We start from the raw sequence: 72,089 nt of genomic DNA, 5'->3' as shown, positions 1-72,089 counted from the left end.
AATTAAACCCAGTAAGTGTCAGATGGGTATGGCAGAGGTCTTCTAACTGGGCTATAGAGTGGGGAGTGGTAAGATTAGGCCAGAACCTGCCAAAAGGGAAGCTATTCAGGTATGGCCTGCTCCTGTTATCAAAAAGCAGGTGAGGGCATTCTTGGGGACAGTGGGCTACTATAGAAAGTTTGTTCCAAATCATAGTACAATAGTTGCTCCTTTCACAGGCCAGATAACATAGTGTGGACCCCAGCCTGCAAGGAGGCATTCCTAGAGCTTGGAGGGGCTTTGGGAGGAACCTATGTGTTATCCAGCCCAGATTACAACAATGCCAATGCAAATGGACTTACAAGACAGGATATAGGCTGATGTGTTCCCAGACAGGACCATTTCTCTCAAGCAATGTTTTTCCAGAGTCACTTGAAAAACAAGCTTGAGTCTTCAAAGGGGGGGGGTGTGACGATGTGAGTTATTGCCATCTGACTAGGGAGACTAGGGAAGTGCATGTGTAACATATGCCAGCATAGTTAGCTGAAGTTTTATAAATAGTTTTGTATATAATTTTCTATCATTTGACTGTCACGCTGACTTGTACAGATGCTTTTGTTAAAAATGTATCAGAGGTGTTATTATAACTGATTAAATGTTTATGTTTAAACAAAGAATTCTATGATTTTCAAATACTGCAACAGAGCTTAGAAAAGCTATGAGACTATACTCTACCAGAGCCATGTGATCAAGTGAGATGACATTCTATAACCAGCACTGAGGGGATGGAGCTCACAGATCGGCTTATTTTGCTTTGTTTGGAACCTGATATAAAAAAAGCTATGAAATTTATCACTGACAGTTAATTGATTTCAGTCTAGTTAGTTGGAAGCTCATCACCTTGCCTTGTGGAAGTAAGCATCTCAGTATCTAATATTGCCTTGCTATATTAATTAGGTTAGCTAGAGAACAGTTATTCTTTAGACTGTCAGAAAAAACACTGAGATAAGTTAAAATGTGCTTTGCTGCATCTGTTTGAATCTGCAATTGTGTTATTTTTATTACTCCTGAGGTTGAAACTCTGATGTTTATTATACTTAGATATTTAGTATTCTCATGTTTTCTACTTTATTATTTATTATAAAATATTTTTATACCTTTCATTGTGGCTGGTCTTTTAGAGAACACTTTTAAAATCTTGAGAGTACTTGTGCTTATTTTACTGATGCATTGGCCACTCAGAAATGCTTTGCTGCTTTGGTTACACTCTACTATTTCTATTACTATTGATTTTACCCAGTATAATTGGATACCCTTGTAAGAGCCGTAGAGCAGTTGAATGGTGGCAGTGTGACTACGTTATAGTATGGATGGAAGGGGGCACATCCAGTAAATCTGTGCCAGCCTTTCAGCCTTTCCCAGGACTGTGTGTGTGTCTGTGTGTGTGTGTGTGTGTGTGTGTGTGTGTGTGTGTGTGTGTGTGTGTGTGTGTGTGAGTGTGTGTGTGTGTGTGTATGTGTGTGTGTGTGAAAATCAAATACCCAGATGAGAGTGTGTCAACTACTTGGAACAGGGACACAGCCCTTCAAAGTGAGTCTTGTCTGGGATCTGGAGAAACAGGGATCCAGTCTCAGGTGTGGAGCAGGTTCCCTGTGTGCTCTTCGGGGAAATTGTGCTTGATGCACAGAGCTGCATTTGAAAATACTGTGTAAATCCATTTTTGTTTTTAGTGACCATCTCTCACCTGTGTCAGTGGTGAGGATTGAGGCTCCTTGATTACTGGCCTGGGTAAAGAGAGGTCATCACACTGGCAACTGCTTCTGCTGCTGAGGTGGATGTCATGGTCTTTTCTTATTTCCCTACCTCTACCACTGTGTTCACTAACAACATCAAAGAGCTACTCCTTTCTGTGGACCACATCTCCTCTGAGGGAAAATTGCTCTCCCCCTGAAAAGGCATGCCCATCCCTCCCTGCCAGTGCCTCAAACCCACGAGCCCCTAATCAAACCCTGGTTGCTTGGACCATAGTTAGTCCTTTAACCCACTACTTCACAGCACTGGCTACACTTGGCATTTCTTGATCTAGATCTGTGCATACAAATAACCTTCATGCTTAAGCTTTCTAAAACTCACCTGCCCCTTTAGAATTAGGCCATTAATACTCAGAATAAATACCATAACCCTAAGGCCCTACCCTACTCCCTAAGTGATCACTTCCCTGTGAATGTTCTTAGATACACTCCTCATTTCACTAGGTCTCACAGATACATAACCTGTCACAAACTATCCACCTTCTGTCCTGAGACTTTTAATGCCCTTCTCTCCAGGATAAACTGGACATATCTAACCTATCTCCCCCTTGATGAAGCTGGCCACTCTTTCAACTCTACTTCCCTTAACATCCTTAACTCTCTTGCTCCACTCCTCACTTTTCACATCAGATCTAATATATCCCCTTCACTTACCAATGCCACCCACATCCTAATGAAAACTAGAGACAGGACATGGAAAAGGTGGGTAAAAACTAAGCTCCTGTCTTAAGAAGAATAAAGAACTAAGAAATCAGGCAAAAAAAACACATCCACAAAGACAAAAAGAATGTCTACTTTAACCCCACCCCCACAAGAAACAGATCCCAAGAAATTTTGGAACTCTATAAACCAAATCTTGCATCCTGGTAACTCTTTCTCTCCCAACCCCTGCCCAAACAACTCACCAGAAGAAACAACTACCTCATTCAGTTCCTATTTCATTGAATCCATATCTAAGTTGATAAATTCCTTCCTCTCTACTACCAACTCAACTGTTGTTGTGTCTTTTGGCTTTTCCCGGTTAGGGGTCGCCACAGCGGAACTCCGGTCCACTAATGATTGGCAGTAGATTTTTACATGCCGAGTTGCCAACTCTGATGCACAACCTTCAATGAAGGTATGCCCATTAATGCATGTCTCCACACAGAAGAAGCTCTAGCTGAGAATTGAACAGGACAACATCTCACTGTGAGGCGACAACGCTACCGCAGCACCACCACCGCAGTCTACTACCAACTCAACTAACGTGTCCAAATCCTCTCCTACTCTGAATTCCTCTACCACTTTCTCCCTTACAGCTGTACCCACTAACTATATAAAATCCTTGCTCTCTAAACTTAAACCCTGATCTGCTTCTGCTGACAACCTGCCTCCTTATTTCCCTTACCCTCCCTGTATCAATCCCAATAAATCACTCCATCTCAGAATCTAAGGTCCCATATATCTGGAAAGAATTCCACACCATACCCCTTCACAAAGGAGGTAACTCCACTGATATTACAAACTTCAGACCTATTGCAATCCTCTCACTACTCTCAAAAATACTGGAAAAATGCATACACAATCAAATTATGAAATACCTTCGACAGGAAAACTTGTTCACTCTTACACAGCATGGCTTTTGCCCTAAACATAGCACTACAACTGCCCTTATATACTTCATTAATACTGTTTATCTAACCAGAGACAATAATAAGTTGGTCTCCTGCCTTTTCCTCGACCTTTCCAAAGCTGTTGATATGGTCTCTAACTCTCCTCTCCTGCACCGACTGGCTAACCTAAACTTCTCCGCCACTACTTCTACTACCACCTGGTTTTCCAGCTATCTCACTGACCATCTACAATCAGTGAAATGGCTCTCAGCTGTCTCCCTCCTCTTCCTGTCAAAATGGGAGTCCCCTAAAGATCTATCCTTGGCCCATTACTATTCAATATATTCTCTGCACCTCCTCTCCACAGTCGTCCCTTGTACAATATAAAGATGACTCCACTGTCATCACTCGCAGATACTCCCTCTGACCTTATCTCTGCAACTCAAGCATCTTTTAACTCAGTTGAATCCCGGCTCTATGACAACCAGCTAATTCTTAACCCTAAGAAAACAAAGCTCTAACTATTTCGCCTAAAGAACTTCACACACCTTAAATCTACATTTTCTGTACTGTCCCTCAATAATGCCCCATTTAATGTTGACCCTAGTAGAAAATTACTAGGAGTAATGATAGATGACCAACACAAGTTTGATCTCCACATAAACAACTGCATCAAAAAACACACCAAAAACTTGGCCTTCTTTATTGAAACAAAAAGTTTCTAACTAACAAAGCAAAAATAACCCTCGATCATGCATACCACCTACCTAGCCTTCTATATATCTGCCATATTCTTACCAATCTTAACTCCACACTACTAATTAAACTAGAATCTACCTACAACTAGGTTGTCAGATTTGCTGCTCACCAAACTTATAAATCACATCATTGTCTTTCACTAAGATACCTAAACTGGCTGGAATTACCTCATCAGTGTCTACTCTCTTAACTACAAGTAATTCACTCTATACTATACCTGAAATCCTTCTGCCCTAGCCAATCTCCCCTCATCTCACAATATTACCCCACTAGGTTCCTACTTAGCTCTGACCTTTGCCTTCTACAAATATACAAACCTAAGACTAAAATCGGCTGCAACCTCTACAGCTACAATCCTACCATATCATGGAACAAATTAGCACTAGAAATCAGGTCCCTCAAAACATCCAAATCACTTCAAAACTGCCGCTAGAGAGACCCTCCGAACACACTGGTCCTGCTCTGCACTCATCCTCCCTGAGCTAGGCAATTAATTCATCTGTAATCACCAAAACGTCAACCCTTTTTAGCTCGTAAACCTCTTCAAAGTATCGTCCTTCTTCTCCATCTATCTCCACTTCTAATGTCACATCTCATGAAATAACTACGTACACTATGAACTCTTTTCACTGTTTATTGAAAATGTTTGTATTGAATAATTTCTCTTACATATTATGTTTTTTCCACTATTATTTTTCTGATAAAATGTATTCCATTGTATGTATATTGTACATCGTAACCTACTGACACTAAGACTAAAATTGTAAAACTGTGGAGCTTTTCTTCCTGGGCCTTCGCTGAAAAAGGGCTACTTAGTTCAGTGGGACTAACCTGGTCAACAAATGTAAAATAAAATAAATAAACAAATAAAATAAATAAATTCTTCCCTTATTGCCAGATAAAAGCAATCTGAAAGGAGCTGTTTTTACTTACATTAAAACTTTGTTTGACACTTTAAACCACTTACTTCTCACAAACCAACTTAACCTGTTTGGTGACCTCAGGAGAGCCTGTTACAGGGAACACATTATCTAGACCTTTACAGTCAAAGTTCTCACAGAAATACACAACTTGTAGGAGCTCTTAAAGGCTAGAGCCTTGGACCTTTACCATCTGACAGTATTGTAACTTCCAATCACACAATAGGTATCCTCTCATCACTGATATAAAACTATTTTATATTCTGATTACATCATTTTCTTTACAAATGGTCCCTCATTTTCCAGCATATCCAGCAGATATTTCCATGTAGAAGAATTTATTAAGCATCACACATTTTTAGCTTTTAATCTTTTAAAAGCTGTTCTAGTAAAAATAAAGTGTGATATCTGGGGGTGTAATAACAGAGATATTCCAGGTTGATAAAAAAGTTTTCAGAAGTAATAAATTTGGCTGTTAGTCTTAGTTTGCTTAATGCCTCTTCTAAACTGAACCCAAAATTTAGAGCTGCGATGTATGGAGGGACTGGTTTAAGGGGTTGCATGAGTCCCATTTGTCAGTGTATACTGGCATTTATACCACCATCAAGAAACATATACATGCTATTCTTATAGGGATTCTGCCTAATCTAGATTTATTTTATTTAATTATTTAGTAGTTTGCTAACTTCAGAGGTAGGTCACTCCAAAACTAAACCTTTTTAAGGTATGACATGGGCCAAAAGGCAAATGGAGCTACAGACAAATAGTTGGCAATCAATATAATGTACACAGAAAGACTGAGATACAAAGTACATTGAATACACAGTACACACAATGAACATAACATCGGAGTGATTACCTAAAGATGCTTTTTTTCAATGCACATTAGTTCAAAGAGAGCACTGCTAAATACATAAAGCCAAAAGACCAATTGCAGAAAGACCGTACCCAAAAGGCCAAATGTCAAAACCCTAGCAGCATACATGGCTAAAACATAATACGTTGACTATGTCAGTGTGTAAAGCATAGTGAAACACCCGGTTGGTACACCGTTAACACTATAAAACTTGACAACACTCATTCTGACCTGAATTCCACCCAGAGTTCACATGACAATATCCTTTTACTGCATCAAGATATTCTTATGGAATTTCAGAATAGGACCCCCCTGATATCCTCACTTTTATATTGTTTTCTACAACTTAATTCCTTTTAGAGAAAGTAGACAAGAAAATCTCGACTGTAAGTATGCCTCTCAGCATGTAAATACGCATCCTTTGCTGTAGCATATAAAATAAAAATAGTATTCTCTTAGAAAAGAGCATTGTTGGGACTCATTTCATAACAGCACATAAATAATATGATTCCGATGCATACTGAGTGCATCAGCTTGAAAAAACATTGCAATGCACACACACACACACACACACACACACACACACACACACACACACACACATATATATATATATATATATATATATATATTTTTTTTTTTTTTCCTGAGAAATGAATGGCAAAATCAGAGCCTCCAATAGGCTACATAAGACTACTGGTGTTACCTAGCATTAGAGGACAATTTCTCTGTAAAGGTACAAAGCATTATAGCAAATTTCTCAGAATAATATAATGACCTTCATATACAATACACATTTAGCTACTTCAGCTATAAGGCACACACACAGCTATATCTTCTTGTATTGCATTTATAAACTTGGATGGGGGGTCATAAGTCCAGAGACAAAAAATTATTTTCTATTGAAGAGAAGTTCTAGGTGGATACTAGACTAACTGCCATGAAGGGCCATTTTAAGCCTTTTCAATAACATGTGACCTGAATCAAACCCTGTACTTTGTGTTTATGAAGTGAAGATTTCTACCATTATGCCAAACCCACTTCTAAATTAGTTTCTTAAGGTCAAATAATCAAACCCTGTACCACAAGAACTACAGCTCACAACCTTAACCAGTACCATCATATGTTACTACCTGCTATGCTTTTAATTGTATGCCTGAATCTCTATGCTTGTGTAAATATCTTATGCCATCATAAGTTATTATCTGCTATATTTTTATAAGTGAATGTGTAAACCACAATGCTCATGTAAATGTCTTATATATAGTATGTTAGCAATTGTTTTGGAGCTTTTCTCTCTGGGCCTCCACTGAAAATGGACAGATCTGCCCAGTCGGACCTTCCCGGTAAACAAGTGTAAACTAAATAAATAAATGCACCAACTGTCGGACTGGAGTTTTTCTTCTGATATAATGACAACTCAGAGAAATAGTATTTAGGCCACTGTTGTACTCAAGACTTCACCAAAGCACCCATGATGAAAACCAAGTGTAATTCAAAATGTTACACTGTGGTAACAAAGGTGAATTATAGGCACCTGGGCCCTTCATTGAAAGGCTTTAGCACTGCCTTCTTTGATATTTCGTTGCAAATCATTCAGCTACTTCTGACATAATGACAATGTAGTACACATACATTCTGAATATCAGAGGTTAAATAGCCACTGAGAGGAAACAAAGGCATAGTGCCCATCTCTGACAACAAAAACCCAACTGTAATGCTGGATTTACTGGCTATATGTAAAAAGGCATGTGCTAGTTCCTTAAAAGCATTAAAAAAATAAAAACTCTCGGACTTCTGATAAGATTCCTGGGTACAAATCACACACGTTATGACCAAGTGGAATGTGCTCTGCGCTCATTTTTTTTGTCCCTCATTAACTTCCTTTTAACCTACCTGACTCCCCAGTGGCCCATGAGATCCTATGGGGGTTCTATGTGCTCATCTGTCTTTGTATCTGCCTGTTTTTTTATTTTATGTGGCCTATCACTCCTATCCTCACCTCCCGCACTCATCAGCTACATCTGAGTGCGACTCTCCTTTCGGACTATGCCTAGCCTGAACACCCTTCCACCCAGGATGTGCATGTTCATCTCTCCCTGACTCTCCATCAGTTGCCAGTGTCATTAATTGAACCTGGGTCACCTGGTCCATGATCAAAGCTTTATCTATGTATGCCACTGGAGTGGCTTAGAATGTGCCCCCTTTTGACACAGTTTATGCCCTGTGACTGTAAAAGAATCATAAATATAATGGCCATGTTGATGTTTGACAGATATTGTCTTATCCAACATGCCATCAGTAATCATTAACAAGTGATCCTGTAACCAACATTTGCTTTCATACATCTTCTGCCACTAAAAATAGTACCTAAATTCACTTTAGTTCTTAGTTCTTATTGGGAAGAGAATGGAAAACAGCACCTCACTCCAGTCTTGACTGCCATAAAAATTAAATACAAATATACAAAGTGTATTTGCACTGTGGGCAGTCTGTATTGTGACCACTGCCCATAGATTTATCTGTTTTTTTTTTTCTCTCTGACAGGAAAAAGTGAAATAGCAACCAATCACAGCAATGTACTTTAATGCAGAGCTTTCAGGCACTAAGCTCAGTCCACACCTTCCGTAGAGCAACGATCACTTTAACATGATCATCTTTAGCCTGATTTTTACCTTTCTTCCACCAACTGCATCACATCATTTTCAATCTTCCTTCTCCAAAATCTGAAACACTTAATAACAATTTAATCTTGGAAGCCACCACCATGCTAAATAGTACAATTGTTTTCACATGCTTCCAAAAACTTATTTTGATGAACTAATGTTATTCAGTGTTATTTATCATGGCTATTTGTCTATAAAATCATAACAATGAACATGGGACAGACTGCTTCAAAGTGGAACACCAAGGAAGTTTTAACACTGAGGTTTACAAACTGAAGAATACTGCTCAAATGAGATACAGTTGATGGCTGTGATGCTCCCTATCACAGGACAGCCACTTCGGGTCAACATTTGTGATAACTAAAAGTAGTAAAAAATAGACACAGCAATGTATTTCAAGTCATTGTTTCAGCGCTGAAGCTGCTACGGGGAGCCTTCCCACTGCTCTCAGACACTTAAGTCAAGAGTCAGGGATACATCCAAAAAATAACGGCAGACAAAAGCCCAGCATTAGAAACATATTTTAAATATCAGTCTTGTATACGCATAAGGTTGCTAGAATAGTACAGTTTGTATTAGCAAATATTTTCTAAAGGATAAGAAGTCTGAAGCTCATGTCTGTCATTTAGTGACTGCATTCCGCATCTCTTTTATTCAGAAAGCCACAAATTTTACAAGGACTGGACCATAAGTATGATGAAAAAATAAACGACATTTGAAAACTATACCCTCTCACACATGCACGCGCACACACACACACACACACACACACACACACACACACACACACACACACACACACACACACACACACACACACACACAAGCAAACACATATCTGACTGTTAACAGTTCTTTGCATGACTGAATGCAGTTAGATGTTTACTTGTAATCAAAACTGAATAAACAAATATATAAATAATGACCAAGAAGTATATTTCAGCTTGCTGCTGTGAGAACCATACAGTGTAACCAATTGTACCTGCATGCCTTCCCAAACCCTTAGCTCTAGACCCAAAACCAAGAAGAGATTTTAAATATTGGTCTTATATACTTAAGAAGTTGCATGCTTTTAGATAGCAAGCATTTTCTGAAGGATATAACTTCTATAAGGTTCATAACCCAGAGACTGCCCATGCTATGGAATAGACTTCCCATACATGTCAAGCAGAGCACCTCACTGGCCCTCTTCAAGAGACATCTTTATGAGTGGATGGGAAATAGAAAATTCACTCCGGGGATCACTCCAGTGGCTCTACTCAACAGATGCACTAGGAACTAAGGTTGGGTGGCACGATGCCAGGGTATTCCTATGGGCTAGGATTGTAAAGGCGACAGGGCAATTAGCCTAGTACACACCTATGAACCTATGAACCTAAAACTCACATTTTTCATTATTTAGTGAATACAGTCCACTACAGTTTGAGAAGGCCACATGTTTTGGGAAAAACAGATAACAAATATAAAGAACAAATCAGGAACTGTTTGAATTGTGCCCTCAGGCCAAGTGCATGCATACACACACACACACACACACACACACACACACACACACACACACACACACACACACACACACACACACACACACACACACACACACATTTGATCATCATTTACAGCCACTTACATTACTGTACAACTCAAATATCTGCTTAAGCTCAAATGAAGGATTAAATTCTTAAATAATATCTTATAAATGTCATACAGCATAACCCACTGAAACTCCCCTGTGCTCCCTGAAGTTCTTAGTTCCAGAATCAGAGACAAATACTAGAAACAGATCAAAATACCTTTCAAATTATTTGCCAAAGAATTCTGGACAAAGCCAGAAACATTGGGGGGGGGGGGGGGGCAATGACCCAAAAAAGGACACATTTTAAATATTTTCTTATACGTATTTATTAGCCAGATAAACTCACTGGACAATGTGCCCCTTTTCTGGGGTGGTCCAGCAGCACTATCAGAGTGGCTTGCTCAAAGTCATACAGAAAGCAAATGAAGGTGGAAAGATTCCAAGTCCTGTACTTCTGACTACAAGAAGCAGTTTGTTAAGAGATCAGACACTTAAGTGCCTGATAACTCTAAATCATTTAGAATGTTAACAGAACAACAGGTGAATAATGCAACTGACTATAATCCTCAGAGATCTGCCAGCATTTTTTAGTATTTGTTGTCTGTTACATGGGTAAGCACATTAAACAAATTGCCCTTTCTCAGGGGCATCTTGGGAGCACTGTCTGGTTAAGTACGCACAATGTAGAAAGAATCAAACACTGAACCATTAGCACAGGAAGCAGCTCTTTAACAACTCTGTGATTTACTATTTTGTGCTAACTGCCAGACCAGCAATAGTGGGCCAAGACATACATATGACAAAAAATCAGATGATCTGCAAAATCAAAGACAGGTAAGGCACGATACCCTCATTCACTTAAAAAGTGAACAGAACAGTTTGCACTCATGTACATTTTCTGAACCACAATAGCTATAAAACACTAGTGACTGGCTTTATTGACTATCTGTTAACCTCAGTGATTTCTCAGAAAATGAAGGTCTGGGTTTAGTGCAGGTGATTAAAGATCTAAGCTCTTAGTAAGCTCTTTCCTGTAGTTAAGGTTACAGGTTTGATTTCTCTGCCTCTATTTTCTACTTTGTGGTTTCTGCTTAAAACAGGGAATCAGTTAATGCTTTCTGCTACCCTGATGCTCTCCTCTCCTCTCATTTGTCTAAATTTGAGCCAATGAAAAGAGAGCAGCCAACAGCCAACCGATTTTCAGCCAAGTGGACCAGGCTGTTGCTGACTCACATGTAAAAATAAAAGAGAAAAAAAATTTTTTTAATTTTTACTTGCCAAGGACAGGACTCATCCTGGCACACAGTTCGTGGAGGGCATATGCTTGTGTGTCCCATCTCTCTCTCTCTCTCTCTCTTGAAGTTCCAATATCTGATTAAAGTAAAGCTCTTTCTTAAAGTCACTGCTTATATTGATTTTCATTTGTTTTTAGTTCACATTTCATTACAGAGCAAACAGGTCAAATCAAAGATATTATTTTTAAGAAAAATCTGTGAAACTTAACAACTTTTAGTGTATCACAAACTGAAGCACTCAAATTAAAATCATGCACTAGTTGATTAATCCCAGTGAGCCTCTTTGTATTCTCATATATGTTCATTTCTGCTGGCTCATTATAATAAAATACCTGATAATTTGTCCAACATCAGTACTAAAGTGTAGTATATTAGTACCAATAAAGTTTAAAATTTAACCACAATATAACTACTCCACAAGAGCGCACAGTCTCCACTAAACCTTTGTAATATACCAGTATTGTTTACTCTACGAATTGCCCATTTAATTATTCTTTTTTTTCAATAATTTGTCTTTTTCTTTTACAATTATGTATGACGCAAAAAACAATTTGATCTTTACAATATGACCATAGGAGTATGTTATACATTAGTGTTAATACCATAAGGTGTAGGTCATACAACACAATTATTTCCACTATTTACACAGATGCTTTCACCATTACAATTATTCTAATATTAACTTCATGGAAGGAAAAGCAAACAGTATAATAGCTGGAAGGTATAGCCTTGAGTATGCTTTATACATATGCCTTTCTGTTATCTGTGATGCAACCTTCCTTTCCTTCAACCTTGTATTAAACTCAGTCACAATTATGTCAATTTCTGCCATGGAATTGTTGGGAGGATCCTTGAGTTAGCTAGACAGCTAATGATCAGTAAAAATACTACAGGAACTTATGCCCTGGATCTTTATCTAGGTTTCCAGTAGCTTCCAAATTAATAGCATTCCTGACCTATTTTGTTCCATCGAATTTCTTATACCTGTTTTTCTTATTCATTCTCTGTTCACCTATGGCACATATTACTGTTGATTTATTCTAATGTTAAAGCATTTAAAAATCATTTGGGACAATTAAAGGGAAAGTGGCACAAGTCAGCCTGGTTGGAAGTAGAAATAAAGCATTCATTTTTATGGCAATACTGCAATATACCATGTAGGTCAACGATACAAACAGTTGCATGCATTTAAGCAATTACAATCCTGCATACATTGAATAATACAAGTAACATAAAGGTCCTACCTGCACAGAGTACTATACTATTGTTGTGTCACATACCTAGAGGTATGTTAAATTAAAGCTAGATTACATATAGTGCTGCCCTTATGGAAGCATGCGTTGCAGGGATGGGTCTAGGTGAAACTGATTGGAAACATTCGCGCTGACTTTGCTGACTTGAGTAGTGGTCTTGCTGTTGATGGCTGTGCAGATATTTTTTCCACTATTAAAGCTGTACAAGGATTTCAAAATGGTAGATTGATGTTTTCCCAGTCTTCTGAAATGAAGTGAGTTTGTCTGACCCTGTTGTCAACTCTTGCTTTTACTGTTAGATGCATCTGTTAGATCCATTTATTGTTTTAAACAATTAGGTTTCAATATTTGCAAAAGCCATTTTCTTTTACTAGTTAAATGGATCTGCCTTGGTTGAGGCATTTGATAAAAATAGCAGGCTAAGCTAGTAATGCTTGGTACATATAAAAGGCCACTATAGAGAGAAAACAACTAAAACATACACATACAATAACATGCCAATTTGTATTCAATAAGCAGCTCTACATGATATGTAGAGCCATTCAAACAGAGCATAAGCATAATTGCTGCTAATCAACCAATTCAAGATGGTGGAGCTATTCAACAAGTTATAAAGCAATCATGTACCCTTAGACTAGCCTTCTGCCTTGTACTCCAAAGTCTATTGGAATACAGCCCCAGAAACTATACTGGAGGGAAAGAATGTTAGGGGCAACAGCTGCTCTTCTGCGTGTGTGTGTGCAACAGGCTCAAGTCTATGCTGCTGCTGCTGATGATGATAGACCTCAGGCATGGAGGAGAAAGGGTATCTAGACCATGTTTAACTTTTCATGGTTTGCATGAGGTGGAAACAGTAGAGCACTACTGGGTGGACAGAGACACACTTCTGGAACCCTGCAACCTCTGTCATCCTCACCTGAGATCAAGGGCAAACCAAGGGGAGCAAATAGCTGTGTAGACCAAGGTATGTGTAGCATATAGAATATTAGCTACAGGAACCTTTCAATGACCCACAGTGGACATACTTGGGGATGCCACAGGCATCAGCATCAAGGATCCTACATCAATTCCTGAATGCTATGCTACAGCATGCCAGTGACTATATATATCCTCCCCACCCCTGAGGACAGAACTAGAACTATTCAGGAGTTCTTTGCCATAGCGCATTTTTCTGAAGCCCTGGTTGCCATAGACTGCACACACATTGATAACAAAACACCACCTAGGGAACAAGGAAGGGTCTACATCAACAGAAATGGGTTCCACTCTATTAACTGCAAGGTCATGCATAATGCTAGGGGAATCATCCTGAATCCGTGCACTGGCAACCCCAGCAGTTACCACGATTTGTATATCAGGCACATCTCACAGCTCTAACAGAAGTTTTCCAGGGGTGATATTCCACGAGGCCATTTACTGAGGGATGCAGGGTCTGCACTTGGATCATGGCTGAAGACCCCCATCAGAAATGCACACAAAGCTACAGGGGGAATTTTATAATGAGGTGCATGCTCAAACAAGAAATATCACAGAGCATGTGTTTGGGCTGTTTTGGTGCCTAGATACATCAGTGGAGCTCTGCATTATGATCCCAGTACTTGTGTGCCAAAATGATCACAGTCTGTTCTATCCTAAACAATCGCATCCTGTGAAAACAGCTGCAGCAGGAACACCAAGGGTGAGGAACAGATGTTACATCACCACTTACAAGGTGACCACACCCACACACAGATGAGGAGGAGTCAAAGGGGCAACCCCCAACTGCTGTGTGTAGTTAGATGTAGGCATGTACAATATGCCTTCACCCTTGCCAAGAGGCAATGGATATTGAACTCATGCTGACCACCTAAGAGTACACCTTTTATCCTATGAACATACATACAGTAAAACTGATGCTCACCAATGCTCACAACCCCATGTTATGGCTGTCTACTGCTAGCATCAGACAGAGTCAGCCCCGAATGACAACAGTCAAAACTGCAGGACTATTAAGGTAAGTGTTGAAACTGTAAAAGTAAAATAAATGAACATGAATGAATGTCAGATACCTGCATAACTGATACTTGTAAATGTGTCGAATGTGTTTAAGTGGTCTATCCATGCCATCAGTATTTGATATGAATGACATCTGTAACATTTACTTTTGCAGTTTACCAAATAGACTGGCCCATGCAACTGAAATACCCACTAAAGAAAAAGCATTCTAAGAAGTGTAGTTATCCCAACATTCCCACATGTGGAGCAATAAGCATGATTGACAACAGTCTCCTCCTTTTCAAGTTTCCTAGTTACACAATTACCTTTCAATGTAGTTTCAGCCCTCTGAGCACTTTGTAGATGCAAGTGAGGTGTGAACTCATTAGAATTTCTGAATACTAAAGTTTTGACTTCACATCGCAGATGTAAGCATAGTGTAGCCTCCACTATTAGATTCTAATGGCTTGCACCTGTGAATGATTACTGTGATGCACAGACACCCTTCACTGAAGTGGGTTTGTCAGTGAGGATACACTTACAATATGTGGAACTAACTGCAGTGAGTTTTTAAACAAACCTAGACAACCCACATGTATATTTCATTAGCATGGCAGCATAGTTTCTTGCCTTTGCTGAAAACTGCTGTTGACTGTCATGTATTTGTATCACATCTTGAAAGAAATATGAAAAATATGCACTAGAGATTGCATGTGTGATAGGTAAGAAGAGATAAATAAATGATTTGCAGAATACAAAGAGAAGGCAGATCTGCAGTTTTGCAAACATATTTATAAATAATGTGTGATCAGTCATTCTACTAAATATGTCATGTATACATTTACAATCAATTGAGAATGTTTAATTGCATGAATTGTTTATTACTGGAGATGAAATATTAATTGGTTGTATGCTTGCTACTGCAAAGCTATGTCTGTGGCAGAGCGAGATAAACCACTACAGCTATGTTATATAAGTTTTGTACTCTGATGGTTCAAATCTACAGCTGTGCAATTCTTCAATGGTTGTTTCCCTTTGTTTTTATCTTTTTTTTATTTTTTTTTCATGTGCATGGTGTGTATCATAGTGCAAATGTGGTTAGCTGCTTCAAACTGAAAATTGAATGTCAGTCACCTTCTAGAGTACAGACACACTTAGTGGCATTGCGAGATGGTCAGCAAACATGGATGGTAATGGCAGAAATTCCAGCTGTTAGCTGACTATCTCTGTGGCACAAGGTATAAATACATTGAGCTGAAAAAGAAAGAACATAAGTAAGGTGAGTTTGGAGTCCCACAGTAGTTATTTTTATTGAAGGAAGGGCCATAATGAGAATTCACACATGTAATATATGTTCACTATTGCCTTTTACATTTGTGAGTTGCCTACCTGTGTGAAAAGTGAACAGGAACCACCGTTTCTTTTCTTTTTAACGATTTATTCAGTTATCCAAGGATGCACAAAAATGAATCAAGCGCTTTCGCCCGGGCACTCCCAGGCTTTATCAAGATGCTGGATCAAACAACTCTTTGTTTTTTTATATGCAGCTTAATTAGTTAATTACTTAATTAAAAATCCTTTATTAGATTACAATTTAAGATACTTGTTTGCTTAAAGCTATCATAGTTGTTAAAATACACGAAGAATATATAAAATGTTGAATATTAAATATAAAATATATTGAATGTCATAAAAGACTTCACTTAGCTTTCAGTGAGTAAGTAAATGAACTTTAGAATAAATTTTTAAAGGTACTGTGCAAAATCAACTTTAAAATAGTTAATTCATTATTATTAACCACGACTCAGTTGTAAAAACTTTCATACAGTAAAGCAACAATGACTTGTGTGCTTATGAACAACAGGGTTTGTTGTGTTTACCAGTAGTGGTTCAACCTGCAGTTGTTTTTTTGCCTACCTGTGTACAAACATGGTTCAGTACATAAGGAAGAAGTTGAACATTTTTATTTGGTTTGTCTGACTCTGTGCAAACAGGCACAGTGGCGAGGCATGGTCGTCAGCACTCTGGACAGTACTTAATGTGGAAAATACACCTCCTACCTAGCTTTTCCTGTTGTACCAGGTGTATGAGCAGTGAATTCATGGTTAGAGCACAGGTGGGGCAGAGTTCAAATCTAACACCCTCACCTTTTTATTAAGGGTGCTCCACTGTAATTTTACAGAAAACATTGATTATGAAGGTAATACTACATAGCAATAGATATGAAGAGCAGGTTGATTGATGGAAAGGTATCATTACTGTTTGCATACACATACATTTGTGGGTATCATATTTATTATGTGTGTAACTGGTTTAGCATGACAATGGTGATTATGTAATAATAAAGCTGTATATCAGTCATACTGACTGTTATGTTATTTAATGTTGTGTTACACATACTATATGTTAATATATATTTGGGTTAATTAAAATGATGTTCCATTCTGTTAATACTAACAATGGTTTGGTTATTTCTAACTTTAACCTATTGCTATACCTCTATCACCACAGCACTTCAAGTTAGGCCAGTTCTGGCTCATCCCCCTACCTTGCTTCAACTGGACATGGCATTGGGCCCCAGCACATCTGGGAAGAGAGCAGTGGTGCCCTCTCTGCTGCCCGTGAACTACTTGCAGCAGGTTGGGTTGTATTGCCCCATGGGACTGGGTCTGGCTACACTTTGGGAGTGGTGGTGGAGGGGGTGTTGTCACCAGGGATGAGCTGACTGTCTTGGTGCACAGGATAGTCTACCATGTGTTTGATTACTACCTGTGCTGTATTGAGGTCATGTTGGCCAACCTGGTGGGACAGCTTCACCCCGGTGCCCAGCCTTCAGGGCTGCCACCCTCAGGACAGTGAAGGAGCAGTGCCAACAGTCTCATGGGTGGGGGTGTCAGTCATGTTGCTGCCTTGTGGAGGCACATGGGACTTGGAGTCCACAACACCCTCCCTCTCCAAGGTGTTCACCCCCCTTCATGTGTCACACACCACCCCTGTTTGCTGTCTTGTCTGTCTTATCTGTCTGCAAATGCATCCTCACCTAGCCAACTTACCTCCCCCACATGTAGCTATTTCCCTTCCCCAACATTCCATTCACAACTTAAAAAAAACAAAATGGGCACCTATCCCAAAAAAAATATTGCCCCATACATAGCTCTCCATTTTGCCCATGTGTCAACTGAACACAAGTAAGTTGGTCCAATTGGCTTAACAATGCAGTTATGTTGTCCTCACCCATCTCTCTGAGGGGAGAGTTTAAATCCATGTACATATTCTGTCAAAGTGCACAGCTGTTGCAGTACAATAAATGGATACTAATGGTTCTTTCCTACACCCTTCCTTCACATCCATGCCTGCCTTCTACTATGTTTTCACCCTTCTTACACCCCATTTCACCACATTCCTGTATTACCATTTTTCTTTTCTTTATATTTTTTTAGCTCGATGCTGCCCAGCTCACCACATTGAGCAGCTTCGCTAAGCTCAGCTAAATACAGCTATATTGATTATATATCTCCTTAAAATTTTATTACACATTTACAAAATAAACACCAACCCCATGTTTCAGACACAGGACCATCACACCTGCAGACCTGCCATGCCATACAAATCTTACTTAAAATAGGTGCTTAAAAAACATAGTAATTGCCAGTTACAGTCATTAAGTGCATTTCAGATGGGCTGTGCACCGTGCCACACACACCTGAATAAAACTTGATGGAAATCATGGGAGTATTCCTGGGACTCTGGTGCAATAGTATACCACTACAAACCCAAACACATAATGAATGCAATTGAGGCCCCTGATAACAGGTACATGTGCCCTTTTATCAACAACATGTACAAAGACACATGCAAAGGTATTAATGACAAAATGCATGTGCAAATGGGACCCTGGTGCAGAAATACATGCATATAAAGCCTTGCACATACTGATGGATGTAGATCATGATTGCACCAGTATGTAGGTGAGCACGTATGTCTTGCAAATGCAGCTGCTGCAGCAGTGACTGAGCAGTTCAGTCCGTTAAATGCCTCATAAACAGTACATTTTTGCCACACGCAGTCCTGGGTTCAAATCCAGTGGTGTGTAGCACTGAATTTTCAGTATTGTAAAGCTAGCAATTAATGACAGAGTTAGGCACGTTTTATCCACACAATGCATGTCAAATGAATTGACTGCTTTTAACTGATGGAAGTCACAGGCCTGTAGGTAGGAACACATGTCACATATCCCTATAGCAAATGTATATGTGCATAAATTGTCGAGTCATGCAATAATATGCATTCACAGAGAATGTCAACTCAGGTACTGCAAATGAGGGCCACTAATATCAGAGTTCACCACACAACCCTTTCAGAGTCACAGTGCAGATTACCACAGCTGAATAATGAACATACACATTTGAAGTCCCTGCTTATAACAAGGACTTCCCTCACACATGCTGCAAATTACCACCAGACTGTAATATATGGCCTGGCTGATGACCAAATGGTGGACATACTCACATATGTATATATATATATATATATATATATATATATATATATATATATATATATATATATATATATATATAAACCTTGCTCTCCTTCCTCTGACAATCTAGCTCCTACATTCCTCAAACTTGCTGCTGACTCAATTGCCTATCCTGTATCTCTACTAATTAATCGATCTATTCTGGAATCAACTGTCCCCACACTTTGGAAATCTTTCTTCACTATCCCTCTTCATAAAGGTGGAAACAACTCTGACTCCTCAAACTACCGACCCATTGCCATTTTCTCCCCCCTCTCCAAGATATTAGAAAAATGTATTCACTCACAGCTTCTCAATCTCCTCCTCACACACCACTTACTTACCCCTACCCAACATGGATTTCATCCTCACCACAGCACCACCACTGCCCTCCTCTCCTTCACTCATACCATTGCATGGCCCTAGACAACAATAAACTCATTTCCTGTCTCTTCCTAGATCTCTCCAAAGCCTTCGATACTGTCTCTCATCCTCTACTACTATCCAAACTCGCAAATCTCCACCTATCCCCCTCCACACTTGCCTGGTTTAATAGTTACCTATCTGGCAGGGAACAATCTGTCAAATGGCTCTCATCCTCCTCACCTTTCCTTCCCATCTCCACTGTTGTTCCCCAAGGCTCCATCTTGGGACCCCTTTTGTTTAACATCTTCACCAATGATCTTTACACCTCATGCAAAGAATCCTCCCTTATTCAGTATGCCGACAACTCCACACTTATATCCATCTCAAATAACATTCCTGAACTACACTCCCTGACCCAACAGGCCCTACTATCCACTGAACAATGGCTCTCTCACAACCTATTGATCCTAAATCCCAAAAAGACCAAACTCCTACTTTTTCTTCCCTGTTCTCTTTCTCATCACAAAACCTCCTTTTTTATTACATCTTCTAACAATACAAATATCCAACCTGACACCCACACAAAACTCCTAGGGGTCATTATCGATGACAAACTCAAGTTCAACCTACACATACTCCAATGTATAAAAAAAAAAAAACCAGAAACTAGGTCTGCTATATTGGAACAAAAAATTCCTAACCCCTGAATCTAGATTTACCTTGGGCCAGGCACACCTCCTCCCCTCCCTCTTATACGCCGCCCCATTTCTTACCAATATCCAGGCCTCCACTCTAAACAAACTTCAACAGAATTACCATAAAATAGCCAGATTCATTACTAACTCCCCATACAACTCACAACACTGCATTTCTTTAAACTCTCTTCAATGGTTTGAACTTCCCCAGTTTCTGCTATCTTATCAATTTCATATGCTACACTCTATTCTTTATAAACCCTCCTTCTGTCCATTTCTATCTTCCTTAGTCTCCATCTACATCCCATCCCAGACCTCCGTACTTCTAACCAACAATTACTTGATATCTGCCACCCAAAAAGGTCAGTAGGCAAACTACTCTACAAACACTCCCTTGCCCATGCTTGAAACAAACTTCCCCTTGATTTACGTTCAATCTCCCACACCTCTCACTTTTAAAATGAATTAAAACCTTATTTTCTCAATTCCAGAACCTGCCCTTGCCATGACCCTACCTAGTCTTCCTTCCCTTTATGTACCCTCGTACCTCATTACACTTCTCTCTCCAATGTGTCTACTATGCATTTGCACAATTTTATACAAACAAAAAATGTTTATTGTTGACCTATTAAACTATATCAATGTAAAATTGTTACTTAGCTTCTTTTTAACACAACTTTAACTTTATGCATGTAACCCAACATATATGTGAATCATTTTGCTATAACTGCTATTATATCAATATTGTTTAAAATTGTACTTGTTTTAAAATGTATTACTGGAGCTTTTCTCCTCGGGTCTCCACTGAAAATGGGCCACAAGCCCAGTTGGACAAACCCGGTTAACAAATGTCAATAAATAAATAAATTATATATATATATATATATATATATATATATATATATATATATATATATATGTGTGTGTGTGTGTGTGTGTGTATGTGTGTGTGTGTGTGTGTGTGTGTGTGTGTGTGTGTGTGTGTGTGTGTGTGTGTAGTTATGTTGCCTAATACTCTGTTATTGATACAGTTGCCTAACATAATTACCTTAAACACATGCTTTCATTGGAATGTAGAAAGTACTCTCACTCTGTGCCTGGCTCTACAACAAGGCTGACACAGCTCACAGAGTTACTTCTATAGCTTGTTGTCCTCCAAAGTCTTCACACTCTCTGCCTATGTCAATTGCCTGCAGCAGTAGCTGCAGCCTGTAGCACACCCATCTCTAGGTAAAGGTGTCTGCTGCAGACCTACTCTCTGCGACGATGTCTTCTCACCCCACTAATGTCCAGCACAACATATCAGAAAGGGGTCCTAATCTACATGAAGGCCTATATATTCTACAGTAGTTGCATGTCACTGGCTGATGATAGTGCAAATCAACTGTTTTGGCTGCAATTAGCATTTCAGAACCACAGATTGGTTTAGAGGCAATCACCTGCTGCTGGGAATCATGTTTAAAAAGCAAGCAGCTGGCTATGGGGAGCCATTCTGTATGAGACCTTCCTCACAGAGAGCATGCCATTGTGACAATTATGCTATCACTACATATCAACAGAGGAGTACTGCACTCCAACATGTATGTAAATGTTTTTGTGTACAACAGGTTGCAGATGGATGAATAGACTTATGGAGAATAGTGATTACAGCATTAAGCCTGTCTTAGATCTTTGATACTGACATGTCAGTGACCTCCTGCTGTATTACATCTACACAGGACATACAAAAGATCAAGGGTGCATTATCTTTTGTAGTTGTGGCACACTGGTCTCATTGGACTGTCCCTTTATAGTGGTTATAATACCACACCAGAGGTCATTTCCTCAATGGTCAGATCCAACCACAAGCAAATCACCCTAGACATCCACATCCCAGCCCCACCTCCCATTAGGGAAACCACTGTAAAAAATTTTCTCCAAAGCCAACTTCACACTTCTTAAGACAGAAGTGACAAACTTCATGACACCCATGCTGACGGACAATAGAGATACGACTGCTGAATCCTATACAATTGCACTTTATAAGCACTTACATGAGTGCATGGATCGTGCAATCCCTAACAGAACCAAAGATGCTATCCTCCAAAAAAGGAAGCCAATCTGGTGGTCATCTGCTATAAACAAACTCTACAAGAGAAGAAAGAAATTGTTACAAAAAAGAGTAAAATCCCATGATTGGAAGAACTCCGTGGTCAGCCTCAGTAAGAAGCTAAGATCCCTTGAAAATCCTCCAAAGCTAGTTACAAAAACAAAATCTCCACTGATTCTAAAGACAACCACAAAGTATTCTATAGCTATGTCAAGAATCTCAATGGCAACACTCAGATCTGCTCTGAGTTACAGCACAATGGCACTAAATATACAGAACCAACTGATATTACCAACATCCTGGCAGATAGGTTCAGTGCTAACTTTACTCCTCTCTCATCCCCTAAAGTGCCCATCTCTATACTGGAAGAATGCATAGTAACTGTAATAATGGCTGCACAGGTAAAAAACACACTCTCCAAAGCCAAGACCACAGCATCCATGGGAACTGACAACATCCCAGGCTGCGTTCTACATGGACTACAGAATGAACTGGCACCCCCACCTAAGTACCATGTTCAGTCATAGCCTCACCTCAGGTTTTGTGCCCACTGAATGGCCCACAGCAATGGTTATCCCACTTCACAAAGGGGGAGCCACCATGGACCCTGGGAACTACCGCCCCATTAGCCTGATGAGCCTGGTCTGCAAGGCCATGGAGCATATCATCATGGAACTTATAAACAATGACATTGTTAATCTCCAAACTCTGGACCCTACCCAGTTCAGGTTTGTAAAAGGCAGATCATGTCTCCTAAACCTGATAGACGTCTTTGAAACGGTCACCAAAGCTGTAGATGAGGGTAAGGTGGTACACACAGCCTATCTAGATCTCGCCAAGGCTTTCAACACCATCCCCCACTCTGGAATTATAGACAAACTCACTAAACTATGTATAAATCCCTATGTCACAAGATGGGTGGCTCACTGACCGAACCCACACTGTGAAAGTAGCAGACTCTAAATCCAACTTCAGACCAGTGACAAATGGAGTGCCAGAGTTCAGTCCTAGGTCCTCTCCTGTTTGGTATCTACTTCTCTGAAGTACAGGCTAACACAGAAGGTCTTTGGCTAAGAAAGTTCTCAGATGACTGCAAACTAGGAGCCATAATCAAATCTCCTAACAATGTGGACATCCTACAAAAGAACCTCACTGAGACAGATGTCTGGTGTCAAAGCCATGGCCTCAAGCTCAATGCCAAAAAGTGCATTGTCATCCCTTTTGGTAAAAACTCTGTACTCATGAACTACCACATAGGCGGTAGTCTACTTAACACCAAAAGTGTGATAAGAGACCTTGGGATACAGGTGGACAGTAGTCTCTCCTTTGATAATCACATCACCACAGTAGTCAGGAAATCCTTCTACGTGGCACACCTCATCACAAAAGGTTTCTCATCCAGGAAAAAAGAGGTCATTGTTCCCCTCTACTCATCACTCATTAGACCCATTATAGAGTACAATGCCTCTTTTGGTATGTACCTCACAAGACATCTACAACAACTGGAAAGGCCACAAAAATACCTCACAAAGAGGATTACTGGTCTCAAACAGATGCCCTATGCAGATCATCTTAAAAAACTCCAGCTTTACCCTGTTGCATATCACCTACTCAGAGGCAATCTCTGCCTAACATACAAAGCTATGTCAAACACGAAGCTGTTGGACATGCTCCATGTAAAGAAATCCCAATCCCTTCGAGCTACATGCTCTAGGGACCTAAACACTGTCACCACAATAAACAGAACATGCTGGAGGGATAGATTCCTGTCTCAGAGACTTCCCATACTCTGGAACAAACTACCTATCTATATCAAACAAAGCTCCTCATTAGCACTCTTCAAGATAAATCTTGATGATTGGATGGGAGATAGGAAATTCACCCCAGGGATCACTTCTGTGGCTCCGCTTGACAAGGGCACAGGAAAAAAATGTCTTCAGTGGCAAAAGCCAGGGTACCATTTGGCTAGGCTTATATAGGCCCTAGGGCCAAAAGCCTAGTACCTACCTATGAACCTATAAGTATTACTGATCATGTTTTACTTGATTTACTTCAAGTGATTGTTATAAAGCTCCTGAGCTGAATTAGTATTTTGTTCCGAGGAAGTGTTTTGTGGACAAAAGCAAAGAAGAAAGCTGTTTGACCACTAATCCAGTTTGGGCCTTTGTTTTTATTAGTCTTGGAGGCTTTTTGTACACAGTAGTGCAGGTATTAATGTAATACATTTTTCTTTCTTATTGCAGGTGACCATGGGGGAGGTGGTGCCTGTCCCCTACACAACCTGATGTCAGTGTCTCTTCAGACTCTAATGATGATGGTGGCCACAGTGAGGCACAAGTGGGGATGTCAGGGGTTGAATCTATCCCAGAGGTAGGCATCCCTCTTCTGCCCCAATTGTTGCTGCACACATTCTGTCTGCCCACACATACCCCATCCCTGGAGGTCACAGATATTGGACAGTCAGAGACTAGGGACATTGAACAGGAAAGTGTAGCAACTATGGCTCCAGTGAGTGTAGACACTGGCCATAGCCAGAGAACTGGTGACATTCCATACAGGCAAATTGACAGGGGTGCTTGCAGGAGGCTTGATGTCTGTCCACCACCTGTTGCAGGTGTGACATCATGGGTCACTTGGTGCATGTTTTGGCCCATTCTGGAGGCACAGACACATTCAAAAATGGAACATCAGATGCATACTTAGAGTTATGGATGCAACACAGTCTGCCATCTGTGACTGCCTCCACCACATTGGGGACATCCTAGATTGGTTCACTAATGCAGTGGAGAGATGGTGGGCTGAGACAGTGTCTGTCTTGCACTGCACATTGTTCTGGAATGTGTAGTTGGAGTTGAGCGTCGGACCCATGGACATAGTCAGCAACCCCATCTACTGAGAGTCCACGTGGCCATGCACACTCATGCTCCTGTAGTGGCAGTACATCCAGTGTTACAGAGGGGAGTGTGCTGTCTGCACCCCAATGTGGTAGGCCATGGACCTGTGGTCCATTATTGTCCCATGGGGGACCCAGTTCCAGCAGACAGTAGTCAACGTTAAGTACTAGCACCACTTCTGACCTTGGGCATGTAGGTGCCAGTGCAACTCCAGGCAGTGCCAGTTCCCGTTTTTGGGGCTGAAGATGGTGAACTGTCAACTGTACCATCTATGGTCCAATGCTGTCCAACATACACACTTGTAGGACTAGCACTGAGCTTGACTGTGTACATGCACAAACTCACACACCACTGTCAAATGCAGGTCACCACAGAAACACATGGCAACTCTCTGTGGTCCATCCTACATCCTTCTGACTCACACACATGCTGCCCACTGTTTGGGCCAGCCTAGGTCTCCTGCACCCCCACACAACACTATGTGCAAGTGGTGATACCTGTGCCACATCCCTGTCATCCTCACTACCGATGCAGGAAAATGAAACTATTTGTCTGATGCACAAGGTGACTATATTAGTTAACATGTACTTATGTAATGCAGTGTTGGTTCACCATGCCACTTGTGGTTACCAACAGATACTGTATGCTGGCATTTGTCATGAGTACACCACATACATATGTGTACCTTATGTTGTATGATGATGCACTGACTGTATTGCATAATAGATGGATGACTCACTGTAAGGACATTAAGCACGTATGTGACATTAGTACTACATGCTTGTCAGAGAGATGTGTCTAGCTGACTGAAACACACCATTGGAACATAATCCTGCCTAATGGCACACAGAGCACCTCAGTGCACCTCAGCACATGCCACCTGTCTGATTGTCTGTCTAACTGTCATCTCAACACAGGGCATCTGCCTGTGTCCCTCTTGTACTGGGGCAATATGTGCTGATCCTGTAACTACTGGTATGGCAATGTCTATGATTGTGAGGGCTGTATGGCCATTAGCCTAGTTCAGTTCAAACATCCTATGGTTCCATAACATGATGTACAGTGTTCTAACAGGCTCACACACAAATATGGCTATGTTGATGCTAGCACCACTTCCAATCACTGCCTACAGGACATGCCAAAGCATACATGTATTGCAAGTTGGCTGTATGTAGATGTGAGCACTTACCTATGCAATGGTTCATACTACAGATCACAGTAAGTGTTGCAAGCAACACACCTCATGTCTGCTAGTACTATCAGTTTAGGACATATTATGCTTGATGACATTAGCAGGCCTTGTTGTGGCTAGTCCTTTAGAAGAGCCACATCACCCACTACAAATAAAATGCTGTATAACCCTACCTATATCTATGTTACCAAGGTTATGTCATATGGATGTACACACATGCACCAAGTGGGCTGGGGTGAGATTAGAACCCCTACCTATCTAGTCTTATACACTATAAATAACAATACTTATTCCATGTGTCATAGCTTATGTCTGGTACTATACTGCCAGCTGGTAGTCTTAAGGTGGCTGACAGCAGGTCTTGAAGAGGAGGGCAGTATGGAAGCAAGCAGCAAGTTACATGCCCAAAAAGTGCATAGCCATTGCAGGTGTACAGCCCATGAGGTAATGTCCATTGTCTTGTAGGGGTAATGTATACACATATACACACACATACATCTACCAAATGGGCTGGAGTGAGATTAGAACCCATACCTATCTAGTCTTATACTACTATAGATCACAGTATTTATCACATGTACCATGGTTTACCTCTGATACTACACTGTCTGCTGGTAGTCTTAAGGTCAACAGACCTTGTAGATGAGGGCAGTTTGTAAGACAGCAACAAGTTAACGGCCCAAAAAGTGCATAACCACTTCAGCTGGATAGCCCATGAGGGCATGTCCATTGTTTTACAGGGGAATATACACACACAGACATGCACCAAATGCACTGGTGTGAGAGTAGAACCCCTACCTATCTAGTCTTATAGACCACAGATCACAGTACTCATTGCACATGCCACAGATTAAGTCTGTTGTATGTGTGATTGCAGGCACAGTACTTGTTCATTGCACAAACTGAGCTTGTGTTGAACAGCAACTGTGGCCTGAAGACTGATATTGCTTTGTTCTGTTATCTGCATCTAGTATCCTAGCAGTGAGATAACTGTTTTTATCCTAGCTATATGTGTGCACAGTTACCAGCATGGCCATATGTGGCTGTTTGCAGTTACATAGGTGAACCTGTGGGCAGGGACAATGTGTCCTGCCCATGCGTGCATTGACAACATTATACATTACACCACCTGCTCACCTGTGTCTGTCTACGTGGTGGTATCCAGCAGGCACAGGGGACTGTGTGTAAGTGGATTATGTACTGTTGTGCCCTTAGTTTGGATCCTTTGAGCAACAGTATGGCTGTGTGATAGTGCAGATTTACTTACCATTATTAGGGTATGTAGGACAATGCAGACATCCACCACATATTTCTGTATATAACAGGGATATATATAAATGTAGCTGTGTGTGTGTATGCTATGTATATGTGTTATGTAGATATATGGGGGTGTATGTATCATTTAAATATATATATATATATATCTATATATATATATATATATATATATATATATATATATATATATATATATATATATCTTTGAAATTGTATACCCACTGTACAGTTTTCCAAAGGATGTTAACTGTTACCAGTATTGTTATTGTATACTTGCTGTCCATTGTTAAATACTCTTTTTTCATGTACTAGAAACAATTTTTCTCTTTTTTGTAAATGGTACATATTTTTGTAATCATGAAGCATTTCTCCCCGAGTCTCCACTGAAAAAGGGCCTTAGCCCAGATGGACTAACCCGGTCAATAAATGTCAAATAAAAAAAATATATATATATATATATATATATATATATATATATATATATATATATATATATATATATATATATATATATATATGTGTGTGTGTGTATATTGGTGTATATCTATTTGCACTACCTGGTGATAGATATACTATGCATGTGAGAGACAGATAGTGACAGATGGATATGTATACATATATGTCTGTATGTATAGACATTTATACATAACAGGTCATTTTGATGAATGGGGCAGCACAACTGTGCTTATTTCTTAATACGTGTCTGGGCATGCCCAGTGGGACTGTCAGTACTTATAAAGAAACTCCAGGCCACACATACCTGTACTCCAGTCCAGGATTTTGTATGTTACAGACATTAAAATCTGCCCCTGTTTCTGCAGTACTGCACTTCACTCAAAATGTCCATGGCATTCCCCAGCTGTATGCTGTCCTTAATATGTGACTGAAGTTGGTAATGTTACACCACCAACAGACTGACAGTCTGCATACCTCTCAACTGCAATGATTTTCACAGAATGTCCAGAGTTTTGCCTCATATGTTTGGTCTGTTCTTCATACATTTGTGGTATTCTTGTGAATTACTAAATACTGATGTCAATACATTCTACTACTTACAGACAAACATTTGTGTTTCAAGCTTTATATCCTTCAGAAAATATGTAATAATGCAGCACCTTTAATTCCAGCAATTTTCTAGGTTTATGGGAACAATATTTAAAATCTGTCCCTATGTTTGGGCTGTTGTCCCCCCAGTCTTTCTGGCTTTGTACAGATTTCTTGCAGTAAGAGCTATGCAGTCTGCAAAAACACCAACATAGTACTACCTCACATGCAAAAGATGTGAGTAATTCCAGATTAGAGCCATCAACACCATCACCCATGCTAGCTTCCCTATTCCACTGAGCAACTGAGGTCACCAGACAGAGAGGAGTCATTAATCACACAATCAACAGCATAACTATGTACATTGTTATTCTGTGTGAAGCAAAACATACAATGTGTGAGCGATATGTATGTTACAGCCCTGAGATTGCCTGGTCTACTGATATACCATAGGTGATTTTCTGTTAAAGCAGTTATATGGGTACACTGCTATGTTGGGGGTGGTGAACAACAGCACATGATCAGCTTGGGTAGACAGTTGCCCACATATCATGTGTGCCCACTGTTTAACATCTCCCTTGCCTGATGTTGTGAATATTCCAACCACGAGGCCTAGTGAATATTAAGAAACATATACTATTGAACTGGGTATCTGTAGTCCCATGTGGATGTTACATCTGTCGAAATAGTCCACTATATTTCCTTGCATAACAGCAGCAGATCCATACATATGATACCACATTACAGTAATCCTTACAATTAGTGTGTAGGTCAGAGACTTACCGTGTGAATGCAGCAGTTGATAGATCTGTAGTTCAGGGCTGACTCTGTGTGATACAAGCAGTACACAGCCAATACATGGATCAGTACAAGTCATGTGGGTTGTTTGGCATCAGCTATTTTAATATATGTATGTGAATGCATACCTCTCAAACTCTTAGCACAAAAAATCTGGACAAAGCTAAAATGATGGACAAATAGGGACAGATTTTAAATATTGCTCTTACAGACTTAGAAAGTTGATAGAATAATACATTTTGCATTAGCATGAATTTTCTGAAGGATGTGGAGTCTTAAACTCAAATGTCTGTCATTGTTTAATGACTTAATTCCTTGGCTATTTGCCAGAAAAGCACAGATTTTAGGAGGAACACACCAAAAATATGAGGCAAAGATCTGGACATTCTGTGAAAAGCTGTACAGTTGAGAGGTATGAGTAGGAGTAAGGTGTCAGTCCATAGGGCCCTAGGTGTAAGGTGTCAGTCCATAGGGTCCTGGGTTGTCAGTGAATATGCTATGCGTTGTCTCATAGCCAGTGCCAGGGCATACTGGGCATGCCTACGTCTGCCTACAGGGACATCATCAGGGGGCTCCTCCTCTGAGTCCTCTTGTGAGTGTGGTTGTGGTGACCTAGGCACTGATGGGGGGCTGTGTATCCCTTCCCTTTGTTGATCCTGCTGCAGCTGTTTCCACAGGATCATATTGTGTAGCATGGCACATACTGTGAACATATATGCACATGTGGCTGAAGAGTACTGCAGGGCTGCACCAAATATATCAAGGCACCAGAACCATGACTTCAGCAGCCAAACACATGCTTTGTGATGTTTCTAGTCTGTGCATGTGCCTCATTATGGCATTCTTCTTTGGGTGTGTGTGCGTTACTGATGGGTGTCATCATCCACAGTTCCAGTGCATAGCCAGCATCCTCCAGTAAATGGCTATGTGGGGTGTCCCCCTAGCAAACATCTGGCACAGATGTGATGCATGCTAGATTTGGGAGTCATGATAACTGCCAGGGCTGCCAGCACACACATTCATGATAATGCTCTGGGCATTGCGCATGACCTGGCAGTTGATGGAGTGGTACCCCTTGCTGTTGACATAAATTCTTCCCTCTTCACCAGGTGGTGCCTTGATGTGTACATGGATGCATTCTACTGCACCCAGTACCTCAGGTTAGTGTGCTACATCATAGAAGTGTTGCATATTGCTGGCCCTTACCTCAGGAGTGAGGGGGAAATAAATGTGCTCACTGGCATGTGGTAGCTTGGCATCCAGGAACTGGTGGATTACCCTAGATGCTGATGTCTGTGAGACCCATAACATGTCCCCAGTTGGTCTTTGAAAGGTACCTGTGGCTATTATCTTAAGGCCTACATATACCTTTGTTTCCATTGGGATGGGTTCCCCTCTGTTGGCTCTGGGTCGAGTTGAGGGTGGCAGAGCTCAGTTTCTTATTGTAGTATGTCCCTGTCTACCCTGTAGCTCTCTACAATCTCCAGTTCATGTAGCTCCTGGAAGGTTACCCAGGGCCTGAACACTCTTCTGCTTCTAAGTCTAGGCCTATTGTCAGCAGCAGCATCAGCACTGACCTCAGCATCTAGCACGTAGCATTCTGTCAGTTATAATTCCCAAGTCCAAACTCCAATGGTGCAGGGTATGGGGGAAAAGTCAGATTGTAGGGTGTATGCATACTTTATAGTGCTCTACTATAGGTGCTGCCTGTGTGATTGGCTACCTGTGATGCAGTGCACCTGCCTAATATATCATTGACATGATTTAATGGCCCTAGTTTAAGTCAAACAAAGGTCAAAACTAATTAATGCATCATTGCCTTTTAAATGCTCTCATCAATGTGGCACACCACGCAAATGTGCACCCCATAGGTAAACAAAGCTTAGCAGGCAGTGGACACCCCCCACAGACTTCCACACTCAGCACAACGGCATGCTGAGCAAACACCCGGAAACATGCACCCCATTGGTAAACAAAGCTTAGAAGTCAGTGCACACACCCTCCGACTTCCACAGTCAGCATGGTGGCATGCCACTCAAACAGGTGAGCTAAGCTCCAGTTAGCTTAGTAGTTATTGGACACACCCTCTCCTTATGTCAGCTACCTCCAGTGTGGAAACATACATGGTTCTCTGCCTACACGGAGGGGATATGTGGACACGATTACCCCATTATGGTATTCAGTAACTCCACCTCATTTGCATAGGGAGTCATGCTCGCAACCTGGAATCTACATGCTTCCAAGCCCTACCATGTTAGCAACAGCACCAATATACCATTGTAGATACTCCACATAGGATCCTGTAATACATTTTTGTCTCATAATATTCATTTTGTTATTTCCAAATTTTTTTTTATTTTTGTTTATTTTTTAAGGCATGTTAGCTCAAACATGCCCAGATTATTAAAAAAATACGTTAGCATATTTTCTGTGACTTTTGAGACACACGGAGGATATTTTTACTCATATCACAAAATACCATCATACTGGGAGACTTCAACTACCCAAACATAGGTTGGGTACATTATTCTAGCCCTAATACCCTAGCCCAAAGGTTCCTGGAATTCATAAATTCAAATGCACTGGAACAATTAGTCACCTCTCCCACTAGAGGAGATAATATACTAGACCTGATCATCACAAACATGGGGACAAAATGCTCCACACCAGAAGTATACCCCTCACTAGTGAGATCTGACCAAAAACTAATCACCATGGAAATACATATCCCACCTCCACCCCCAGCACAAAAGACCACAGTGAAAAACTTCTCAAAAGCAGACTTCACTCTTCTTAAGACTGAGATGGTATCCTTTAAGCCCACTGTGCCAGTGGATACCACATCCCACAATGCGAATCCTTCACAAATGCTTTCTATGGACATCTCCAAGAATGCATGGATCATGCAATCCCAAACAAATCCAAGTCCCTCTCCACCAAAGGTAAGCGTCCTGTCTGGTGGACCTCAGCCATAAACAAATTGTATAACAAAAGAAGGAAGCTACTGCACGTCAGAGCAAAATCCCATGAAGGGAAGACATCTCTGATCAACATTAGCAGAAAACTACATTCTCTCATAAAAACATCCAAGGCCAACTTTGAGAGAAAAATCGCTAAGGACACTAAAGATAACCACAAAGCCTTCTTCAGCTATGTTAGAAACCTGGGCGGAAACCCTCAGATATGCTCAGAGTTGGTTCAAAACAACAAAAAATACACTGAACCCACAGATATTGCCAACATTCTGGCTGACAGGTTCAGTGCAAATTTCTCCCCTCCTTCACCCCCAAAAGAAGAAATACTTATCCCAGCTGAATGTAATCTCCCTGTCATCTCAGATGGCACCTGACGGTATCCAGGGTTGCGTGTTATGTGAACTCCAAGAGGAGCTAAACCCACACATAAAAATGCTATTTAACTTTAGCCTTACTTCGGGATATGTATCTGAACACTGGCGTACAGCAACAGTGGTCCCACTCCACAAGGGGGGGTGCCTCTACAGACCCTGGAAACTACCGCCCCATAAGCTTAACCAGCCTGGTCTGCAAAGCTATGGAAAGAATCATTATGGAATTCATAAACAGAGACATAGGGGACCTACAGACACTTGACCCCACCCAGTTCAGCTTTGTAAAGGGCAGATCCTGCCTTTTAAACCTGGTTGACTTTTTCGAAACAGTCACTAGAGCCATTGATGAGGGCAAAGCAGTCCATACAGCATACCTGGACTTGGCTAAGGCCTTCGACACAATACCCCACTCAGGCATCATAGATAAGCTCAACAGCTTAAAAGTAAACCCTTATGTTACTAGATGGGTTGCAAACTGGCTAAAGGACAGAACCCATAAAGTTAAAATCGCTGGAGCAATGTCAGACTCAAAGCCAGTCACAAGTGGTGTCCCACAGGGATCTGTCCTGGGACCCCTCTTGTTCGGCAATTATTTCTCAGATGTTAAAGCAAACATGGGAGGGCTGTGGCTGACAAAGTTCGCAGATGACTGCAAACTAGGCGCCATAGTCGATACACCAGCAGACACACACATCCTACAAAAAGGCCTCACAGAAATGGACAACTGGTGCCGGAGTCACGGCCTTAAACTAAATGCCAAAAAATGTATAGGCATCCCCTTTGGGAAAAACAAAGTACCCACAAATGATCACATAGACAGCAACCCACTGAGTACGGAAAAAGTAATCAGAGACCTAGGGACCCAAGTCAACTGCGACCTCTCATTTGACACCCATGTTGCCAAAGTGGTTAGAAAAACATTCTACCTTGCACACCTCATCATGAAGGGATTCACATCCAGATCCAAGGATGTCATTGTACCCCTATATTCCTCCCTCATTAGACCCATGATTGAGTACAATGCCCCATTTGGTATGTACCTCACCCGGCATTTGCAACAGCTGGAGAGACCACAAAAGTACCTCACCAAGAGGATCAAGGGTCTCCAACATATGTCTTATTCTGCCAGACTAAAGAAACTTCAGCTCTATTCAGTAGCATACCGCCTGCTCAGAGGTGATCTCTGCCTGACGTACAAGGCCATGTCCAATCAGGATCTGATGGACATGCTCCACCTCAAAAATTCCAAATCCATCAGGACCACGAGAGCTAAAGACTTAAACCTCAGCACAAGTATGAATAGGACATGCTGGAGTGATAGATTCATAACCCATAGGCTTCCCATGCTTTGGAACAAGATCCCAGTTCGTATTAGGCAGAGCCTCTCACTGACTCTGTTCAAGAGAAATCTTGATGAGTGGATGGGAGATTGTAAGTTTACCCCAGGGGTCACATCTGTGTCACTGTTAGACAGGGGCACAGTAAACTAATTCTATTATATAAGGGGAACTTCATTGTGTCACTACTAGGCAGAGGCACAGTATTCTAAATTTATTCTGTACATTTTTTGTACCATTTCAAGGGGTGGCAAAAGCCACATCACTATGGCTAGGCTTACAAATGCCCCAGGGCAGATAGCCTAGTACTATACTATGAAACTATGAAACTATATCTGTGTGTGGTATGCCATTTCTCTCCAGCTATCCATATTTTTACAGCCCCTTTTGTCTATCTACATTCTTGTACATGACATTTTTCTTTGTACACTACGGACACTGACACAAAATCTGCAGAGCTGCCTGTCATGCCTGCTGGATCACTCTACCTACCTCATTTGCATGAGATTTACCTGCTTATGAGGTGATTTTCATGTTGGTGCATGCATGCACGTCACCCAGCAATGCTTACTGGATCACAAATTTGCTTACTTTCATGTAACAGCATGGCACAATACCTACATGGTAAAAAAGAGCATGTAGGCTTTATTAAATATCCCTCAATGTTTATAGTAGCAATGCAATCTTTGGAATGACTATAATAATCACATAGTTTGAATGCAGACAGTGTCCTTGATAACAAAAACTACAACAGAAAAAGATTCCAGCAGAGAAAAACTGGAAAAAATAATAATTTTCCTTCCACTGATATTTTAGGATTACTTCTTATGGAACAAACATAACAATTATTGTCAAATGTATTTCAGCCACATATGAAATTATGAACATTTCTTATTAGATATGTAAGATGGTTATGAATCCAGATTCTACTTAATGAACATTGTAACAGAAGTGGAATAGTAAAATAATTACATGAAAAGTTAAGAAGTTTTTTTTTGATCAAATTCTGTACCAAACGGAGGGCCAAGCTTGATTTGCAACATTTGCAAATATAACGCAAAATTATTTAGAAATACAGGAGATTAGAAAATACATATGTGGGTATGGTAACTTTGCACGTCTATGAGTTTTTAGTGTTGTAACTTTATAGTAATATATTTTAGTTGAATTGTAGAGCCAAATAAATATCAAAATTTTGTTGTGTAATGATTCAAAGCTGAGAAGTAAAAATGTTAAGGCAGAAACACATTTTAGTAACAGATACCTTATTAATTAATTTATTTATTCATTCATTCATTCATTATCTATCTGTCTATTTAGCTAAATATCTAGCCAATTATTGTCTGTCAACTTAATAAGTGGACTGACTCCTTTTAGCCATGACTCAGGCTAAGTGGCAGAAAGGCAAACATTAAAACAGGCAAGATATATTTATATTGCTTATAATATAAGTTCTAAACCTACATAAATAGACCATTCTAACATGATTATAGTGGAATGAATCATCTTGGTGTTTACATATACTATGAACATAGTCACTCCTAAAAAGAGTTCTAAAGCAGGACTCACAGTGTATCCAAAAGCACCCCTTAATGTATCTTTCTGTCTATACATCCCATATGAGTGCACAGAAAAACTGAAAAAGCTGGTGCATGTAGCGACACGTAGCACAACAAAAAAGCAACAGCACCAGCAACTGCAAAAGTATAAAATATAAGACATATTTTAGTGGCCACCACCAAAAACATAGACCATGTGTCAACCCTAGAATGGGATTTCTTCAGTGCACATCGTGCAGACTGTGTTGCTATTTTGTTTCAATATATATATCTATAGATACATACAGAGGTCTATCTATCTACATATATCAGTGTGTGTCTGCGTGAATTGGACATCTGAGTTGTATTACAGCACAATTCTAAGTATAGAAAGTTCTTATTATACAATGTTCATCCGGCTTTGACTGTGATAAATGGTAAAGTTAGATATACGGATTTTGGTTGACCTGCAGAACTATTGACCTAAAGCAGAGGTACTGATATGTATACAAAGCTAAGTCCTGTGGGGAGAACTAGCTTCTACCATAGTAGATCACCCTCCCATCCCCTGTTTTGGATATTTCAAGCTCTCCAATAAGTGCCCTCTAATAGTACTGCTCAACTCAAAGTCCAAGTTGGACATGGCAGAGTGGGCTAGACTTCAGCTGTACAGTGTAGTCTGTCTGTGCTCTAGCAACATGTCACCCATTTGGTGAGCCAGAGCCATCGACTAGTAATTGCTCAATCCCACCCTCCCTTGCCACCCCCTACAGGTCATCCAGAGTCATAGCTTCCTCCCATTAAGCAGCTTACCTGTACAGTGTATTCGTACGTTACCAGTTTGACATATACTAGTCTTGGAGGGATCTGCAAATTAATTAATCCAGAAAGCACAACACACTCTACCTAGTATCATAATGTCTATGAAGTTGTACTTCCTGATTAGCTGGAACAATTTCACACTTTCTATGAAATTAATAGAGTCACATTTCTTACATTAACCACAAGGTTTTATCTTTGAGCATGTGATATGATTTTAGTTGTACTAGACAAGACGTTATCTTCATAAACGGAACTTCTTTGCTGAGTCTCATCAGTGCTTTTGACTAAATCTGATAAAGTGATACTAATGTTAGTAAGCTAAATAGACATTCTTCCATATTGTTGGATCAAAAGGAGACTATGGTTCCTTCAATTCACCCAACGGATGATTTCTTTCAGATTTTAACCTTGATAAGTAGAATTGCTACTTCTTTCTATAAGTTTGTAACTTTTAGGTATTATCTCATTCTCAGGGGAAAAACTAAAACAATGTTTAAAAAGGTCACACAAGAAAAACAATTGTTTAAAAACACAAAAAGAAAAATTTAGCAAAGCTAGAATTTCCACGTTGTGATACCTTAAACCTCTTGAATCAGAGGCAACATGGCATATATGTAAATTACTCTTGGATATCAGGTCTTTCAGCTAAATAACAATTATGAATGCCCATGACTTTTTTCTTTTAAGTCTTTTTATGGACAATTTCCGGCCAATAAAGCCAAACCCCTCTAGCTGTGGACATGCATGTTTCTGCCTTCTTATCAGCACAACACAGCACAATAGAAATATTTGACTTCTAGAAACACAGGGTAGTCATACACAACTGATATCCATAAACCTAAGGGTGCCTACAAAATATCCCAAATAAAATAAAACAATGTTTAAAAAGGTCACACAGGAAAACCAATTGGTTAAAAACACAAAAAGAAAAAATTGGCAAAGCTAGAATTTCCAATTTGTGATACCTTAAACCTCTTGAATCAGAGGCAACATGGGATACATGTAAATTACTCTTTAAGTATATCAGGTGTTTCACCTAAATGGCACTTCTGAATGCCCATGACTTGTTTTTTCTTTTACATCTTTTTATGGACAATTTCAGGCCAATAAAGCCAAACCCCTCTAGCTGTGGATGTGCATGTTTCTGCCTTCTTATGACATCATCAGCACAGCACAAGAGGAATGTCTAACTTTGGGAAACACAGGGTAGTCATACACAACTGATATCCATAAACCTAAGGGTGTCTACAAAATATCCCAACTAAAAAACTAAAACAATGTTTAAAAAGGTCACACAGGAAAACAAATTGGTTAAAAACACAAAACAAAAAATCTAGTAAAGATAAACTAAAGAAACTTTGTTTTTTGTACCCTGGAAATGCATTTCTTCATTGCCATTGTTTTCACATTTGGAGAAATTGGCTTGAAAGTTGAGCTCTTATGACTATAATACTGACGTGAATAAAATGAAGACCTGCACCATTCGATAGTTAAAGCTTTCAAAAACAATTAGTCATGAAAACACAGATTTTATTACAACTGGGACAAAACAGATAGCTTTATTAAGCTTTAACTGTAGAATTCTGGTTGGAGATGCAGGCCAACTAAAACAGCTCCTCAAAGTCCATTAGCTATCTTGGAAGCCCCTTAAAAATTACTATATATATATATATATATATATATATATATATAAATACATAAACAAAATCATTTTCTGAGAAATACCATCCTTTACCCTGACAACGAGTAAGATGACTTAAGAGCAATTACCAGCTTGTGGTACTAAAGGGTGGGAGTAAGCAGTTGGTGGTAACTCATCCATCTTGGGGGGCATGGTGGCAGTCTGACTCAATGTACTATGGACACCTAGAGAATCAAAATGTCTGGCAGCGACAACAAAGACATGCACATGCCTGGCCCCATATGTGGTAGCCTTCTAGGAGCATGTAAGGAATATGCATGAGATCATTGAAAGGAATTACACACCCTCTCATCTGCACACCTACTCATTTGATATCAAATTTTCAAACTAAACAAACTCACAATTTTTTTTCTGGCAGCCAGACTAGTAAAAGAACCATCTTTCTACAAGCAGAGAAATCATAGCCACCACAGTCCCAGCCTGCAGGCTCCTAAAACTAAATTACAATGTACAGAGCATTACTTCTCCTTACTAGGTCCTAAAGCATGTAAGTCTGTTCTTGATAACGTCAAAGAAATATCTTCTTACAGAAAATTCTCAGCACAACCAAAATGCTTCATACAAATGTCACCACTGTGGAGAAATTACCTAACAGGATCCTAGTTCTACTCCATAAGTCTACATCCAAACAAGTCTGTACATACATGTGTGAATACTTATACTTGACTGACTGCTCCGCTCTATACTGGATATAGCGATTGGTTTTATAGGGTTGTATACGCATCATAATTACCTTACCTTACTCTAATGCCTATGGTTGTATATGCATCACAATTACTTTACCATATTATAATGCCTATGGTTGTATATGCATCACAATTACTTTACCATATTATAATGCCTATGGTTGTATATGCATCATAATTACTTTACTATATCGCAATGCCTAAGGTTGAATAGGCATCGTAATTACTTTACCATACTGTAATGCCTTTGGTTGTATATGCATCATAATTACTTATCCATACTGTAATGCTTATGGTTGTATATGCATCACAATTACTTTACCATATTATAATGCCTATGGTTGTATATGCATCATAATTACTTTACCATACTGTAATGCCTTTGGTTGTATTTGCATAATAATTACTTATCCATACTGTAATGCCTATGGTTGTATATGCATCACAATTACTTTACCATATTATAATGCCTATGGTTGTATATGCATCATAATTACTTTACCATATTGCAATGCCTAAGGTTGAATAGGCACCGTAATTACTTTACCATACTGTAATGCCTCTGGTTGTAAATGCATCATAAGTACTTTACCATACTGTAATGCATATGGTTGCATATGCATCATAAGTACTTTCCCATACTGTAATGCATATGGTTGTATATGCATCATAACTACTTTACCACACTGTAATGCCTATGATTGTGTATGCATCACAATTACTTTACCATATCATAATTACTTTACGATATTGCAATGCCTAAGGTTGAATAGGCATCATAATTACTTTACCATACTGTAATGCATATGGTTGTATGTGCATCATGATTACTTTACCATAATGTAACGCCTATGGTTGTATAGGCATCATAATTAATTTACCATACTGTAATGCATATGGTTGTATATGCATCATAATTACTTTACCATAATGTAACGCCTATGGTTGCATATGCATCATAACTACTTTACCATACTGTAATGCATATGGTTGTATATGCACCATAATTACTTTACCATACAGTAATGCATATGGTTGTATATGCATCATAATTACATTACCATTCGGTAATGCCTATGGTTGTATATGCATCATAATTACTTTACCATACTGTAATGCATATCGTTGTATATGCATCATAATTATGTTAAAATACTGTAATGCCTATGGTAGTATAGGCATCATAGTTACTTCATCATACTGTAATGCATACGGTTGTGTATGCATCATAATTACTTTACCATACTGTAATGCATATGGTTGTATATGCATCATAATTACTTTACCATACTGTAATGCCTATGGTTGCATAGGCATCATAATTACTTTATCATACTGTAATGAATATGGTTGTACAGGCATCATAATTACTTTACCATACGTTAATGCTTATGGTTGTATAGGCATCATAATTACTTAACCATACTGTAATGCCTATGGTTGTATATGCATCATAATTTCTTTATCATACTGTAATGCATACGGTTGTATATGCATCATAATTACTTTACCATACTGTAATGCATATGGTTGTATATGCATCATAATAAATTTACCATACTGTAATGCCTATGGTTGCATAGGCATCATAATTACTTTATCATACTGTAATGAATATGGTTGTACAGGCATCATAATTACTTTACCATACGTTAATGCTTATGGTTGTATAGGCATCATAATTACTTAACCATACTGTAATGCCTATGGTTGTATATGCATCATAATTACTTTATCATACTGTAATTCATATGATTGTATATGCATCATAATTACTTTACCATACTGTAATGCATATGGTTGTATATACATCATATCTACTTTGTCATACGGTAATGACTATGGTTGTATATGCATCATAATTACGTCACCATACTGTAATGAATATGGTTGTATATGCATCATAATTACTTTACCATACTGTAATGCCTATGGTTGTATATGCATCATAATTACTTTACCATACTGTAATGCATATGGTTGTATATGCATCATAATTACATTACCATACTGTAATGCATATGGTTGTATATGCATCATAATTACTTTACCATATGGTAATGCCTATGGTTGTATATGCATCATAATTATTTTACCATACTGTAATGCATACAGTTGTATATGTATCATAACTACTTTATTATACTGTAATGCATATGGCTGTATATGCATCATAATTACTTTACCATACTGTAATGCCCATGGTTGTATAGGCATCATAATTACTTTAAAATACTGTAATGAATATGGTTGTATAGGCATCATAATTAGTTTACCATACTGTAATGAATATGGTTGTACAGGCATCATAATTACTTTACCGTAATTTAATGCTTATAGTTCTATAGGCATCATAATTACTTTACCATACCGTAATGATTATGGTTGTATATGCGTCATAATTACTTTACCATACTGTAATGCATATGGCTGTATATGGATCATAATTACTTTACCATACTGTAATGCATATGGTTGTATATGCATCATAATTACTTTACCATACTGTAATGCATATGGCTGTATATGCATCATGATTACTTTATCATACTGTAATGCATATGGGTGTACATGCATCATGATAACTTTACCATACTGTAATGCCTATGATTGCGTATGCATCATAATTACTTTACCATACTGTAATGCATATGGCTGTATATGCATCATTATCATACTGTAATGTATATCATTGTATATGCATCATAATTACTTTACCATACTATAATGCATATTGTTGTATATGCATCATAAATACTTTACCAAACTGCAATGTCCATGGTTGTATATGCATAATGATTACTTTATAACACTGTAATGCCTATGGTTGTATATGCATCATAATTACTTTACCATACTGTAATACCTATGGCTGTATATGCATCAAAATTACTTTACTATACTGTAATGCATATTGTTGTATATGCATCATAATTACTTTACCAATACTGTAATGCATATGGCTGTATATGCATCATGCTTACTTTACCATACTCTAAAGCATATTATTGTATATGCATCATAATTACTTTACCATACTGTAATGAATATGGTTGTACAGGCATCATAATTACTTTACCATACTTTAATGCTTATGGTTCTATAGGCATCATAATTACTTTACCATACTGTAATGCTTATGATTTTATATGCATCATAATTACTTTACCATAATGTAATGCATATGGCTGTATATGGATCATAATTACTTAAACATACTGTAATGCCATTGGCTGTATAGGCATCATACTTTACCATACTATAAAGCATATGGTTGATAATGCATCATAATTACTTTACCATACTGTAATGCATATGGTTGTATATGCATCATAATTACTTTACCATACTGTAATGCATATGGTTGTATATGCGTCATGATTACTTTACCATAATGCAATGCCAATGGTTGTATAGGCATCATAATTACTTTACCATACAGTAATGCATATGGTTGTATATGCATCATAATTTCTTTAGCATACTGTAATGCCTATGGTTGTATATGCATCATAATTTCTTTAGCATACTGTAATGCATATGGTTGTATATGCATCATGATTACATTACCTTACTGTAATGCATATGGTTGTATATGCATCATAATTATTTTACCATACAGTAATGCATATGGGTGTACATGCATCATGATTACTTTACCATACTGTAATGCATATGGTTGTATATGCATCATTGTAAAAGAACACACCAATCTTTGAGCAAAACACTTTATACACAGCAAAGCTTTCGGGCAAAACCCTTCTTCAATACTTAACACAAAACATTAAAAAAGCAACATGCTTTAAATAGGAGCCTAAATAGTCACATGACAGCAGCCAACATCATATAACCAAAAACATAACTACTTGAATACAAGCAAACATTTAAAACATTTAAGATATTACATAAAAAAATAACATAAAAAATAAATACATAAATTACATATCTAATTAAATAACTTAGTCCGTTGTATCTTCATCAAAATTGGTTTCAAACTAACAGCGGAATTCAAGCCTGACGAGTGATCAGCCGTTAGCCTAATTATCCACTCATACTCCTTAATCTCTAAAAAATTATTAATATCCCCACCCCTAACAGATGGAGTAACCATATCTATAACCCTAAACTTAAAACAATGATCACCTCCATGTAGCCTAATATGCTTAAATAAAGCGTTATTCTCACTCTCCCTTCTAATCTCAGACTTGTGCTCAATTATTCGATCTTTCAGCTTACGTGTAGTCTTCCCTACATAAAATGAAGGGCAGACTACACACATAACCAAATAAACAACATTAGTACTACCACAGTTTGCTGCAAATTTAAACCTATAGCTCTTATTCGTAGTGGGGTGAACATACAGATAGTTAGGACTATCCGCAACATCCACACAGCAAGAGCATTTCAAACATTTAAAATTACCAAAGTGAGTCAAAGTATACTGGCTTATACTCAATCTAGAATTAAGGTTGAGACTAAAATCCTTATAACATATCCGACTTTTTATAGTTCTCATATTCCTGTATGAAAAATATGGCTTACTACCTAGAAGCCTATTAATCTCAGGAGAAGCCATCAAAACTGGCCATTTTTTTCTCTATAATGTGTTTAATTGAATATGTTCTATTTGAAAAAGTCAAAACATATCTAATTCTATCCAACCTATGTATAGTACCATTCAACACAGAAATATAATAAGAATCATCCTGACTAGTCCAAAAAAAAGGTTTATATACAGTCTCTCTATTATGTATTGTATATGCCTTCAATTCTAACAACATTTGACGGTGATACCTACTTGCTAAGAATTCAAGTCATCTAAATCATTCATCTAATTGCACATAAAAAGATGAGTTAGCCGTATTAAGCCTACTCACCCTAGCAAACTGAGCCTTAACTACACCTTTAAAAACATGCGGAGCATGCATACTGTCACGGTGTATGTATCTACTTGTGTGAACATCCTTCTTATAAATAGTAGTCTGTATCACACCATCATCTAAAGTAATTTTGACATCAAGACATATAGCCTCATTTTCTGAAACAGTCTCCTTAAATGTTAAGAAGGTAGAAATTGTATTTAAATGAAACATAAATTCCACCAAATCATCCAAAGAACCCTTCCATACCATAAAACAATCATCGACAATTCTTTGATTAAAACAAATATTGTCATTCAAAAATTTAGATCCGTCATGTATGTATTGCAATTCCCATTGATGCAAAACTAAATTCACATATGTATTAGCAACCGGTGTGCCCATGGCAACACCGGTAAGCTGTAAGTATAATTGTTGGTCGAAGGTGAAAATATTATTGCTCAGCACTAAATCTAACAACAGACAAATATTTTGAACATAATTTACAGACATGGATCTTAGTGCTGTCAAAAATTCCCTAATGGAATCTATCCCGTAGCTGTTCGGTATAACCGTAAAAAGAGACACAATGTCCATGGTTACAAACAGGTATTCCCCTAAATCAATCTTCATAACATTCAAGCTACTATACCAATCATATAATTTCCACAAAAACTCACCAGTATCTTTTAATATATTTCCACATCATAATAAAAACGGATGCAGTTGTTTCTATAAATAAACTGATATTGGTTCTGTTATCCATCCATTTCCCGACACTATAGGCCTCATGGGTGGATTAAACAAAGATTTATGAATTTTAGGTAAACCATAAAGTTGGGGAATGGTAGGACATGGCACAGTAAAGAAATGAAACAAATTTAAATCTATATCCCCATTAATCTGTAATTCATAAACAAGCAAGTTGACATTACTAATATGCTTCTTGACATCATTATAAGAAAAACACTTAAATGCATTATCATCATCAAGAAAATCAATGACAGTTGAAACATATTTGTCACGATCCATAATCACCACAGCGCCCCCTTTATCTGCTTGTTTGATAATTATATCTTTACTTAATTGTAAATTTTTCAAAGCAGTATTTTCACTATATGTTAAATTATAGCGCTTCTTCTTGATGTCAGTACCATATAAATTTCGTAACTCAATCTCACATAAGTCATGAAAGGCCGTTGTAACTGGCAAACTAATCGGTATATAAGTACTGCATCTCTTACATATAGATGGCATCGAAGCAGTTGATTTAAACAAAATTTTAAGATTTACATTTCTAACAAACTGCTTCAACTCCGTTAGGCCAGATACTATGTCATCATTGGCCATAGGTATAAAGCTCAGGCCCTTCCTTAGTAGAGCAAAACAAGACTCATCCAGTACAAATTTAGATAAATTCAGAATACCTTTATTTATCTCCGGCTCATCTTCCCTTGCCCCATAGGGCTGTCATTCTTGCGTTTGACCAAGCCGGATAATTGTCTCGTTAGAGATTTGTCCCTCATTGTTTTGTTGTCCTGCACTTTCTCTGGTTGATCCAGTTGAAAGTGTCTTTGAGAAAACAATAAAATAAAAAAACTACAAGCCCATAGATTGATGTTTTAATTATTTAATTGTTCAAATGAATGATGTCATGTGTGTTGTATTCTTTGAGAAAAATTCAAAACCAGCTGCTGGGTCTTCTTCGTAGATGATTTACCACACTCTTGTTCTTCCCGCGGTGCTTCCCCATTGATCATAGACACTACATCACTCGCATTAGAATCCTTCTCAGCTGATAACGACGTTGACACGGATGGTGCGGTTACAAGCACTTGATCCAATGGTGTAGCAGATGAAACAAAATTTGAAGCAGAAATAGTCCCTGCTTCAGGAAATTCATCTAAAGTATTAATGGAAGTAAAACCAGAATATGTACCCTTAGAAGGAGCCATCTTAACAAAAACATCTTTACAATCACTTTTAGGCCAAGAAAATATATGCCCTTTTTGAAAATCGGCAGTATCTCTTAGTAATTTACGTTTTTTAACTGCTTCAAGGCGATCATCTAAATCATGCAACCTGTCCAACATCTGTTGATATATAGTTAATGTGTTGGAAAAGCAGGACATAGTCATAAGCTCATTTTCCATTTGAATGATTTCTTCTTTTAATTCCATCTCACTCTTTGAAAAAAAGTCATTCATTAACATCGTATAGTCCAAACTTAATTTAATATTTAGTTGTCGCCAATGTTTTAATAAGTCCAGATAGGCATTAACATACAATGGGATTTTTAGGATTCTCAATCCCCGGGGTACTATGCCCATATCAAGATATGCAGAAAAACTAAACCGTTGCCATTGTAGGCATTTATAAATGCCCACCTTTCTTTCAAGCAGTTCCAACTTTTTAGTAAAAGTCACAGTACCTTCCGACCGAAAATTTGCAACATTGTCAATTTCCACAGAGGTAGGAGATACAAGGCACAATAAGGGATTAACCTCCTTCACCAGAAGAAATTTCAAAAAACAAGTTGTTTCCATGGCTGCAAAAGGCTCTCCACAAAAACACCAATGAACCAGCAAAAAAGTATAAGTATATCCACACAACCAAATGCTGGGAACCAATGTTGTAAAAGAACACACCAATCGTTGAGCAAAACACTTTATACACAGCAAAGCTTTTGGGCAAAACCCTTCTTCAATACTTAACACAAAACATTAAAAAAGCAACATGCTTTAAATAGGAGCCTAAATGGACACATGTTTTGTGTTTTGCTCAACGATTGGTGTGTTCTTTTACAATATTCGTTTCCAGCATTTGGTTATGTGTATATGCATCATTGCCATACTGTAATGCATATGTTTGTATGTGCATCATAATTACTTTATCATACTACAATGCATATGGTTATATATGTATCATAATTACTTTACCACACTGTAAATATGGTTGTATAGGCATCATGATTACTTTACCATACTGTAATGAATATGGATGTATATGCATCATAATTACTTTACCATACTATAATACATATTGTTGTATATGCATCATAAATACTTTACCAAACTGCAATGCCCCTGGTTGTATATGCATAATGATTACTTTGTAACACTGTGATGCCTATGGTTGTATATGCATCAAAATTACTTTACAATACTGTAATGCCTATGGCTGTATATGCATCAAAATTACTTTACTATACTGTAATGCATATTGTTGTATATGCATCATAATTACTTTACCAATACTGTAATGCATATGGCTGTATATGCATCATGATTACTTTACCATACTGTAAAGCATATGGTTGTATATGCATAATAATTACTTTACCATACTGTAATGCCTATGGTTGTATATGCATCATAATTACTTTACCATACTGTAATGCATATGGTTGTATATGCATCATAATTACTTTACCATACCATAATGCATACGGTTGCATATGCATCATGATTACTTTACCATACTGTAATGCATATAGTTGTATATGCATAATTACTTTACCATACTGTAATGCATATGGTTGCATATGCATCATGATTACTTTAACATACTGTAATGCATATGGCTGTATATGCATCATAACTACTTTACCATATTGTAATGCCTATGGTTGTATATGCATCATGATTACTTTATAATACTGTAATGCCTATGGTTGTATATGCATCATAATTACTTTACCATACTGTAATGCATATGGTTGTATATGCATCATAATTACTTTACCATACCATAATGCATACGGTTGCATATGCATCATGATTACTTTACCATACTGTAATGTATATAGTTGTAAATACATAATTACTTTACCATACTGTAATGCATATGGTTGCATATGCATCATGATTACTTTACCATACTGTAATGCATATAGTTGTAAATACATAATTATGTTAATAACCGTAGAAGTGCAAAAGCATCCACAATGAAACCTTGTGATGCTAAGTGCTCGAAAATACCTCCCAGCCAGCCAAAATAAATCCACAGTTTATTATAAAAACAAAACCACAAAAAAAAAAAAAACACAACTTCAACACAAATAACACTTGCATTTGTGGGACTTCATCAGATACTAGGAAGTTGTGCTAATGACGTTTAAATATCTTAATTCCTTTGCAATTGATGATATACCAATAAAGTTGATCTTCATAGTTAAAATACCCAATCGGGCTTCACTACTCTCATGAATATTCATGAGTTCATATCATATTCAAGATCTTCTTAGTGTTGCAAAATTCGTTCAAAAATAGCTTTTTATATATTATATATATATATTATTATATGAGGAGATTACATACATAACAACTTCCAACCAACATTTCTACCCTTGAATATTTGTACCTATTCTTATAATAAATAAATGCATACATAAAATACATACAATACATACAAAACTAAAAACCATCATTAAAATACATAATTTTAATAGCTTCCTTATTGCCTATTCAAGTGTAAATATAAAAATATACATTTATATATAAATAATTAAATAAATATTTAAATATATAAATAAATAAATATAAAGTGCATTTAGTATATGTAAAACTTGTATATAGTATGAAACATTGTGTGTGACATAAAAACTATTATCAATTCGAATTTAAGGGACGCTTAGGGAATATTTAGTAAGATACTATGAATCTAGTTAAAAATTTCTTTATAAAAATTTCTTTATAAAAAAACTTTTTCTCTTCTTCTTCTTGATGATTAGTCTACACTACTCTAGTGTTAAAAACTGGAATTTGTTAATTTAAATTTTATTTGATTTTAACCTTAAAATAGCTCCTACAATTTTTAGTGTGTTTGTAAAGTGCGTTAGTTTCTCTTTCTATTTTGATGTCATAGGTGTGTTCATAGACCCTCTTTTTTTTTACAAACACACTAAAAATTGTTTGGGAGCAACCTACTTGTTTTTTGTATTAGAACAGATTCAGATTGACCCTAGGGGAGGCCCATGGGAGGATATACTAGAAAGTAGGGAGCTATGGTGGCAGGTACATTTAGATGCTAGTAAAAGCCCAGGATTAAATGATCACATATCCATAGGAGCTATTTTAAGGTTAAAATCAAATAAAATTTAAATTAACAAATTCCAGTTTTTAACACTAGAGGGTAGTAGACTCTTGAATCATTAAGAAGAGGGAGAAAGTTATTTTTTATAAAGAAATTTTTATAAAGAAATTTTTAACTAGATTCATTGAATCTTACTAAATATTCCCTAAGCGTCCCTTAAATTCGAATTGATAATAGTTTTTATGTCACACACAATGTTTCATACTATATACAAGTTTTACATATACTAAATGCACTTTATATTTATTTATTTATATATTTAAATATTTAAATATTTATTTAATTATTTATATATAAATGTATATTTTTATATTTACACACTTGAATAGGCAATAAGGAAGCTATTAAAATTATGTATTTTAATGATGGTTTTTAGTTTTGTATGTATTGTATGTATTTTATGTATGCATTTATTTATTATAAGAATAGGTACAAATATTCAAGGGTAGAAATGTTAGTGTGGAAGTTTATTGTTATGTAATCTCCTTTCCATATAATACATATTATATACATATATAAAAAGCTATGTTTTGGAACGGAGATTTGCAACACTAAGAAGGTCTTGAATAATGTATGAAATACTCATGAATATTCATGAGTAAGTGAAGCCGATTGGGTATTTTAAACTATGAAAGATCAACTTTTATTGGTATATCACTTCAATTGCAAAGGAATTAAGATATTTAAACGTCATTAGCACAACTTCCTAGTATCTGATGAAGTCCCACATAGTGAGACGAAAATGCAAGTGTTATTTGTGTTGGAAGAGCGTTTATATTTTTTTGTGTGGTTTGCTTAATAAACTGTGGAATTTATCCATTTGGCTGGTTGGAGGTACATTCGAGCACTTAGCATCACAAGCATCACGAACATAATTATGTTACCATACTGTAATGCATATGGTTGCATATGCATCATGATTACTTTAACGTACTGTAATGCCTATGGTTGTATATGCATCATAATTACTTTACCATACTGTAATGCCTATGGTTGTATATGCATCATATTTACTTTACCATACTGTAATGCATATGGTTGTGTAAGAATCATAATTACTTTACTGTATTTCACATGGTTGTATATGCATCATAGATACTTTACCATACTTCAATGCCTATGGTTGTATATGCATCATAATTACATTACCATACTGCATTGCATATGGTTGTATATGCATGATAATTACTTTACAATACTGTAATGCATATGGTTGCATATGCATCATGATTACTTTAACATACTGTAATGCATATGTCTGTATAGGCATCATAACTACTTTACCATACTGTAATGCCTATGGTTATATATGCATCATGATTACTTTATAATACTGTAATGCCTATGGTTGTATATGCATCATAATTACTTTACAATACTGTAATGCATATGGTTGCATATGCATCATGATTACTTTAACATACTGTAATGCCTATGATTGTATATGCATCATAATTACGTTACCGTACTGTAATGCATATTGGTGTATATGCATCATGATTACTTTACCATACTATAATGCCTATGATTGTATATGCATCATGATTACTTTACCATACTGTAATGCCTATGGTTGTATATGCATCATAATTATGTTAGAATACTGTAATGCCTATGGTTGTATAGGCATCATAATTACTTTATCATACTGTAATGCATACAGTCGTATATGCATCATAATTACTGTACTATACTGTAATGCATATGGTTGTATATGCATCATAATTACTTTACCATACTGTAATGCCTATGGTTTATAGGCATCATAATTACTTTACCATACTGTAATGCATATGGTTGTATATCCATCATAATTACTTTACCATACCGTAATGCATACCGTTGCATATGCAACATGATTACTTTACCATACCGTAATGCATATAGTTGTATATGCATAATTACTTTACCATACTGTAAGGCATATGGTTGCATATGCATCATGATTACTTTAACATACTGTAATGCATATGTCTGCATATGCATCATAACTACTTTACCATACTGTAATGCCTATGGTTGTATATGCATCATGATTACTTTATAATACTGTAATGCTTATGGTTATATATGCATCATAATTACTTTACCATACTGTAATGCCTATGGTTGTATATGCATCATAATTATGTTAAAATACTGTAATGCCTATGGTTGTATAGGCATCATAATTATGTTATCATACTGTAATGCATACAGTTGTACATGCATCATATTTACTTTACTATACTGTAATGCATATGGTTGCATATGCATCATGATTACTTTAACATACTGTAATGCCTATGGTTGTATATGCATCATAATTACGTTACCGTACTGTAATGCATATTGGTGTATATGCATCATGATTACTTTACCATACTATAATGCCTATGATTGTATATGCATCATGATTACTTTACCATACGGTAATGCCTATGGTTGTATATGCATCATAATTATGTTAAAATAATGTAATGCCTATGGTTGTATAGGCATCATAATTACTTTATCATACTGTAATGCATACAGTTGTATATGCATCATAATTACTTTACTATACGGTAATGCATATGGTTGTATATGCATCATAATTACTTTGCCATACTGTAATGCCTATGGTTTATAGGCATCATAATTACTTTACCATACCGTAATGCCTACGGTTGTATATGCATCATGATTACTTTATAATACTGTAATGCTTATGGTTATATATGCATCATAATTCCTTTACCATACTGTAATGCCTATGGTTGTATATGCATCATAAATACTTTACCATACTGTAATGCATATGGTTGTATATCCATCATAATTAATTTACCATACCGTAATGCATACGGTTGCATATGCATCATGATTACTTTACCATACCGTAATGCATATAGTTGTATATGCATAATTACTTTACCATACTGTAATGCATATTGTTGCATATGCATCATGATTACTTTATAAGACTGTAAGGCCTATGGTTGCAAATGCATCATAATTACTTTACAATACTGTAATGCATATAGTTGTATATGCATCATAATTACTGTAACATACCGTAATGCATACGGTTGCATATGCATCATGATTACTTTACCATACTGTAATGCATACGGTTGCATATGCATCATGATTACTTTACCATACTGTAATGCATATGGTTGCATATGCATCATGATTACTTTAACATACTGTAATGCATATGTCTGTATATGCATCATAACTACTTTACCATACTGTAATGCCTACAGTTGTATATGCATCCTGATTACTTTATAATACTGTAATGCCTATGGTTGTATATGCATCATAATTACTTTACAATACTGTAATGCATATGGTTGTATATGCATCATAATTACTTTAACATACCGTAATGCATACGGTTGCATATGCATCATGATTACTTTACCATACTGTAATGCATATAGTTGTAAATGCATAATTACTTTACCATACTATAATGCATGTGGTTGCATATACATCATGATTACTTTAACATACAATAATGCATATGGCTGTATATGCATCATAACTACTTTACCATACTGTAATGCCTACGGTTGTATATGCATCATGATTACTTTATAATACTGTAATGCTTATGGTTATATATGCATCATAATTACTTTACCATACTGTAATGCCTATGGTTGTATATGCATCATAATTACTTTACCATACTGTAATGCATATGGTTGTATATGAATCATAATTATTTTACTGTATTTCACGTGGTTGTATATGCACCATAGATACTTTACCATACTTCAATGCCTATGGTTGTATATGCACCATAATTACATTACCATACTGCATTGCATATGGTTGTATATGCATCATAATTACTTTACCATACCGTAATGGATATTGGTGTATATGCATCATGATTACTTTACCATACTATAATGCCTATGATTGTATATGCATCATGATTACTTTTCCAATACTGTAATGCCTATGGTTGTATAGGCATCATAATTACTTTATCATACTGTAATGCATACAGTTGTATGTGCATCATAATTACTTTACTATACTGTAATGCGTATGGTTGTATATGCATCATAATTACTTTACCATACTGTAATGCCTATAATTTATAGGCATCATAATTACTTTACCATACTGTAATGCATATGATTGTATATCCATCATAATTACTCTACCATACTGTAATGAATATGGTTGTACAGGCATCATAATTACTTTACCATACTTTAATGCTTATGGTTGTATACGCATCATAATTACTTAACCATACTGTAATGCCTATGGTTGTATATGCATCATAATTACTTTACCATACTGTAATGCCTATAGTTGTATATGCATCATAATTTCTTTATCATAGTGTAATGCCTATGTTTGTGTATGTATCATAATTACGTTACACACTGTAATGCATATGGTTGTATATGCATCACAATTATTTTACCATACTGTAATGCCTATGGTTTTATATACATCATAATTAATGTACCATACTGAAAAGCATATGGTTGTATAAGCATCATAATTACTTTACCATAATGTAATGCCTATGGCTGTATATGCATCATAATTCCTTTACAATACTGTAATGCATATGGTTGTATAGGCATCATAATTACTTTCCCATACTGTAATGCATATGGTTGTATATGCATCATAACGACTTTACCATACTGCAATGCCTATGGTTGTATATGCATCATGGTTACTTTATAACACTGTAATGCCTATGGATGTATATGAATCATAATTACATTACCATACTGTAATGCATATGGTTGTATATCCATCATAATTACTTTACCATACCGTAATGCATACGGTTGCATATGCATCATGATTACTTTACCATACCGTAATGCATATAGTTGTATATGCATAATTACTTTACCATACTGTAATGCATATGGTTGCATATGCATCATGATTACTTTAACATACTGTAATGCATATGTCTGTATATGCATCATAACTACTTTACCATACTGTAATGCCTATGGTTGTATATGCATCATGATTACTTTATAATACTGTAATGCTTATGGTTATATATTCATCATAATTACTTTACCATACTGTAATGCCTATGGTTGTATATGCATCATAATTACGTTATCATACTGTAATGCATACAGTGGTATCTGCATCATATTTACTTTACTATACTGTAATGCATATGGTTGCATATGCATCATGATTACTTTAACATACTGTAATGCCTATGGTTGTATATGCATCATAATTACTTTACCATACTGTAATGCCTATGGTTGTATATGCATCATATTTACTTTACCATACTGTAATGCATATGGTTGTGTAAGAATCATAATTACTTTACTGTATTTCACATGGTTGTATATGCATCATAGATACTTTACCGTACTTCAATGCCTATGGTTGTATATGCATCATAATTACATTACCATACTGCATTGCATATGGTTGTATATGCATGATAATTACTTTACAATACTGTAATGCATATGGTTGCATATGCATCATGATTACTTTAACATACTGTATTGCCTATGGTTGTATATGCATCATAATTATGTTAAAATACTGTAATGCCTATGCTTGTATAGGGATCATAATTACGTTATCATACTGTAATGCATACAGTTGTATCTGCATCATATTTACTTTACTATACTGTAATGCATATGGTTGCATATGCATCATGATTACTTTAACATACTGTAATGCCTATGATTGTATATGCATCATAATTACTACGTACTGTAGTGCATATTGGTGTATATGCATCATGATTACTTTACCATACTATAATGCCTATGATTGTATATGCATCATGATTACTTTACCATACTGTAATGCCTATGGTTGTATATGCATCATAATTATGTTAGAATACTGTAATGCCTATGGTTGTATAGGCATCATAATTACTTTATCATACTGTAATGCATACAGTTGTATATGCATCATAATTACTGTACTATACTGTAATGCATATGGTTGTATATGCATCATAATTACTTTACCATACTGTAATGCCTATGGTTTATAGGCATCATAATTACTTTACCATACTGTAATGCATATGGTTGTATATCCATCATAATTACTTTACCATACCGTAATGCATACGGTTGCATATGCAACATGATTACTTTACCATACCGTAATGCATATAGTTGTATATGCATAATTACTTTACCACACTGTAATGCATATGGTTGCATATGCATCATGATTACTTTAACATACTGAAATGCATATGTCTGTATATGCATCATAACTACTTTACCATACTGTAATGCCTATGATTGTATATGCATCATGATTACTTTATAATACTGTAATGCTTATGGTTATATATGCATCATAATTACTTTACCATACTGTAATGCCTATGGTTGTATATGCATCATAATTATGTTAAAATACTGTAATGCCTATGGTTGTATAGGCATCATAATTATGTTATCATACTGTAATGCATACAGTTGTATATGCATCATATTTACTTTACTATACTGTAATGCATATGGTTGCATATGCATCATGATTACTTTAACATACTGTAATGCCTATGGTTGTATATGCATCATAATTACGTTACCGTACTGTAATGCATATTGGTGTATATGCATCATGATTACTTTACCATACTATAATGCCTATGATTGTATATGCATCATGATTACTTTACCATACTGTAATGCCTATGGTTGTATATGCATCATAATTATGTTAAAATAATGTAATGCCTATGGTTGTATAGGCATCATAATTACTTTATCATACTGTAATGCATAGAGTTGTATATGCATCATAATTACTTTACTATACGGTAATGCATATGGTTGTATATGCATCATAATTACTTTACCATACTGTAATGCCTATGGTTTATAGGCATCATAATTACTTTACCATACTGTAATGCCTACGGTTGTATATGCATCATGATTACTTTATAATACTGTAATGCTTATGGTTATATATGCATCATAATTCCTTTACCATACTGTAATGCCTATGGTTGTATATGCATCATAAATACTTTACCATACTGTAATGCATATGGTTGTATATCCATCATAATTAATTTACCATACCGTAATGCATACGGTTGCATATGCATCATGATTACTTTACCATACCGTAATGCATATAGTTGTATATGCATAATTACTTTACCATACTGTAATGCATATGGTTGCATATGCACCATGATTACTTTATAAGACTGTAAGGCCTATGGTTGCAAATGCATCATAATTACTTTACAATACTGTAATGCATATAGTTGTATATGCATCATAATTACTGTAACATACCGTAATGCATATGGTTGCATATGCATCATGATTACTTTACCATACTGTAATGCATATAGTTGTATATGCATAATTACTTTACCATACTGTAATGCATATGGTTGCATATGCATCATGATTACTTTACCATACTGTAATGCATATGTCTGTATATGCATCATAACTACTTTACCATACTGTAATGCCTACAGTTGTATATGCATCCTGATTACTTTATAATACTGTAATGCCTATGGTTGTATATGCATCATAATTACTTTACAATACTTTAATGCATATGGTTGTATATGCATCATAATTACTTTAAAATACCGTAATGCATACGGTTGCATATGCATCATGATTACTTTACCATACTGTAATGCATATAGTTGTAAATGCATAATTACTTTACCATACTATAATGCATGTGGTTGCATATGCATCATGATTACTTTAACATACAGTAATGCATATGGCTGTATATGCATCATAACTACTTTACCATACTGTAATGCCTACGGTTGTATATGCATCATGATTACTTTATGATACTGTAATGCTTATGGTTATATATGCATCATAATTACTTTACCATACTGTAATGCCTATGGTTGTATATGCATCATAATTACTTTACCATACTGTAATGCATATGGTTGTATATGAATCATAATTACTTTACTGTATTTCACATGGTTGTATATGCATCATAGATACTTTACCATACTTCAATGCCTATGGTTGTATATGCACCATAATTACATTACCATACTGCATTGCATATGGTTGTATATGCATCATAATTACTTTACCATACCGTAATGGATATTGGTGTATATGCATCATGATTACTTTACCATACTATAATGCCTATGATTGTATATACATCATGATTACTTTTCCAATACTGTAATGCCTATGGTTGTATAGGCATCATAATTACTTTATCATACTGTAATGCATACAGTTGTATGTGCATCATAATTACTTTAATATACTGTAATGCATATGGTTGTATATGCATCATAATTACTTTACCATACTGTAATGCCTATGGTTTATAGGCATCATAATTACTTTACCATACTGTAATGCATATGATTGTATATCCATCATAATTACTCTACCATACTGTAATGAATATGGTTGTACAGACATCATAATTACTTTACCATACTTTAATGCTTATGGTTGTATACGCATCATAATTACTTAACCATACTATAATGCCTATGGTTGTATATGCATCATAATTACTTTACCATACTGTAATGCCTATAGTTGTAAATGCATCATAATTTCTTTATCATAGTGTAATGCCTATGTTTGTGTATGTATCATAATTACGTTACAGACTGTAATGCATATGGTTGTGTATGCATCACAATTAGTTTACGATACTGTAATGCCTATGGTTTTATATACATCATAATTAATGCACCATACTGAAAAGCATATGGTTGTATAAGCATCATAATTACTTTACCATAATGTAATGCCTATGGCTGTATGTGCATCATAATTCCTTTACAATACTGTAATGCATATGGTTGTATAGGCATCATAATTACTTTCCCATACTGTAATGCATATGGTTATATATGCATCATATCTACTTTACCATACTGTAATGCCTATGGTTGTATATGCATCATGGTTACTTTATAATACTGTAATGCCTATGGATGTATATGAATCATAATTACATTACCATACTGTAATGCATATGGTTGTATATCCATCATAATAACTTTACCATACTGTAATGCATACGGTTGCATATGCATCATGATTACTTTACCATACCGTAATGCATATAGCTGTATATGCATAATTACTTTACCATACTGTAATGCATATGGTTGCATATGCATCATGATTACTTTAACATACTGTAATGCATATGTCTGTATATGCATCATAACTACTTTACCATACTGTAATGCCTATGGTTGTATATGCATCATGATTACTTTATAATACTGTAATGCTTATGGTTATATATTCATCATAATTACTTTACCATACTGTAATGCCTATGGTTGTATATGCATCATAATTATGTTAAAATACTGTAATGCCTATGGTTGTATAGGCATCATAATTATGTTATCATACTGTAATGCATACAGTGGTATCTGCATCATATTTACTTTACTATACTGTAATGCATATGGTTACATATGCATCATGATTACTTTAACATACTGTAATGCCTATGGTTGTATATGCATCATAATTACGTTACTGTACTGTAATGCATATTGGTGTATATGCATCATGATTACTTTACCATGCTATAATGCCTATGGTTGTATATGCATCATAATTATGTTAAAATACTGTAATGCCTATGGTTGTATAGGCATCATAATTACTTTATCATACTGTAATGCATACAGTTGTATATGCATCATAATTACTGTACTATACTGTAATGCATATGGTTGTATATGCATCATAATTACTTTACCATACTGTAATGCCTATGGTTTATAGGCATCATAATTACTTTACCATACTGTAATGCATATGGTTGTATATCCATCATAATTACTTTACTATACCATAATGCATACGGTTGCATATGCAACATGATTACTTTACCATACCGTAATGCATATAGCTGTATATGCATAATTACTTTACCATACTGTAATGCATATGGTTGCATATGCATCATGATTACTTTAACATACTGTAATGCATATGTCTGTATATGCATCATAACTACTTTACCATACTGTAATGCCTATGGTTGTATATGCATCATGATTACTTTATAATACTGTAATGCTTATGGATATATATGCATCATAATTACTTTACCATACTGTAATGCCTATGGTTGTATATGCATCATAATTATGTTAAAATACTGTAATGCCTATGGTTGTATAGGCATCATAATTATGTTATCATACTGTAATGCATACAGTTGTATATGCATCATATTTACTTTACTATACTGTAATGCATATGGTTGCATATGCATCATGATTACTTTAACATACTGTAATGCCTATGGTTGTATATGCATCATATTTACGTTACCGTACTGTAATGCATATTGCTGTATATGCATCATGATTACTTTACCATACTATAATGCCTATGATTGTATATGCATCATGATTACTTTACCATACTGTAATGCCTATGGTTGTATATGCATCATAATTATGTTAAAATACTGTAATGCCTATGGTTGTATTGGCATCATAATTACTTTATCATACTGTAATGCATACAGTTGTATATGCGTCATAATTACTTTACTATACTGTAATGCATATGGTTGTATATGCATCATAATTACTTTACCATACTGTAATGTCAATGGTTTATAGGCATCATAATTACTTTACCATACTGTAATGCCTACGGTTGTGTATGCATCATGATTACTTTATAATACTGTAATGCTTATGGTTATATATGCATCATAATTCCTTTACCATAATGTAATGTCTATGGTTGTATATGCATCATAAATACTTTACCATACTGTAATGCATATGGTTGTATATCCATCATAATTACTTTACCTTACCGTAATGCATACGGTTGCATATGCATCATGATTACTTTACCATACCGTAATGCATATAGTTGTATATGCATAATTACTTTACCATACTGTAATGCATATGGTTGCATATGCATCATGATTACTTTATAATACTGTAATGCCTATGGTTGCATATGCATCATAATTACTTTACAATACTGTAATGCATATAGTTGTATATGAATCATAATTACTTTACATTACCGTAATGCATACGGTTGCATATGCATCATGATTACTTTACCATACTGTAATGCATATAGTTGTATATGCATAATTACTTTACCATACTGTAATGCATATGGTTGCATATGCATCATGATTACTTTAACATACTGTAATGCATATGTCTGTATAGGCATCATAACTACTTTACCATACTGTAATGCCTATGGTTATATATGCATCATGATTACTTTATAATACTGTAATGCCTATGGTTGTATATGCATCATAATTACTTTACAATACTGTAATGCATATGGTTGTATATGCATCATAATTACTTTAACATACCGTAATGCATACGATTGTATATGCATCATGATTACTTTACCATACTGTAATGCATATAGTTGTATATGCATAATTACTTTACCATAATGTAATGCCTATGGCTGTATGTGCATCATAATTCCTTTACAATACTGTAATGCATATGGTTGTATAGGCATCATAATTACTTTCCCATACTGTAATGCATATGGTTGTATATGCATCATAACTACTTTACCATACTGCAATGCCTATGGTTGTATATGCATCATGGTTACTTTATAATACTGTAATGCCTATGGATGTATATGAATCATAATTATATTACCATACTGTAATGCATATGGTTGTATATCTATCATAATTACTTTACCATACCGTAATGCATACGGTTGCATATGCATCATGATTACTTTACCATACCGTAATGCATATAGTTGTATATGCATAATTACTTTACCATACTGTAATGCATATAGTTGCATATGCATCATGATTACTTTAACATACTGTAATGCATATGTCTGTATATGCATCATAACTACTTTATCATACTGTAATGCCTATGGTTGTATATGCATCATGATTACTTTATAATACTGTAATGCTTATGGTTATATATTCATCATAATTACTTTACCATACTGTAATGCCTATGGTTGTATATGCATCATAATTATGTTAAAATACTGTAATGCCAATGGTTGTATAGGCATCATAATTACGTTATCATACTGTAATGCATACAGTGGTATCTGCATCATATTTACTTTACTATACTGTAATGCATATGGTTGCATATGCATCATGATTACTTTAACATACTGTAATGCCTATGGTTGTATATGCATCATAATTACTTTACCATACTGTAATGCCTATGGTTGTATATGCATCATATTTACTTTACCATACTGTAATGCATATGGTTGTGTAAGAATCATAATTACTTTACTGTATTTCACATGGTTGTATATGCATCATAGATACTTTACCGTACTTCAATGCCTATGGTTGTATATGCATCATAATTACATTACCATACTGCATTGCATATGGTTGTATATGCATGATAATTACTTTACAATACTGTAATGCATATGGTTGCATATGCATCATGATTACTTTAACATACTGTATTGCCTATGGTTGTATATGCATCATAATTATGTTAAAATACTGTAATGCCTATGCTTGTATAGGGATCATAATTACGTTATCATACTGTAATGCATACAGTTGTATCTGCATCATATTTACTTTACTATACTGTAATGCATATGGTTGCATATGCATCATGATTACTTTAACATACTGTAATGCCTATGATTGTATATGCATCATAATTACGTTACCGTACTGTAATGCATATTGGTGTATATGCATCATGATTACTTTACCATACTATAATGCCTATGATTGTATATGCATCATGATTACTTTACCATACTGTAATGCCTATGGTTGTATATGCATCATAATTATGTTAGAATACTGTAATGCCTATGGTTGTATAGGCATCATAATTACTTTATCATACTGTAATGCATACAGTTGTATATGCATCATAATTACTGTACTATACTGTAATGCATATGGTTGTATATGCATCATAATTACTTTACCATACTGTAATGCCTATGGTTTATAGGCATCATAATTACTTTACCATACTGTAATGCATATGGTTGTATATCCATCATAATTACTTTACCATACCGTAATGCATACGGTTGCATATGCAACATGATTACTTTACCATACCGTAATGCATATAGTTGTATATGCATAATTACTTTACCACACTGTAATGCATATGGTTGCATATGCATCATGATTACTTTAACATACTGTAATGCATATGTCTGTATATGCATCATAACTACTTTACCATAGTGTAATGCCTATGATTGTATATGCATCATGATTACTTTATAATACTGTAATGCTTATGGTTATATATGCATCATAATTACTTTACCATACTGTAATGCCTATGGTTGTATATGCATCATAATTATGTTAAAATACTGTAATGCCTATGGTTGTATAGGCATCATAATTATGTTATCATACTGTAATGCATACAGTTGTATATGCAATATATTTACTTTACTATACTGTAATGCATATGGTTGCATATGCATCATGATTACTTTAACATACTGTAATGCCTATGGTTGTATATGCATCATAATTACGTTACCGTACTGTAATGCATATTGGTGTATATGCATCATGATTACTTTACCATACTATAATGCCTATGATTGTATATGCATCATGATTACTTTACCATACTGTAATGCCTATGGTTGTATATGCATCATAATTATGTTAAAATAATGTAATGCCTATGGTTGTATAGGCATCATAATTACTTTATCATACTGTAATGCATAGAGTTGTATATGCATCATAATTACTTTACTATACGGTAATGCATATGGTTGTATATGCATCATAATTACTTTACCATACTGTAATGCCTATGGTTTATAGGCATCATAATTACTTTACCATACTGTAATGCCTACGGTTGTATATGCATCATGATTACTTTATAATACTATAATGCTTATGGTTATATATGCATCATAATTCCTTTACCATACTGTAATGCCTATGGTTGTATATGCATCATAAATACTTTACCATACTGTAATGCATATGGTTGTATATCCATCATAATTAATTTACCATACCGTAATGCATACGGTTGCATATGCATCATGATTACTTTACCATACCGTAATGCATATAGTTGTATATGCATAATTACTTTACCATACTGTAATGCATATGGTTGCATATGCATCATGATTACTTTATAAGACTGTAAGGCCTATGGTTGCAAATGCATCATAATTACTTTACAATACTGTAATGCATATAGTTGTATATGCATCATAATTACTGTAACATACCGTAATGCATATGGTTGCATATGCATCATGATTACTTTACCATACTGTAATGCATATAGTTGTATATGCATAATTACTTTACCATACTGTAATGCATATGGTTGCATATGCATCATGATTACTTTACCATACTGTAATGCATATGTCTGTATATGCATCATAATTACTTTACCATACTGTAATGCCTACAGTTGTATATGCATCCTGATTATTTTATAATACTGTAATGCCTATGGTTGTATATGCATCATAATTACTTTACAATACTTTAATGCATATGGTTGTATATGCATCATAATTACTTTAAAATACCGTAATGCATACGGTTGCATATGCATCATGATTACTTTACCATACTGTAATGCATATAGTTGTAAATGCATAATTACTTTACCATACTATAATGCATGTGGTTGCATATGCATCATGATTACTTTAACATACAGTAATGCATATGGCTGTATATGCATCATAACTACTTTACCATACTGTAATGCCTACGGTTGTATATGCATCATGATTACTTTATAATACTGTAATGCTTATGGTTATATATGCATCATAATTACTTTACCATACTGTAATGCCTATGGTTGTATATGCATCATAATTACTTTACCATACTGTAATGCATATGGTTGTATATGAATCATAATTACTTTACTGTATTTCACATGGTTGTATATGCATCATAGATACTTTACCATACTTCAATGCCTATGGTTGTATATGCACCATAATTACATTACCATACTGCATTGCATATGGTTGTATATGCATCATAATTACTTTACCATACCGTAATGGATATTGGTGTATATGCATCATGATTACTTTACCATACTATAATGCCTATGATTGTATATGCATCATGATTACTTTTCCAATACTGTAATGCCTATGGTTGTATAGGCATCATAATTACTTTATCATACTGTAATGCATACAGTTGTATGTGCATCATAATTACTTTAATATACTGTAATGCATATGGTTGTATATGCATCATAATTACTTTACCATACTGTAATGCCTATGGTTTATAGGCATCATAATTACTTTACCATACTGTAATGCATATGATTGTATATCCATCATAATTACTCTACCATACTGTAATGAATATGGTTGTACAGACATCATAATTACTTTACCATACTTTAATGCTTATGGTTGTATACGCATCATAATTACTTAACCATACTATAATGCCTATGGTTGTATATGCATCATAATTACTTTACCATACTGTAATGCCTATAGTTGTAAATGCATCATAATTTCTTTATCATAGTGTAATGCCTATGTTTGTGTATGTATCATAATTACGTTACAGACTGTAATGCATATGGTTGTGTATGCATCACAATTAGTTTACCATACTGTAATGCCTATGGTTTTATATACATCATAATTAATGCACCATACTGAAAAGCATATGGTTGTATAAGCATCATAATTACTTTACCATAATGTAATGCCTATGGCTGTATGTGCATCATAATTCCTTTACAATACTGTAATGCATATGGTTGTATAGGCATCATAATTACTTTCCCATACTGTAATGCATATGGTTATATATGTATCATAACTACTTTACCATACTGTAATGCCTATGGTTGTATATGCATCATGGTTACTTTATAATACTGTAATGCCTATGGATGTATATGAATCATAATTACATTACCATACTGTAATGCATATGGTTGTATATCCATCATAATTACTTTACCATACTGTAATGCATACGGTTGCATATGCATCATGATTACTTTACCATACCGTAATGCATATAGTTGTATATGCATAATTACTTTACCATACTGTAATGCATATGGTTGCATATGCATCATGATTACTTTAACATACTGTAATGCATATGTCTGTATATGCATCATAACTACTTTACCATACTGTAATGCCTATGGTTGTATATGCATCATGATTACTTTATAATACTGTAATGCTTATGGTTATATATTCATCATAATTACTTTACCATACTGTAATGCCTATGGTTGTATATGCATCATAATTATGTTAAAATACTGTAATGCCTATGGTTGTATAGGCATCATAATTACGTTATCATACTGTAATGCATACAGTGGTATCTGCATCATATTTACTTTACTATACTGTAATGCATATGGTTACATATGCATCATGATTACTTTAACATACTGTAATGCCTATGGTTGTATATGCATCATAATTACGTTACTGTACTGTAATGCATATTGGTGTATATGCATCATGATTACTTTACCATGCTATAATGCCTATGGTTGTATATGCATCATAATTATGTTAAAATACTGTAATGCCTATGGTTGTATAGGCATCATAATTACTTTATCATACTGTAATGCATACAGTTGTATATGCATCATAATTACTGTACTATACTGTAATGCATATGGTTGTATATGCATCATAATTACTTTACCATACTGTAATGCCTATGGTTTATAGGCATCATAATTACTTTACCATACTGTAATGCATATGGTTGTATATCCATCATAATTACTTTACTATACCATAATGCATATGGTTGGATATGCAACATGATTACTTTACCATACCGTAATGCATATAGCTGTATATGCATAATTACTTTACCATACTGTAATGCATATGGTTGCATATGCATCATGATTACTTTAACATACTGTAATGCATATGTCTGTATATGCATCATAACTACTTTACCATACTGTAATGCCTATGGTTGTATATGCATCATGATTACTTTATAATACTGTAATGCTTATGGATATATATGCATCATAATTACTTTACCATACTGTAATGCCTATGGTTGTATATGCATCATAATTATGTTAAAATACTGTAATGCCTATGGTTGTATAGGCATCATAATTATGTTATCATACTGTAATGCATACAGTTGTATATGCATCATATTTACTTTACTATACTGTAATGCATATGGTTGCATATGCATCATGATTACTTTAACATACTGTAATGCCTATGGTTGTATATGCATCATATTTACGTTACCGTACTGTAATGCATATTGGTGTATATGCATCATGATTACTTTACCATACTATAATGCCTATGATTGTATATGCATCATGATTACTTTACCATACTGTAATGCCTATGGTTGTATATGCATCATAATTATGTTAAAATACTGTAATGCCTATGGTTGTATAGGCATCATAATTACTTTATCATACTGTAATGCATACAGTTGTATATGCATCATAATTACTTTACTATACTGTAATGCATATGGTTGTATATGCATCATAATTACTTTACCATACTGTAATGTCTATGGTTTATAGGCATCATAATTACTTTACCATACTGTAATGCCTACGGTTGTGTATGCATCATGATTACTTTATAATACTGTAATGCTTATGGTTATATATGCATCATAATTCCTTTACCATAATGTAATGTCTATGGTTGTATATGCATCATAAATACTTTACCATACTGTAATGCATATGGTTGTATATCCATCATAATTACTTTACCTTACCGTAATGCATACGGTTGCATATGCATCATGATTACTTTACCATACCGTAATGCATATAGTTGTATATGCATAATTACTTTACCATACTGTAATGCATATGGTTGCATATGCATCATGATTACTTTATAATACTGTAATGCCTATGGTTGCATATGCATCATAATTACTTTACAATACTGTAATGCATATAGTTGTATATGCATCATAATTACTTTACATTACCGTAATGCATACGGTTGCATATGCATCATGATTACTTTACCATACTGTAATGCATATAGTTGTATATGCATAATTACTTTACCATACTGTAATGCATATGGTTGCATATGCATCATGATTACTTTAACATACTGTAATGCATATGTCTGTATAGGCATCATAACTACTTTACCATACTGTAATGCCTATGGTTATATATGCATCATGATTACTTTATAATACTGTAATGCCTATGGTTGTATATGCATCATAATTACTTTACAATACTGTAATGCATATGGTTGTATATGCATCATAATTACTTTAACATACCGTAATGCATACGATTGTATATGCATCATGATTGCTTTACCATACTGTAATGCATATAGTTGTATATGCATAATTACTTTACCATACTGCAATGCATATGGTTGCATATGCATCATGATTACTTTAACATACTGTAATGCATATGGCTGTATATGCATCATAACTACTTTACCATACTGTAATGCCTACGGTTGTATATGCATCGTGATTACTTTATAATACTGTAATGCTTATGGTTATATATGCATCATAATTACTTTACCATACTGTAATGCCTATGGTTGTATATGCATCATAATTATGTTAAAATACTGTAATGCCTATGGTTGTATAGGCATCATAATTATGTTATCATACTGTAATGCATACAGTTGTATATGCATCATATTTACTTTACTATACTGTAATGCATATGGTTGCATATGCATCATGATTACTTTAACATACTGTAATGCCTATGGTTGTATATGCATCATAATTACTTTACCATACTGTAATGCATATTGGTGTATATGCATCATGATTACTTTACCATACTATAATGCCTATGATTGCATATGCATCATGATTACTTTACCATAATGTAATGCCTATGGTTGTATATGCATCATAATTATGTTAAAATAATGTAATGCCTATGGTTGTATAGGCATCATAATTACTTTATCATACTGTAATGCATACAGTTGTATATGCATCATAATTACTTTACTATCATTACTGCATATGGTTGTATATGCATCATAATTACTTTACCATACTGTAATGCCTATGGTTTATAGGCATCATAATTACTTTACCATACTGTAATGCCTACGGTTGTATATGAATCATGATTACTTTATAATACTGTAATGCTTATGGTTATATATGCATCATAATTCCTTTACCATACTGTAATGCCTATGGTTGTATATGCAACATAAATACTTTACCATACTGTAATGCATATGGTTGTATATCCATCATAATTAATTTACCATACCGTAATGCATACGGTTGCATATGCATCATGATTACTTTACCATACCGTAATGCATATAGTTGTATATGCATAATTACTTTACCATACTGTAATGCATATGGTTGCATATGCATCATGATTACTTTATAAGACTGTAAGGCCTATGGTTGCAAATGCATCATAATTACTTTACCATACTGTAATGCATATGGTTGTATATGCATCATAATTACTTTACCATACTGTAATGCATATGGTTGTATATGCATCATGATTACTTTACCATACTGTAATGCATATGGTTGTATATGCATCATAATTACTTTACCATACTGTAATGCATATGGTTGTATATGCATCATAATTACTTTACCATACTGTAATGCATATGGTTGTATATGCATCATAATTACTTTACCATACTGTAATGCATATGGTTGTATATGCATCATGATTACTTTATAATACTGTAATACATATGGTTGTATATGTGTCATAAATACTTTACCAAACTGCAATGCCTTTGGCTGTATAGGCATAATTACTTTACCATACTGTAATGCACATGGTTGTATATGCATCATGATTACTTTACCATTCTGTAATACATATGGTTGTATATGCATCATAATTACTTCACCATACTGCAATGTTTATGGTTGTGCATGCATCATGATTACTTTATAATACTGCAATGCCTATGTTTGCATATGCATCATAATTACTTTACCATACTGTAATGCCTATGGTTGTATATGCATCATAATTACTTTACCATACTGTAATGCATATGGTTGTATATGCATCATAATTACTTTACCATACTGTAATGCATATGGTTGTATATGCATCATAATTACTTTACCATAGTGTAATGCTTATGTTTGTATATGCATCATAATTTCTTTACCATACTGTAAGGCATATGGTTGTATATGCATCATAATTATTTTACCATACTGTAATGCCTATGGTTGTATATGCATCATAATTACTTTACCATACTGTAATGCCTATGGTTGTATATGCATCATAATTACTTTACCATACTGTAATGCCTATGGTTGTATATGCATCATAATTACTTTACCATACTGTAATGCATATGGTTGTATATGCATCATAATTACTTTACCATACTGTAATGCATATGGTTGTATATGCATCATAATTACTTTACCATACTGTAATGCCTATGGTTGTATATGCATCATAATTACTTTACCATACTGTAATGCATATGGTTGTATATGCATCATAATTACTTTACCATACTGTAATGCATATGGTTGTATATGCATCATAATTACTTTACCATACTGTAATGCCTATGGTTGTATATGCATCATAATTACTTTACCATACTGTAATGCATATGGTTGTATATGCATCATAATTACTTTACCATACTGTAATGCATATGGTTGTATATGCATCATAATTACTTTACCATAATGTAATGACTATGGTTGTATATGCATCATAATTACTTTACCATAATGTAATGCCTATGGTAGTATAAGCATCATAATTACTTTACCATACTGTAATGCATATGGTTGTATATGCATCTCAATTACTTTCCCAAACTGTATTGCATATGGTTGTATATGCATCATAATTACTTTACTATACTGCAATGCCCATGGTTGCATATGAATAATAATTACTTTACCACACTGTAATGCATATGGTTGTATATGCATCATGATTACCTTACCATACGGTAATGCATATAGTTGTATATGCATAATATTTACTTTACCATTCTGTAATACATATGGTTGTATATGCATCATAATTACTTTACCATACTGTAATGCCTATGGTTGTATATGCATCATATGCATCATAATTACTTTACCATACTGTAATGCCTATGGTTGTATATGCATCATAATTACTTTACCATACTGTAATGCATATGGTTGTATATGCATCATAATTACTTTACCATACTGTAATGCATATGGTTGTATATGCATCATAATTACTTTACCATACTGTAATGCATATGGTTGTATATGCATCATGATTACTTTAACATACTGTAATGCATATGGTTGTATATGTATCATAATTACTTTACCATACTGTAATGAATATGGTTGTATATGCATCATGATTACTTTATAATACTGTAATGCCTATGGTTGTATATGCATCATAATTACTTTACCATACTGTAATGCATATGGTTGTATATGCATCATGATTACTTTACCATACTGTAATGCATATGGTTGTATATGATATGCATATGGTTATATATGCATCATAATTACTTTACCATACTGTAATGCATATGGTTGTATATGCATCATAATTACTTTACCATACTGTAATGCATATGGTTGTATATGCATCATAATTACTTTACCATACTGTAATGCATATGGTTGTATATGCATCATAATTACTTTACCATACTGTAATGCCTATGGTTGTATATGCATCATGATTACTTTACCATACTGTAATGCCTATGGTTGTATATGCATCATAATTACTTTACCATACTGTAATGCCTATGGTTGTATATGCATCATAATTACTTTACCATACTGTAATGCATATGGTTGTATATGCATCATAATTACTTTACCATACTGTAATGCATATGGTTGTATATGCATCATAATTACTTTACCATACTGTAATGCATATGGTTGTATATGCATCATAATTACTTTACCATACTGTAATGCATATGGTTGTATATGCATCATAATTACTTTACCATACTGTAATGCCTATGGTTGTATATGCATCATAATTACTTTACCATACTGTAATGCATATGGTTGTATATGCATCATAATTACTTTACCATACTGTAATGCATATGGTTATATATGCATCATAATTACTTTACCATGTAATGCTTATGGTTGTATATGCATCATAATTACTTTACCATACTGTAATGCATAATAATTACTTTACCATACTTTAATGCTTATGGTTGTATATGCATCATAATTACTTTACCATACTGTAATGCCTATATTTGTATATGCATCAACATGGCATTACCATACTGTAATGCCAATGGTTGTATATGCATCATGATTACTTTACCATACTGTGATGCCTATGGTTGTATATGCATCATAATTACTTTACCATACTGTAATGCATATGGTTGTATATGCATCATAATTACTTTACCATACTGTAATGCCTATGGTTGTATATGCATCATAATGACTTTACCATACTGTAATGCCTATGGTTATATAGGGATCATAATGACTTTACCATACTGTAATGGTGTGCTCATCTGCATTGGATTTGCTGTTACCATACTGTTATGCCTATGGTTGTATATGCAGCATGATAACTTTACCATACTGTAATGCCTATGGTTGTATATGCATCATGATTACTTTACCATACTGTAATGCCTATGGTTGTATATGCATCATGATTACTTTACCATACTGTAATGCATATCGTTGTTTGCTTTCTTTAATTACTTTTCTCTGGGCTCAGACTGACTTTGGTCTTTTGTGATCAGTAGTTTACATTAGATCAAATCCAAATAAATGAATATATGCAACTGCCAAGTAAAATGGTTAGTGCAGTTGCTATTATGGTGGTCTAGTATGACCACCCCGTCACCTCAGTGAGGAATGGGGGGATGGTAAATTGTCATAGGCCTGATGGTTTCCAGGGACAGAGAGAAAAAGAAAAAATTTGGCATATATATCTTGGTAGAAGATCCTGTATCACATGACTGTTCCCTTTATAAATTGGATATGTTCTACAGCAGTTATGTGCATGGTAAACTGTTTATAACTATTTGATTGATATAAAGATTAATATGAGCCTAACTGCCTTTTATGGGCCATT

This window comes from Protopterus annectens, chromosome 17.part0 (assembly GCF_019279795.1).
Source record: "Protopterus annectens isolate FY-2018-M chromosome 17.part0, PAN1.0, whole genome shotgun sequence".
NCBI lineage: Eukaryota > Metazoa > Chordata > Ceratodontiformes > Protopteridae > Protopterus > Protopterus annectens.
This window is presented reverse-complemented; position numbering follows the sequence as displayed.